Consider the following 72,089-nt stretch of genomic DNA (forward strand, 5'->3'; position numbering starts at 1 on the left):
TCCAACATAACGCTTGCTTGCTGCAATTAACGCCGCCTTTCCTCAACGTATAGAAGTGCCCCTTTGTTATTTTTTTCCTACAGCAACAAAAAATCCTCAGCTTTTTAAAATAATTTTATAAATAATTTGCTTTGCAGGACACACAACACAAGAAATGAATATGCTTCATATTTGCCCAGTTAAGCAGAACCTTCATTACTGTGATCTTTCCTTGGTGTTTAGATAAAATAGTATGCAGTAAGTCTTTCATTTAAAGGCAAAGTTTTATTCCGATTACAAGATTTTCAAGATACACCTTGAAAAGATTTTTGTTGACAAGAACAACTATCTTGACTTACTGTTTTATGTACCAATGCTTTATGCGTTTGTTGATATAAGCACAAGTTTTGAATTCTGCTTGCAGATGTTTAATAAAACAAGGTAACTGGAAAGGCAAGCTTCCGATCAAGCTGTCATACATTTCCAGGAATGTCCTTATACTGGAGGAACCTTCATGAAAAGTAGTATGTTCTGGAAGCATGGTTTCAGAACGCAGAACAGGATTATGCTTTTTTTTCCAGTCTATTTTCCAGAAAAGTGATACTGCAGCTCTGCCACCAGGCTAGAGACTCAGGATCCAGCACATTTTCCAAGAGGCAAGTTAAAGACCATTTATTGACCTGACCAGATACCAAGCCAAGTTACTTGTAGAAAGAAATTAATTTTTTTTTTGCCATTAATAATTTAAGTTTTAAATAAATATTATGTGCCTTTTTTGGCAACTGTCCATTCTGGTAGCATCTGCTGTCCCAACAGCTCAGTATCCTTAGCACATTGATTAAAAAAAATAACAATAATCTTAGTCAATTCTGTTTCCACAAATAGTAAACCTGTCTATCTCCAACAAGTCTTTCTTTGAAGACCTGTGTTTCAATTCTGAACTGTCTTGGCTTATATCTTTTTCTTCACCATCAGGAGTTGTCAGAAATTGATCAGAATTGCTTGTTACAAGTAAAGATGGCATGTTCTCCTTCTGATGCACCGGCTGATTGGTAACTGATGTAGATCCATTTTCATCTGTGGAAATTCCTATTGGAACAGAAGATTATTACAAAGATAATAATGAATTTAACAAAGACATACTGATGCATCTATAACATCCAGACTAATCCAAAGCTGTTCTGAAAAGCATGTTGCACCAAATCAGCAGAAGCCACAGAAGAATGCTTTGTGGAAGCTACTACCAAGCCACTACCTCTTCTTAGTTTTACCATAAGAGATCTCCTTTTCTAATTTGGTAGAAAAATGGAAAACATTCCACAGAAGTTCAGATAACGAGCAAGAGCATAAGCAGTAGATGTTAGGACATACACTGCATCCTTCTGGTTTACATACTGTTTCTTGTCAGCTTAAGCAAGATTTTTGACAGTCATTGTATGAATCAGATGTTTTCTAATGAAACGAAGAAAAGGAATCTCTGTAGGAAGAACTAGATGTGCCTAATCCCCTATATAAGTACAATAAACCTGGCTTTTCTAGGAATAGCTCATGAGTCATGCACTGCTACACACTTTAATAGCATTGGCTCCTAAAGCATTCCATTAAAGATGTCTAATTTTATTCCTGCCTCTTTCTTTAGTGGAATTGAACACTGGCTCCATTAACTTAAGATATTTGTAAGTAATACCCATGTATTGTTTCCACTTTTTGAAAAAAACACTTAAATTTAAACGCACAAGCAACGTCAAGGAAAGAAATTTTTCTTATTTACTATCTCCTGGTAAAGACTGAGTTACTGTTTCTACAGGAATCGGGAAAAAAAAAAATCTAATGTGGAGAATGCTGCAGATAGCCCAAGGGATCACTATCTGTCAGAATGGCAACATTATCCAAATTACTACAAAAACTTCTTTCTATTGAGCATCTCTTCACACTATACCATCTACTACCTGAAGGTATACGGATTATTCTGCAGTCTTATGCAAGTCAAAGGTACTAGGCCTGCACTGAGAAAGGAGACAAGTAATACTAATTGTAGGACTTTGTTATAAAGGTAACTATTTTCTAACCCAGCAGCTTCCAGAGAAATCTGGTCAGCCTACAAATGATTACCAGGAACTAGAACTTTCATTCTTCAAGAGCAAGTGTAAAATTTTATCCTTCAAAATTTTAAGCTGTTACTGTGGAAGAGGTGGAAACTCTTAAGAAAATAACTTGACTTTCATTATAAACTGATAGAAAGTAGACCAGATTAATTCCCCTCACCCTCATTCTAGTAAGAGATGGGTTGAGTGACTGTATTGAAAAAAACCCAAAAAACCCCGATAAGTGGGGCACAGGGATTAACCAATATTGCAGAGCCCAGCAGTAATAATACAAACACACAGAAGCTGGGGAAGGTAAAATCATTCTTTCACATAACTGAGGTTTCTAATAAATAAAGAGCTGTTAAAAGGTAAACGCCCCTGCCCCCCCAAAATACTGTTAAAAACAGAGCTCTTTCATCACTGACAGAAGTTAAAAATATTCTAAATAAAATCAGCAAAAGCTTTTTTGATTGCTACTTTTCAATCAAAATATTTCCAGTTGAGGAAATTAGCATCTCTGCTGACTGACCTGGTAAAATTGCTGCTGCTTCAGCTAAAAATAGTGTTCAGGATTTATTTACTGTGAGTGAGTTTGAGGGTCAATCTAAGTAACTACAACTTACCAAGTCTCATATCCAAGTGCAGTACTAGAATGTTTAATTAAAACATTATGACAGTCATCTAATGAAATACAAAAGACATCCAGACCAATTCATATTACGTTCTTTCATCCTGAAACTAAAGCAACTCTGTAAGTTTAAGCTATTTAAAAACAGATGTCTGCACCAAGTTTCTGCCTGATGTGGTCTGACACAGGTGAGATACAGAGAATTACGACTGAAACACTGACAGATTCTTAACTCCACCATTGCTGGCAAGACACTATGATGACTAATAAGCACCTCACATTTCAAGCTGTTCAAATCTTTGGCAAGCAATAGAATGAACGCAATAAAAGCCTCACTGTTAAGTTTTCTAGGGCTTTCATTGAGCTCTTCACAGAGGATGATATACAGTCCAATTCAGCTGACCGGAACAATGAAGGTTTCTATTTCCTTCTATAATGTGTCACAGGAATATAATAATGCCCCATTTCTATTATGTATTAACCACTAATGCTGAGGACCTGTACAAGAAAACTACAAGTAATCATACCTATTATGTGCCATGTTTTACATTAATTTTTATAATAAATGCATAGATTGCTTCCTTATTAAACTTCAGCCCTTTCAGAGATGACTTATAAATACTTACTTATTTGTGTAGCGACAAGGCAGAGAGCGGTGGACTAGATCTTTAAAAGGTCCCTTCCAACTCAAATCATTCTATGATTATGATTTTCAAACAAAAGTGTGCCATGTTCTGATGGCTTGCATCACCTCCACTTATCAGGGTGGGATCTTACCAGAGATAAGTATTTATAACCAAAAGAAGATGCATGACCTAAAAGCAATTCACTCTATTACATTCAGAGACTTTCACAGCTGCGATATGGTACAACTAAGGTCTGGCAGCAGGGTTACTATGCAGCAGCGTCATACATCTGGTTTAATATTAAATTTAGTCTGAAAGCCATTTTCATTACAGCTGAGAACAAAACAAGGTAGTCAGCCTTACCTTGAGTAGATTTAAACATGCTTTGCTGTTTGCCAGCTGGTTTCCCTGGGGTGGCAGTCAGGACAGGATTGAATAATTTCTCCTCCATTTTTGCCTCCTTCACATATTGACATGATTTCCCCAGCAATACAATACTGTTAAGGACTTTTAGAGTTATTAATCTGAAAAAATAAAAGGATTTGTTTTCATATTTTCATTAGCATATTAAAATAATTGCATATTATTTATACTGCAATTAGTCACATTAAAATACTTGCATATGGTTACTGCTCTCTTGGAAGGATTAGCTAACAAATTAAATCCCTCCAATACCAAGATCAAAAGGTAATTTCCTTTTTGTAACAATCTGTTTCAGATTCAATGCCTTCCCCCCCCCCCCCCCCCCCCCCAAGGCATCTGGAGAAAACCATGAAGTTTTATCATAGTTTAGCAAAAGGACTACAAGGACAGTGAAGCAGCCATTTGCCATTTAATACACCAAATATTTAAACACAGAACTAAAAAGGCCCCTTAACAGTGCAAGTCCAAATTAAATGCACTACCATTAAAACAGCAGCCTTAAGTGTTCCCCACCAAGGATCACCAGTGGACTTTGAACCACAAGAAAGCAAGTATCTAGCTTTCACAAATTACAGCGATCATAAAAGTCCTTTTTCGCATCCCAAAAGACAGTCCATAAAACCCAAAGAGGCAGCACCGCACTGCCATCATGGTACAGTCCAGTTGATAGCAGATTCCTTTTCTATTATCACTCATTTGCAGAACAGACTTCAGCAAATCGTTGAAGTTTTTTTTCTTTTTAACCTGTCTTCTCGTTCGAAGAACAGGAAGGTCTCGTCTTCCATTAAATGCTTTTATATTTACAACTCAAATGAGCTTTGTAAAATCTAAGTTCTGTTACTAGGATTACAAGACACGCAAACCAATGTCCACTGCAGAGGTGACAGCAGTGGTGACGCAGGTGAAGGTTTATACAGTGTAGCAAGGAAATGGCGATCTATTCTCCATATGATGAGTATAAATATTCTCCACACAAATCAACCTATGTAACAAAAGTGAACCAAATACAGACTCTAAATTCATTCTCCACTCTGAAAACCCATTTATTATGTACATCACTAACAGATTAAAAAACTGAACGTTCACAGATGCACGAGGGGGTTTAACTGCTTAATCATAAATTGACCCAAGCACACTTCAGCAGCAGCTTCACTATCCCTCACTGCATTAATGTAATCAGAACTTGTCAAACAGAAAAACAAAGTACTCTGCACTTTTAAGGGAATTTTAAGTAATACATTTACTTGTAGAAGAAATTTAGAGACATGGAAGAATGAGCAGAGGAGACTCACATTTTAGTATCCAAGCAACCATTCAGCAAGTTGAAAGCTGTGACTCTACAGTTTTAGTAGGTTATCGAGATAGATCTTGTTTCTGAGAGTTGAAAAGCCCTCCTCCAATTTTATTAAGTTTTAAGAGACGCTTTTCCCTACAATTTTTAGGTAGCATGCTTTTGTTCTGAGACAATAGGTGTTTATACCCCGACTTGACTCTGATTTAATGAGGTTGGAAGTTGAAAAGGCCATAAATCAACACTTCACTGTATCAGTTCCAGTTTCTCACGGAAAATTATGCAAGAGTTTCCAGCGAACCTCCTTTATTCTTTTCTGCCAGTCCACCCCGGGCTTAGATTTCTAACAACAATGTAAAATCTGTGGTTATTCAAAATCCCAGAAAAAGAATTCTCAGGTTTCATATGCTGGGCAAGACTCTTGAATAGTACAACTTAAACTATTACATTTGTTAATATCAGTACAAAACAATATCCTCCACATTATAGTCTCAAACCTTTGCCCAGTTAACTGTTTCGGATTTTATCAGGTTGTTTCTCACATATCTATGCTATACTAAACTGATGAAAAGCTGAAATTCTTGTTCAGAACACAAATTGCTTGAAAGATGCAAGGAGTGAGTTAGCTCCAAATCTGAGATCATGGCAGAAGTAAAAAATCTCTTCTCATTTTTCAATAAAAACAAAATAAACCAAAATGTATTTACTCTTGTAACCTACGCCTTCAAAGAGCAGCTTTTAATCCTTCATGTTAAACCACGTTACTTCTTCCCACCCTCCATCATCCAAGCCACAGAGACACTGAAAAATCCAGTACTGGGCTGAAGCAGTGGAATGGTAGAGGTAGGGAAATAATTATGTTTATTGGGAAACGGGAAAAGCCACTGAGCAGAACGAAGGCGTTGAGCTCGGTATACCACGGCTTGAATGGGACGAGCAGGGGCTAGTGCGTGCAGCTGCACAGAGCTGGCTTTCAGGAGAACACGGGCACAGCACGGGGCACGCTGGGGAAGAAACCCAAGTACGGTGCAGGGAAACATGGCTAACATTTTAATATTTGGCCTATATGCAATGTCTCAAAGCCTTAGTTATCCAACACTGAACAGATGTGTCTCTACACTGATGTGGACTAGACACATCAGATCAAGTTCTATTTTTTTTTTTTGCAGTCAAGGTCAGATTAGAGGTAAGTGTCTATTAATAAAAGACGTGTAATAATATCTTCTTTTTCATAAGGAATTGTAAATTAGCAGCCTCATCTCTTCCACTGTACCTGCTGAACCACTGCCCCACACCCAAGTCTCACTGCCTTCCGTTACAAACACAGCTTGGCAGGGCACTGGAAGAGGCAGACTCACAACAACATAGGCAGGTCCTCTGTACTGCAGCAATTTGAATCACTTAATTCTTTATGATCCATTTCAGGATGACTCCAGTATCAATCAGTACTGGGAGACAACAAATGCTGACACAGTTCAGCATACAGCTTTCCTAGAAACTGGCCATCCCCATGGAGTCGACAGTAAGTGCCTCAGGACCAGCAAACTAGACTGGGATTGAAGTACACCTAAATGCATCTCAGAAGTAGGTACTGACTGGAAAGCAGTTAAGGATAACACAAGTATAAACTAACTCGGCAGTGAAGAGATACTTGCAAGTCATCGGTTGCGGTAAACAAGTTGCCATAAGATGTTCTATCCTTTAACTAAGGTTACTTACGGAACTCACACTTCCCAGAAAGATGAGCCCTGTATTTACTTTTTCTTTTCTGTATAGCAGTTTCCCAAAATGAAGAAACCTTGCATTGAACTACCAGAGAGAAGAATTCATGATCTGCTCAGAGCAGTTAAAACTGCTTATTTTTGTTGGCATAATGAATCTTTTGTTCTTTTCACAGAAAGGTTCATTCCTTAAAATTCAGTTTCCCCTTTTATGCAGAGATATGGTGCTTGTCTGTCAAACTCTTTCTATTATTTTTCCATTACTTTAATTACTGAAGTTACTTATTGAGGGCTATAATCTGCCAATACAGTTACAGTACTTGGGGACCAATCTGCACTCTCAATTTCAGTTTATGAGTGTTAAGTGTTTTACACTTACGTTCTACTGAACATAAACTATGTTTACACTTATACACCTAGAAGTATCCACAGAAGCTTTGTTCATGAATCTGACCAAATAATGGTAAATACTTTTCAATTGTGTGTATTTACTTACCCACAGTAGAACAGCACAACACAAACATAAGCTAAGACTCCTTGTACTTTTATGGAGCTTGTTACAACTCTGATGAGCTGTTTTAAGGATAAAAGTTAAACAGTTAAAACACACAGCACACAATTATTAATATTCTAACAGATCTTTCGTATTTGGTAAATTCAAGACAAAAGTAGAAACATCTACATTAATAGACGTTTATTCTAATGTTCCCCTTGGTAGCACTAACTATTCAAGATTTTGATCTGAGTAAGTATCACGTTAGCAGCTAGTTGCAACTTTGCCAAAACTACAGTCTGATAACATTTCCTTCACCTCTGACTTCCAAGTAAAATACCTGAAATAAACTTCTCCAAAAGTCAAGGACTGGAAGCTGAGCTACCAGTGTTTGAGGAGAATGTCAAGAGATGCTGATGCCATAAAACAGAATCAGTGTTTCACACATGGTAACATTTTGAATACAAAATTGCTTTGTGGACTAGGCAAAGGAATCCCAAATTTCAGTAACAAATGATCCTGAAGTCTCAGTTTTACTTTAGTATTTCAGGGTTAGGATTCCAAGTTAGGAAAGCACTTCAGTTTGTTGTAAACCTATGAGTATCCAGGATATCATATCAGAACCCAGTTAACCTGAAAAAAGAATTTCAATTGAATTTTCACGGGATGTAATTTAGTTATAAAAGAAAACACGATTATGATAATAGTTGTTTTGATTTTTTGTGGTTTGTGGGTTTTGTTGGTTGGTTTTTGTTTCGGTTTGTTTTTAAGTCATGGATAAAAACTAGGCAAAGCCTGTCAATAGTATTTTTTCCCCATCTCTACAGCAGAACATTCTATTTAAGTTAATTCATATTGATATTCTTCCAGGAATAGCATCTTCGCTGGCAAAGCAAGGACATGTTCCCAGTACTATGGTAACTACTGCTTGTCTACATGTGTGTATGGGGAAGTCTGAGCAGCTATTTACAGAAAACATTCTGGAACAGTTTCAGAACAGAGAGCATGTGGACACAATTCCAATAATGAAGTGATTAATTTTATAGCAGCATGTCCATGTAACAGGATCAACTATTTCAGAACCATGTATTCGATAACAGCTCAGAAATTCGGTGCCCCATATAAAAGAAAACGTAGTCATTAAGCATACCATTACAGGGACAACCAGAAGGACTCCTATGAAAAACCTACAAACGCCTAGTACGCTACGGCTAACCTTCTGGCAACCAGCTGCTTTGACTATTCCAAATGAATGAACAGGATAATTGCCAAAAGGAACAGATTAATAAGCTCAGATGTAGTTTAATTCCACTGCTACAATTCAAGAGTTTATAAATTCTAAAAAATTAATATATTCAATTTTCTATGAAAGGCTGATAAACAGTAACACATAAGTGAGGTCATAACTAGTATGTGATAGGTTATACTGAATGCTAACTCAACCTCAAACTCGCAGCATCATTACAGTTACTTGAGATGATCTTTTTGTCCTCAAAACATCAAACCGAGCCAGCTATCTCACAGGCGTATATTCTCCAAGTGAGATCTTATTAACAGAAAACTGATAGGAAAGATAAAACTTACTAAAACAGCCAGTGGAAGAGGAATGAAACCCATTCTTCTGGAAACTGAATCACTATAATCTGTATATGCCTAGGAGAAAGAAGAAGAATAACGAACTATTTATGCAAAGGAATGAGCTTATTTTAGCTTGGCACACCACCTAGATAAGAACCACATCTACAATAACAAACACTATACTGGTATAAAGCATGCCTATTCACATTTTGAAATTCAAACGTGGATAGCTGTACTCTCAGACAAAAATGTAATACTACCATAACCAGTAAGATTAGCTTCAGTGCTCTAAATCAAGAGCAACTGGAGTGTAATACAAATCTCTAAATCGAGAGCAATTAGGACACTGAATCCAAACGTGCTATGATATTTCATCTGTACACTATTACTAGCTTAGAGACCTTTTTGTATTAATTTGACTTTGATCCTCAAATACTGTACATAAAAACCCGTAACAGGGATAAAAGAACAAATATCCGTCACACTAGACATTTTAAACCATTCTACAAACATCTGTAATTAGCCAGACAATAAATGTGTTAAAATCATTCCGAAAAATATGCCGGCATTGGAACTCTCAAAACACAATTGCTTTGCATGACAGCTTTCATGCCGTATTGAATGTGATGCCAAAGTTAGTGCCTGTGTGATGCTACGTCATTTTCCACAAAGGATCCTTAGGAAAAGTAATGGAATTTTCAGGACTAATAAACAGTTGTTTTTTTTAAATTAACACATTATTAATAGTCAATTATTTGTAATTTAAGGTGTCTAACTCCTTTATGAATACAGCTACTGCATTCCTAGCAATAGCTATTAAACATGCCCAAAAATTCTACATAACTTATTACAATAAATTTCATTTCATAGTTAAGAGCACTCACTAATAGTTAACAGACTCATCTAGGAAAGGCGTGCTGCAAATAGACTTCCCAAAACAGTACTGATGAAAAACAAAAGCAGGCTGTGTGCTCTGCAAATACCCACACCACAACAGTAACACACATGGTACAAACACCCCTGAACATTGTGCAGTCTGTGAAGTAGTCATAGAAATTCCTCATGAACACTGTATTTTGATCCAACACAGTTAAGATATTCTTGAGGTAATTTTAAATCACTGTTCTTTTTGTTTTATTTTGTTGAGCTTGCTTACTTCCCATATCTCAAAAATGTCAACGTTGTTACAACCATCCCCTGACTATGTGTGTGTTTGGAAGACTTCTCAACAATATATAAAATAAAGCTCAAAATAACCTGAACAACTGGATAAAGGTAAGAATGTACATCAGAAGGAAATACTCCTTTTATCTCTTACTAAAAAAAGCAGAGTAGAATTTCAGTGCTTCGGAAGCGTTAACAGTTCCACACATATTTAAGTACTTGTTTCCATATTCCCCCCACAACAATTACGTTAGTTAATACAAGCAAATCCCTTTGTTTTCAGGCTTACGTTTTTCTGTCGACTGCTAACAAGGTCAAATGCAAGACTAGCTCTGTATTCACTGTAGACCTGGAAAAAATCCAGCACAAGGGATGTATGATTAATTTGTTATCACACTTCATACAAGTGACAGAGATATTAATAAAATATTTCTCTAAAAATATTACAAATATGCAGAAGCTGAATGAATCAAAGCCAGTTTATCTGAGGTCTAATTGCAGCCTTCAACAGATGAGCCTGTGTTTCTGTGATCAAGTAACCTGTGTGTATATATACAACGAACAAACAATACTACGGTAAGGTTTAGGAATTGCATGAGACTTTATAAAGCATTTACTGGATTTGAGGATCATCAGAAACATGAAGTAAGAGAAGTCATGCTTCATAGAATCACAGAACGGTTTGGGTTGGAAGGGACCTTAAAGATCACCTAGTTCCAACCCCCTGCCACGGGCAGGGACACTTCCCACTAGACCAGGTTGCTCCAGGCCCCATTCAACCTGGACTTGAACACTTCCAGGGATGGGGCATCCACAGCTGCTCTGGGCAACCTGCTCCAGTGTCTCACCACCCTCACAGTACAAAATTCCTTCTCAATCTTAATTAAATCTACCCTCTTTTACTTTAAAGCTACTACCCCTTGTCCTATCACTACATGCCCTTGTAAGAAGTCCCTCTCCAGCTTTTTTGTAGGCCCCCTTTAGGTACGGAAGGCTGCTATCAGGTCTCCCCAGAGCCCTTTCTTCTCTAGGCTGAACCCCAGCTCTCTCATCTGGTTTTCACAGGAGAGGTGCTCCAGCCCTCTGATCATCTTTATGGTCTCCTCTGGACTCACTCCAACAGGTCCAGGTCCTTCTTAACATTGGGGGTCCCAGAGCTGAACACAGTAGTCCAGGTGGGGTCTCACGGGAGTGGAGGAGAGGGGAAGGATCACCTCCCTTAGACTGCTGGCCAGGCTTCTTTTGATGCAGCCCAGGATATGGGTGGCTTCCGAGCTGCAAGCGCACATTGCTGGGTCATGCTGAGCTCATCCACCACCAACCACTGCCTGCCTTCTCAGGGCTGCTCCTAATCCATTCTCCACGCTGCCTGTATTTGTGCTTGGCACTGCCCTGACCCACACGCAGGACCTTACACCTTTGCTTGTTGAACCTCACTGGGTTCACATGGCCCCACCTCTCAGGCCTGCCAAGGTCCCTCTGGACGACATCCCTTCCCTCCAGCACGTCAACCGCACCACTCAGCTTGGTGTCACTGGCAAACTTGCTGAGGGTGCACTCAATCCCAGTGTGTTGCAGACAATATTACACAACACTGGTCCCAGTACTGACCCCTGAAGAACACCACTCATCACTGGTCTCCACTTGGACATCGAGCTGCTGACTGCAACTCTGAGTGCAACAATCCAGTCATTTCCTTATCCACAGAGTGGTACATCTGCCAGATCCGTGTCTCTCCAGTTTAGAGACAAGGATGTCGTGTGAGACAGTGTCAGATGCTTTGCACAAGTCCAGGCAGATGACGTCAGCTGCTCTTCCCTTACCCACCGATGCTTTAACTCCTTTCTAGAAGGCAACCATGCTTGTCAGGCACAATTTGCCACTAGTGAAGCCATGTTAACTGTCACTGATCACCTCATTTTCCATGTGCCTTAGCATAGTTTCCAGGAGGATGTGCTCCATGATCTTGCCAGGCACAGAGGTGAGACTGAGTAGCCTGTAGGCCCTGAGATCTTTCTTTATTTCCTTTTTAAAATGGGAGTTATGTTTCCCCTTTTCCAGTCCATGGGAAGTTCACTGGACTGCCATGACTTCTCAAACATGATGGACAGTGGTTTAATAGCAAAAAAAGTCCTTTAAGTACTTCAGCCTTCTCCATATCCAGGTAACCAGGTCTCCTCTTTCCCGTTTACTTTTTTCCTACAGTTCATAAATTGGTTTTAAGCTACAAGAAAGGTAGCACTGGGATCAAATTTAAAAAATGGGGGAGCTTACTTACATATTTTAAGGAAGCGATCCCATGAAAAAAGCAAATTTTATGAGAAAATAAAGATGCCTTTTTTTTGTCTTTATAACAGTTCTACATATTGCGACAGAAAAGCATCTATTTTAAGGATAAGTGTCAGGGTAACTTGCACTGCAGGTGTTCAAAACTTCTGAAAAAGTCTGATCTAGTAACTATCGATCTTTAGAACTTCATACAAAAAATTTATTAAATAAACCGTGAAAACTGTCACTCACTACCCCCATCCTCCAGTTATTTCAGCACACTGAAGCATGCTATATTTTTGGCTATCGTTACTTCATTACTGCTCTTTTCCACACTCTCTGTATGAAAGTAGGGCATGCATAAATGCCTCTGGCATAAGGGAGCTTATTAAGTACATCTATTAAATTTGTTTCTATACTACACAACGTAGCTACTTTGGAGATGCTGAAAAAGATAGCACTTCCAAGTTCTGGTCTATTTCCTGAAGTGTTTTTAGTAGTAAAAAAAAAAAATTCGAACTCATCTCTTCACAAATTTATCAAATGCATTTGAATTCACACAACATGCAAGGCAAATGGCCAATGTATCATGCCACAACACACAAAAAGTAGCCTCATTTCCTACTATAAAAGAAGGACTGCATAATATATACAGCCTAAGAAATTTCAGGAGTGGGAAACTAACATAACCTACTTCGTATCGGTGCTCCAAGGAAAGTGGAAAAATGTATCTCTGCTTTCAAATTCCACCTCTAACACACACGCAAGAACAGAGATTCAGCAGCCTCACTAGATTTGCTTTTCCCAAAACCTGAATTTTAACCTACAATCCATTCTGTTAGGAAAAGGTGCAAGCTCTGTCTAGATCGTACAACAAGTAACCTGTCAATTTAACTAGCGATCACTTCACAAAACGATCTGCCAGTTATGTGAATTGTACTTATTTTGTGAACTGTTATACAATGCTTTCCATAATTTATGGATCTGGAACTACTAATTTAGAAGCAGAGGTGTTTGTTCCACATTGTAAGGATCCTCAGAAGTATACTGCATCAGGAAACTACCAACCTTCCCCAAAGTATATCCTATACATGAAGATAACATTTTTTACATTTTCTGCACTGGAATAGATTTTAATATTTTAAAAAAATTAGCAAAATAAACTACAACTTAAAACAGCACTCAGCATTCCAAACAGGATACCTACATCTGCTGTGATGTCATTGAACTTTGTTATAAAGGCGTGTTTCACAATATCCACCGCAATTTCTGAAGCAACCACCATGCAAACATCTGGGAATAACACCCAAAGATGATCTGAAGGTTGGAAAGAAACAAGTTAGGCCATTTAATTTGATGTCAGTATACAAAACCACCAAATTATAACACGCAGTGTTATATATAATGCTCAACAGTAAAAAATCGTCAAAAGTCTGAAAAGTCTGTAACTTTACATCACCACTCAACAAGCAGCGTGTGTGTTCTTGCTTATCCCACTGCTGTTCTAGAAACTTATAGTACTGTACAACCACACCACAGTTTGGATAAGCTTTATCTCTACTAGGAAGACAACCTTTGCACATGCTAGATAAATGTTGAGCATGTATGAAAGATAGACAGAGCACCTGTGGTGTTAGATGCGTAAGGTAAAATTTAGGTAGACTGGTAACATTCAAGCAAAATACACCACACAGATCAGGGCTCAAAATTATTAAAATTCTAATAAAACAAAATCCAAATTTTACTCAATACTTGCTCAATATAGTATTACAATCTTAAGTATAATAAAAATGGAAATTTTTACATACTCGTCTCACTGGCCTGACAAAATAAAATTCTCTAGGGGATCCTTCATCTTCAAAGTACTTCAAGGAAAGGGCAGGACTGGGAAGAAATCATTCAAGACACTACGCGAAACCTAACTATGCACATCTGTAGTGTAACAGCATATACTTCTAGCAGAAAGGACAGGGTCACTCTTACAGGAAAGCCAGTAATTAGAAAAATGAGAATCTAAGGTATCTTGAAATATTGAAAGATTTCTCAATTAAATGCCCTGGCTACCCTTATCTTTCAGACTGAGGAAAGAAGCAAAAGATCAATTGTCGACAGCACAGGAACTTGTCATTTTGTATTTAATTCTTCTACCAGTTAACTCACCTGGATTCCATGAGAACTGTTCCATATTTCTTAGACATACAATTAGTAGCAGCACGTAATTGGTGAACCTCTCCTTTATATCTAGTTAAAAAAAAAAAGCTGTCAATTCCAAAGAAATACTTATTTGCATACATAGTTATCTATTCATTCTGAGGTTCTATTACTTAGTAAATCTTGGATTAGACAATCTTCTCCCACAAATTTGGATTTGAGAGGAGGGGATGCTGGGAACCACACCACAGACAGGAACTCTGCAGTATGCTGTGACCTGACTGGAAGTCCATCCAGTGCTGCATCAGCTCAGCTTTCCCAGCATCAAAAGGGACTTAAGTTGTGACTTGTTGCCACCTTTTCCAATACATTCATAGAATAGTTATCTTTCCTGATGAAGTGTGTGCATTTCTTAGGGGATTCAAAAAGGACCAGCACCTCCTGGTGCAAAAATGGAGACAATACACCTGTCTATCTTTTCAAGTTATTAGCAAGGCAAATTTCATTTTCTACAGATCATGGATATCCACATTTTTATATACTGGGTCCAGTAGTCAGAAGAAAATTAACTCTATCCCAGCCAAAACCAGGACAGACATCTTTGGCCTTGAATTTCCTCTTATGCTGGGCAATAAACATTCTTCCCCCACTAATTTCTGAGACCACATGACAGGCTGACACCTATTTTTCCCCTCTGCTTATTTTTCCTGATCTCACTGATCTCCCTTCTAATCTTTTATCTTTGCTGCCACAGCGGTTCAAGGCTGCTCAAGAGTGAGAGGAATGAGTTCAGCTGCTCTTCTTCATCCTTGTCCTTCTCATCATCCGTCAGAGATGCAAGCAAGGGAGAAAGTGAATATTACAGCGGCTTCAATAGTAAACCCAGATGATTCAGGAATTTGTTTCATTTCTGTCTCATGGGCAATGACAAAAAAGGCTTGATGATATCCAAAATAACCAATGGTAACCAGACCTAAATCCCGATTAAAATTTCAGAATACAAAATACACACCAATAATATTTCATCATTTATTATGAACTTCTTTGATGTTGTATATGTACTTTTTTTTTTTTTTTTAAACAGGCAGGGGGAATTTCCTGTACCATGTATTACCACTTCTTAGATGATGTGATGAACTATAGAACAAGTGAAGCTACATTCCTAGATTCACACTTACGGACATTATACTCTTAAAGAACAACAAAAGGAAAGTAAGTTACCATGTTTGTGAATCTGGGGAGACAGTGACAAGCCACCAGTGTCAGCGTTCAGTTACAAAGAGCATAGGTACTGGCAAAAAAATGTCTCTAATGTGCTTTAGTGTGAAGAAGAGTAAAGCAGGAAGAAAAAGGGATCTCTTCCTCATTCTCCATCATGACAAATCCTTAATATTGATAGAAGCCATTTCAACTCGATTTCAGACATACCCCATGAAGTGCTGGTGATAAGCGTATCACAAACTGTTTCTCAGTTAGAATACAGTACAGCTTTAACAACCCTTTCCATCATAAGACAGGGTTAAATGACAGCCAGAACAACTCTGAGGGCATTTTAAACGGTCTTCAGCTACCTCCACAAGCATGTGATTAAGAAGTTTACTTTCTCACTGTTCATGCTCCTAAGTGTTGCAGAGCTGACATTGACCACCAATTCAGATATATTCAGACCCCCTGACTGGTCTCTTATCAGCACATACCATGCATACACTGCATTCCAATACTGTAATTAAACTGTACACTTAACAGGGCTGGCCCTAAAGCCTGCCCGCACATCATACTGCATACTCCCCTATACCCACTCTTTGTAGACTATTTTGAAAGATGACACTGAATTTGCTTGTGCTTCCATGAATTCACTGGTGGTGCAAATGACTACTTATGATTAAATCTTTTCAGTTTCCTTTAAAATATGAGTTTCAGTATATTGAAAAGGGAAAGGAAGAATCAGGCATTCCAAGACTTCATACGAAGATGCCATGTGTACCTATTATGGTTGTCATATGAATAGAGGTGGTAAACATTTATTTCAAAGCCAGTAACGCACATACTGCCATAAAATGCAATAGGGGAAAAAAGCAGGAGGTACTTTTTGTCTATTGGTTCTCTGAAGTAAAACCCAAAAAAGGCCTGTACATAGCGAAATCAGACTTTAAATTTGCCTTGCTTATATCAACCCTGCCATTCCAATCTGAACGCAATTCTATGCCCATGTTAATAACACACTCTGCCCTTCTATAAATCCTTCTGAAAAATAGAGACATTCAGTTTAAAGGACTGATGACAACAGAGACTCAAAGTTAAAACTACCAGTGAGTCATAGGTATCATCCCTCTGAAAAAACGAGGGGAAAAAACCCACAACTAAAGAAATGGATGTAACTGGAAATACAGAATTGTTCCTAGGACAGCACAACATTGTCAACATCCTAAATAATCAGTTACTGAACTCACGCAGTAAGGACCTGAATTCTGAAGAACTTGGGTACTTTGCTGAATTAACTAACGAGAAGGGCAGTGAGATCCCACAACAAAGATCCAAAAGTGGCCTTTCTACTCGTCTGGGTAGAAAAAAGTCTTTAGAACACCTAGTTATTTCCTTCTAGATTCCCTGACACATCATGCAGGAATCCTTAATCAGGAAGGAAAAAATAACTTTGGTCATGTTAATCCCACTGTTCATATGTTTAGATCAAAAGCTGGTTATAAACCAGTGTGTAAGTAGTAAAATAAGATCATTTAGTTTATATCTCAGCAAATCCTAACTAGCTCTAGTGACAACTACCTCTTAACATGTCACCAGAGCACAAGGAAGGATCAAAGACTGAACAAGGAATCATCAAGGAGGCACTGGTCTATCTTAAATGTACTCCTGCCCCCAAGTCCCTCATCTTTAAAATGAACAACTGGATTAGAATAGTGGTATTAAAAACTAGAGCCACATGAGAAAAGATTGAATTCAAGAGACCAAAAGGTAAAAGTGAAGGCTGTTCAATATTTTGATCAAAGCCAGCGAGACTGATAAATCAGGAACAAAGCAGGAAGAACAGAATTAAGAAAAAAAAAAAGGCTAAGAAATTATACAGAAAAAAAATTGAAGTTCCTAAAGCTTCCGAATAGATATGTTAAATTTCTGAGAATAAAGAAAAAACATGGAATAACAAGGCCAAACAGCAATTGAAGCAAATAACTTAATGCACTGCACCTAGTGTACTTCATATGAGGTACAACTGTGTTTTGTGAAAAACTGAGCTTCAAATTAAAATAAGATACTTAAAAGCATAAAGGATGACAGCATGCTGGGCTTTCTAAAAGAGTTTCTCTTTATAATTTTGTCTCCTCATTCACTAATCCTGAATCCTACAAAATTTGCTTACAATTATCCATTTCAAAAAGAAAATATACTACTTACATTTAGGAAAATATTTCATTCTGCTACAACAAACACAAGGTTTTATGTCTTTTGTATAATAATTTTTTCCAAATGCGACAGTGTTTAGATTGCCTGGGTGTTCATAAATTTCCTAGTAGAAGTCAGGGTGACCATGTGAAAGTAGTTTTGTTACAGCTGACAAATGAAAGCCACAGGAACAGTATGGTTGAAGTCACACATTCTGTAGCTGCAATCTCAAGCAGCTATACAAACCTCACAATCTTTGCTGACCTCCTGCACCTAGAAGATAACAGGTTTGGTTTTATTAGGTAACTGTATAACCAATGTATATCTCATGGTTTGTTCAATTAGTTTTTATGTAGATGTTTCGCAGTTCTTTCAGTCCTGAAGTTTTAATGAATTGGCTGTTAGAGCAGAAGTTTAAATGGCCATGCAAAGGTGAGAAGGATCACTAACTCCACTGACACCAAGTCCAGAACTGGAAATACTGGGAAAAATAGTACAGCCACATATCAGCTTGCTATCCACAAGCCAGTGCTGAGCACAATTGCCAAGTGAAAATGGTTTCACAACTTCCAGTTCTAAACTGGTAGCTTGGTGGCACTTCATACGTTGGTGTCTTTCTACATGATGTCTTCATCACCAGACAGAGCTCTGCAATGTATTTCAACACATGACATAGGACAAGCCTTAGGACACACAACTGAAACCATTCATTTCTTTTCTCACGCTTCTGTACACAAGATTACTTGCTTTTGAATTCTATTTGTAGCACATCCTCTTGGTCACAATGTCTACTCTTGAGCTCACTGATACCTTACTTTTCTGCTAGTTTATGTTTTTCTTTTAATTAACATGTTAAATAAGGGAGTTTCACCTATTCATGACAAGTTCCTCAGATGCCTCTATGAGACTGACCTTAGTTCCCTCGCTCCCCCAAAATTAATACATTTAACCTCTGTGGACTAATCAGCACCTGAATTAGGATTAAATGTTTGAGACAATGGTAATACTTTGATCAAAGCCCCAGAAAAGGTGGGGCAAGGGGGCATTCATTCAGTCTACCTAAGCTTAATCAGCTACTGTTGTCATTGTTGCCCTACAGCGGAGACTGCAGGCCTCAGAACATGGGTAGAAGAAACTGAGAGAAGTGGGAAATATATGGGGGAACCTATATTTAGTGATTTACTTTAGCGGTTTATTTCAGCCCAGGCATGCAGTTTAAGTATATTATATTCTAGGACGCAGAAGGCACTCCAAGGGCTAACTGGAAGTTCAGTCCCCAGGACCAGACTAGCCTCAGCTCCAGAGGCAGGAATATAGCATCGGCTTAGAATGCCAACACATTTCAGCTGCAGGAAATAAACACATCTAGAAGGATAACAAAGTTATCAGAATACATGAACTGAAGCAACACTGATCCATCCTTAGAGAAGCTGTGATGCAGTAAATCTCTTCAAGTCCAAAAGAGGTGAAAACCTCTTCTAAAATCCTGTCTGCATTATATATCTACAAGAAGAAAAACATTGCTATTTATAACCACACCAAGAAAAAAAGGTTATCTTTTTGAAGGGAATAAATTAGCTTGTTTTGTGCACTCTTCTGTGTATGTGCTCACCTGCCTCCATCCCCGTATGGTATAATGAATGGCATCACTTTTTCCACCAAGTGATAAAGGAAGGTCTGATATTGCTATTATGGGTCTTCAGCAATAATGCCTAGCAATAAAATATTGATATACATTTCTTCTAACATACTATTGCAGGTGCTTTTTGTGGAGGAAATGACTAGCCATTTCTAATAGTAGTCCCTCATTTATTTCAACATTTAAATCAAGAAAGAGGCCTCGCCTTTCAGTAGAGCTAGGTGCATACTCGTAACTATTATCTGCAAGTATTGTGATTAATGAGAGGAAATGTAAGAAAAATCATCGGTGTTTTCTGTTAATATTTTAGTAAACATCACTTTTAGACATTCTCACTGTAAAGTTAAATAAATTTAAATTTTAAAAAATGCAAGTATTTAAATCTTGGAACTAAAATTACATACTAGTAGAACAGATAAACACCTTAACCCATCTGGGAAGATTTTTTGGGGGGCATTAAGAACTTATGTAAGTTGAGGTACATTCAAATTTAATGCTAATTTGTTATGTTATATATTTAAGATGTTATATAGTCTCTCACCCAAAGCATAACAAAACAATTGCCATTTAACATTTGTATGTAGTATCATCACAGTTTGCAGATGAATTTGATGAAAATCACACTAAGAGCCAGAATCCAAAACCTGAAGCAAGCCTGCTGGAAGTTTAACTCTTGATAAAAAAATCCAAATCATCTATTTTCAGATGAGTAGCTACATCATTTTTTTTAACCTTTTGAACAGTTGAGTTCTCTGGTTTAAAAAACTAGGAGTTGGCATGAAGAAATATATTCTGTTTGCCTACCTATAGCTTTGACCAAGAGCACCATATGCAGAAATAAACAGAAACATATGTGATGAAAGGTCAGAAAATATTACAAGCAAAGAAGCTCTAGTTTAAAGTGCAATCTCTCCTATTAGTTTTGAAACGAAGAATTCCGCAAATATTTCAGATGGCTGATACCAGTATTAGAAAGTACCCCCATCAAAGTATACCTGTAACAGATTTTCCTCATGAGACACACTGAGTAAGACTTCCCAAATGCCATACTAAGCAGCAACACAGTTAAGAAGTGCCAGAAGCAAAACATGTTTCCCAAATACCCCCTCCTACTGTCTCAACACCATGTCAGCAGTTACAGTCACGTCTGGTATTTCCCTCATAAACCAGCTACTTCATCGTTACGTTCTTTTTGAGAAGCGAGGAAGCATTTCAAGATCCATGCTCACAACTGCCAACAACATACGTTCTAAGATCAACATCAATTCAGCACACTATAAAGTCAACTTTTTGAAAACACAGATTACTTCAGATGCTTTGAAGCATACATATTTTGAATACCATGAATTAAATCTGAAAGTCATATTTAATAACTTTAGCACACAGCCAATAGGTTGTTTTAGCATTTCAAATAAAAGTAGCCATTTAAGAATGTGTGAGACACTGGTCCTGGAAGTGGAACCCCAGCTTCATCCTACCGAACCAAACAGTAATATGGGAGATGAGGAACTCAAGTCAGAATGCTCAAATTCACCAATGTAAAGCTGTTTTAACAATAATATTAAATAAATAAATAAATTAAAAAATTAGATCTCACTTCACATTTTCTCCTGTTTAGCCCAGCTATACATACCGCTATTTGACATTTGAAAAAGATTATTCTTCTCAAACTTCTTGAAAACACTTCCTTTTATTTCAACGAACTGCAATTTTTAAAAACAGTTAGTTAGTTTCTATTGATTAAAAAATGATATAAACAAATCAGACTATCAAATAATATGAAAATAGACACGATACATATGATACACAGATTAAGGATGGTGAAAAAAATTAGGGTAGCTATGTAATAAAGCTACATACTTACATTATTGGACATCATGATGGTAAGCAGTGATTTATTGTGGGAGTTGAAGGCCACATTAAGGGTTGTTGCTTGAACCATTATAAGAATAGCGTGCAGGACTAGATAGCAGGGTTAAGGAAGCATATTTGGAAGTAATATTTCCTGTTCTGTTTCCAAAGTTTAACAAAGAGATTTGTATCTCCCTGTCCACTAGATTTACAGCTCAGAATACCTAAACCTATGTAATGTGCCTACAGTGTTTCATAGCATGCAATAATTGTATTAATTTTTCTTGTTCTAGAAGAGCCTCATGACATTAGTCAGGAGAAGCAGCAATACAACCTGAAAGAAAAAAAAAAAATCTGAGATAAAGAAAGATTCAGAATTAGCCTAAAGATGTCAGAGAAAACAGAGGAAAGTACAAGAATTCAAAATTCATCACCATATCTATCATTCTGTATGTCTTTACAGATCACTTCCATTATTTCACTCTAAGGTTACTTCACACTGAACTCATTTGCACCCTGAATATTCATGAGTTTATTCCTTTGTTTCAAGAAAACATTTTCAAGCTATGTTTGTAACATTCCACTAAATAACAAAACCCCACTGTCTTCAAGACCCTGTAACCCAAAATAGTCAAATACAAATCAGAGATCAAAGTTTCCACGAACTATCCAATTACTGTTTTTAATTTTACTGCACATTAAAAACCCCTGTCTACTACTGCAGTGGTATACCGTTATAAAGGTTTGGTGTTTTTTCTGAAGCAGGTTAGAAGAGGTTTTTTTTCATTAATTTTAAACTGTAGTACTGGCAATCTTACTTTGAAAGCAAAGGAACACCAATTTAGGAACACTATCAATTTTTCAAATATTTTATAAAATAATGCAGAGCAACTACTCTGTAATTTAATTTTTTAAAATTTGCAACTTCGTGAAGAAAAAGGATACAGACATAAAGCACTGCCATGAAGAAGTGAGGAATCACACCTATGTGAGCTCTTTTTCTTTCCTTAGGTTCTGTAGCTGTCCAATAAAGAGCATCCAAAATATCTTGTCCAAATGAAGAAAACAGACGATCAGCCACCTAAACAAGAAGAACTTTTCACTGCCTTAAAGCAATATTTTTCTAACACCTGAATATGACACTGTAAGTACAGCTCAACCTAAAAAAAGTTTCACGTATTTATCACTTTCCAGCTCTTATTCATTCCATTTCCACTCTGGATTTCACAGACATTGTTCCTTTTGTATACTCAGCAGCTTACTTTCCCTCTCAATCTCACTATATCCCATTTTCAGCAGTATTTACAACATATAACCATTTACTTTTATCTTAGATGCCTCCTTGGAAGACACCCAAGTACAGTTCTAACTTCAGCCTTTGATAAAGCAATATGTATGTTGCATCAAACTATCCTAAATACTTTTTTCCTATCCCTCTGGGTTTAATGGGAGGGTGCTGGGGGAAGAAAAGTGAATTTCAGATGTGTGGTAAGGAACATCATCAACTTACAGATACAAGAAAGACTGAAATCAGATTTGGCTGTACTGTTTCCTTACACCTTGGAATAAAGTACATACTTAATACAAATCTCTGCATAAAGCAGAATTCAAAAGTAAAAGTACCACAGCACAACAGCAGGTGATCAAGAGGGACTAAAATTCTGACAAAAGGGGAAAATAAGTTTGAAAAAGCTACAAACGTCTCAAGTGTAATACAACGAATATATGCACGAGTTGGGAAAAATATCTAGCAGCAATTCTAAAGATAGGAAAAACATGGACAGCAATCTGAGCTCGCAATACCACAGGCAAGAAAGGTCCCATGGAGTTCTACCAGTTCCCAACACTTTAGTATCAGCAAACATGTAAACCTGAAGATAATCACAAGGGAAGTTTTTTTCTGCCTATACACTACAGTTCAATAATTTTCAAACGAAGCTGCATAAAACAACAAAACCAGCACTTACAAAATTAAATTTGGTATCACAAGGCACATGTCTGGCTAAAAAAAAAAGCCACACTGCTTACTAACTCTACAAAACAGAAATAGTTGAATATGAAAACCTGATTAAGTCTACTTAATAAAGACAACTGATATTTCCTCTTACTGTCTTTCTGCAAGACAACTATTTTGGACATGTTAAAACAACATGCAACAATACAGAACTAGGTGCATGATGCACCTGCAAATATTGAACCATACCTATTAACAGGAAAATAACTTCTTGGGACAACATAAGTAAGTGTGGATTTGGGATCATTTTCTGACTTTGTTCACTAAGAGTTCTGCAGGTAAAGATACTGAAGGAGGGAAGTCATACACTTTAACCTATTCAAGCCAACATTTATTGAAGTTACCTAGAATTTGAAGGCTGAATTAAAAAAAGTAAACTATATGCTACTCTTTAAGCATCACCTATGAAATAAAATGAAAGAAACCATGAGCTGATGAATCATCATAAATCTGAAGTTCAAACCCCCATCAGTCTGAGAGATATTTACAGTGGTATTGTTTTCGGCTTTTAAATTTTGTAAATTAAGGTGATCTACATTATTTAATTCCTGCTCATTGTGATGACCCATTGAGTAATTACACCTGGTGTAGTAACACCGACTACAGAATGCTTAGAATTTGGTAAATTTTTGTTCACAATATTGTGAGGGTTTTAATAGATAACATGGTGGCTTTGCTTTCCTTTTTATTTAAGCAGTCCTTGCTTCTCAGCTGACAGAATAGAAAATATTAAAACCCACCACACAATATTGTTGCTTGCTTTTCCAAATACGACTTACCTAAACCCTACATGCCGGCTCCAGGCTCCAGCAGAATTCCATGGTGAGTGCTGTCACCAGCGGTAACGCACACTGGGGCTTCACAAGGAGCAGGAGCCGGTGGGTCTGAATCTAAAAAAGAGAAGTGTCATTTAAGCTAAATGTGCTGAATGCTCCCCTTAAGCTGTCTATCGGGAGCATTCAGGACACAATTTGAAGCTTTTGCATTCCTCACATCTGTCCAGGACAGTATTTCCTGGACTTGCTGACAGCCGAAAACATTAGGACATTGTAAACATCTCTGTTGCTCAAGTGATTTAACTAAATTAAGGAGATCTTCCTATTTTGAAAACTTGTAAAAATGTAAAGTTTATTGCTTAAAAAACACTGCTTGCATAGTAGCAAAGACTTACAACAAAATTCAACAAAGTAATCTAAGCAAGCCAATATTCAAACTATTGAAAGCCGACTATCAAGTCTTCCAGTGGGATCCCATGACATTTACTGCCAATACTGTGCCTGCAACCTACCATGGTAAAACCAAAAAAAACCACTTTAAACATGCCCTCTGCTTAGCATGCTGGGTTTCATGAGACACCATGGAAATTAAATACAATTTCTAACTTCAAATTCTAATGTAACTTTTCTAATAACTATGAGTGGCAACAGACTTCCCCCTTTCCCAAAAAGAAACCCGGGCAGCAATTCTTAGTTGAGACACACACTTCTGATTCTGCCAAACATAGCAAGGAAACTCAACTCTTCTCCTCTCCATTTAAATTGGATTGGCATGTGGCTTCTAATTTATAGCAAACACTGCAGTATCTCTTCAAATTACATGGTAAGCACATAGTGCTGTACTTTCTCAGTTTTTGAAGTAGTCTTGAAATAAAAGAGAAATTACTATTTTGAGCACATGGATTTTTTGTTAAATTATACTCTCTCAGATTCTGGAGCTATATGTGGATGAATATTTCCCAACACAAGTAAAATCCACATAGTAACTCAGTGCGAATTTAGTATGTGTACATGTTTTTCATCAAATCTAAAAACAACCGAAACAAATCCCTATGAATAAACAACTGAGGAGGCTTGTATGTTATTTATTTCACATAGGATAATGAATTGTATTCCTTATGCAATATTTTCATATTTTATGAGGAAAGAACAAATACCTTTAGACAAAATAGTCAGATTTTGCACAAAGCGTAGCCCAATTTTAACAGTCTTCAAACAAAGGTAAAACAGATGTTCAAACAAACATTAATATGTTATTCAGAGATCCCAGAATCCTAGTAGATTAACTCTTGTGTACAAAGATCTGATTGAGTCCTTTTAAGAGGTTGTATTCCTATACATGTCCTACGGTTGCAGGATGGAGACAAGATTGTAGCTATGAAAACATTATTCGTGAATCACTGCTCATAAAAGTGCAATTGAAAATTTCATGCTTTAAATTAATAACAAAACAAACATTTTTTTTACCCCTGAATTTCTCTTTACCTTACCTCCCCAAACAGGACTTCCTTTTCTTGTTTCACTATATCCATTCAACTTACTGTTTACGTACTCAGGCTTTTGTCTGCTAGCCAGGACTGAGACAGGTTAAACAGTAAAGCATGTCCTTGCATACAATGAAAGGTATACTTCCAAAAGTAAGAATTAAAAAAAGAAATTCCATGTCTTCTACTATCTTCCTTCTCCGCTCGCTCTCAGGATCTTATTATTTCAAATCGATAGTTTCTGTTTTTCAAAACTACTTCAAAATCTTATCCGGTCCACCCCTTGCATTTCAGTTTAAGACAATTCTTCCATTTCCATTTCTCAATTTTCATTCAACTAAATTAATTAATAAGCTCCAAGAACTAGGCAATACGAAACAGTATCTATAAAGCTTATTTTTCATGAACTTGTCTGTTTCACTGCACCTAGGCTTATTAATCATGGGTGTGCGCACATTTGTGAGAATACGAGATGCACCACATTCTAATTACAAATACAGCGATACAACAATATTTTAAACAGTCTGAAAAAAGCATGCTTGATATTCTGATGTCAGCATTCTTACCTCAAGCATGTTATAGATGATGTAGAGCTTTATGACAGACTGTCCCCTTATCAGATGATACATCATAGAGTAGTCAACATAGTGCATCATGAAGTAGCAGATGACCAATATAACTCCTTTGAGAATGTCACATACCTGAGCAGGTTGTAGCAAACGTCTATCACTGAAATACAAAGGGCAAAAAGTTCCACTAAATGTCATATACCCACAAAATACAGACATTACCATATGAATAAGAACTTACAGAAGCTGTTAATCAAGGATATATTTTAATGGTAGTTTATTACTGCCCCTTTCCCTGCCCCTCACTCCAACACATAAGGAACACCATGACCGTGATACACATTTATAGATCACGCTCCTGAACAGGATCACATTCTCTTATCTGCCACATCCACTTAGTTAAAATACTGTACTTGTTGGGTTAAGAGCTTCCACTTGTTAAGAACCTTTCGCATGCATGCCCATTGGTTTTTAATTTACCTTCCCTCTTCTAGCCAGCCAATTCGCCTTATCATTTTGACTTCCTCAGCTACAGAAATTGTATTTACTATGACCGAAAAAAAAGAAATGAAGCAGTCATCTTCAATTTCAGTGAAGCAGATGCTGAGGAACAGGTTCTAAATGAAATCCTGTATCTTCTTTCAGCTCTAAGCTCTGTAGCAGTAAATGCAAGCGATTTGACATCGGAGCACTTGAGGTTGATCTTGAACCAATGCAGAAGTCTTCTATCTATAGTTCCACAAGTAACTCAGAAGTCTTCTATCTATAGTTCCACAAGTAACTCAGAAGACCAAATGAATCATTACACAATTTCATCCTATGAACTAAAACTACAGGATGAAAATAGTTTTACTTCAATTGCCACAATAGCAGCCATAAGCATAATGAAATCACAAGGCAGGATTTACTTGTCTCTTTACTTAGTTTAGTATTAACATGATGCAAAGCATTTAAACAGCTTTCAAATTAAATCAAAAGGTTGAGAATATAAACAAATAGAGAAATAATTTCTATGACAGGTATTTAATTTTAATATACACTGAAAGGTTTTTGCAGAAATTAATGGTTCATAAAAGTCGGAACCAATTAGCAGAACGCAAGTTATGGATTTTCATTTTCTGTATTTTTAAATCACTAGGTTATCCAACAATGCTCACAAACTGATAACATGTTTAGAAAAAACCCCTAAATTTGACAAAAATTCATGCTATTTTAAAAAAAATCTGAACAGTTACTTATCACCTCTGCAAGTCAAGACTTTCTACAGATCTGCAGACAAGTAAAAAATGCCAGCTACAACATTGGAGCTAGAGTGTTATACTTCAGGTTTTTTGTTGTCTTCCATTTAAAAAAACACAAAACAAAACCCCTGAAGACAGCATTAACGCATCGTAACACTGAACCACAGTGTCATTCTACAATGGGCAAATAAAGCGTGCGCATAAGAAAACTTGCAGAACTCAGATTTACAGTATTACACTTTGAATAGAGAGCAATTGCTCCTTTTATTCTATACTTTTTACTGCATAATCTGTATTAAAATTAATTATATTCTGAAAAATAGAATTCAACCTGGTCTAGCACAACAGAACTGCTTAGAGTGGCTTTCTCACCCTGAGACATTTTCTTGCTCTCAGAAGGCATCCAGTAACAGCAACCATACCACCTTTTATTTCAGTCTAAGTCCTTGACAAAAAGCCTGTGAATTTTCTTCCTTTTTACCCCCCGAACTGAGTTTGAACTGCACCAATCTTGCAAAGTTCATGAAAACTGAAAGTGTCCCTTTTCTAGCATATCCAGTAGTTGTCTGCTACTTAAGGAACCTGCATGACACACACAAAAAATGCAAGCTCTCCAAACTGCAAAATTATATTTTAAAAGTTTATTGCCCTATTTAACTACATCTGACTTAAATGATTATACTTATTTAACTATATTAGCATACATTGAAACATCTATAGGATTTAAGGAAGCCCATGATTATGATTGCCACTCATATGCCGAGCAACACAGCACGTTCCTTCTCCAACCTACTTCAACTTTGGAAGTATACTCATTCAGTAAGAGTCAGCCAACACTCATACTCCACGATATAGATTGGGATAAAGTGGTAACGGCATTATTACTCCACAACAGTAATGCAAAGTCCTAGCATTTCAAAAAGAGAATCAGAATTTGTTACTCAGAAAATTACCATCTTCAGCCTTCCAGCCTTCTTATCACTACAGAAGTAGTCTGTACCTGGTAGAGAAAACCTGACTAGCAAGAGAGACACCCACTTCAAAAGTTGATGGTTTAAAACTTTGGCAAGGTACCAGTTTTAATGACGGGCTGGTCTCTTGTCCAAATGCACTAGTAAGTAGAATCTGTTTATGAAGTTTCTGAAGCAGTTCAGAAAGATTCTCACACGAAAATGCTTTGATGTCCACAAATCAATACAGACTGAAAATTATAATGTTAAAGGTTTTCTGGCTTACAAACATCAAAGATGCCCAACCACCACTACAGTCAGAAGTTGCAGTTATTCTGTACTGTTAACCCTATCACTCTTCTGCTTATGTTGATTTTCATCAGTATGACCTACATTCACTTGAGTAAAACCAGTTCAGGTGGTGATGTAAAAGCAGACAGTGACCATTACAGGTGAATACAAACTCTAAGACCAGACTACACATAACCAAGAGCACAACTGCTCTTCTAAAGGTGGTCTCAACTCCGAAAACTAACTCAGGAGAGTTAACGCCATATGAAGGTGCATCCAAACTTACAGCGCATCCTGTACACTGGACAGATGAACCATTTTCAGAACGTGCTGTGCACTGAACAAACGGAGCATCGCTATCATTCAATTCAAAGGCTGCCCAAAAGGGTCAGATCAAGTACACTTGACTGCTGTGCCTTACAGGAATTAAGCTTTTGTACAACAGAGTACATTCAAATTATGGGTTTAGAGAATTTTACCTCTCAAAGCCACTTGGATTTAATTTCTCAATTGTCTGTGTATCTAAGAAAAAATGCAGTAAACACTCCCATTTTTCCCCCTGACATTTTAACTAAAAATACACTCTATTAATGCTCTATTCAAAGTTCTGCAATAGCTTCTTGTGCTTTGCATACACACAAGTAGCAGACTACTTCTTCAAAACACATCTTTAAAAGAAGTCACAAAAATATCCCCACGGTTTCATTTTACTGAGTTTGATGACCGAAGAGCTGTCAGCACCCCTAACCCCTAGTCAGTACAAGGGATTATGGCAGAGGCTGAGTACAGAAAACTGCTTTCTAGAGAGAGAAATGAGTAAGAATATCCTAGCATTTACAATATATTCCATGTTCTTTCACTGTGCACTAAGAAAGACTCCTACATATTGACTAGGCAAGTAATCTATGGTCCTACAGCTAACATATTTCCGCCTGAGAGAGATTAACCGTAACTACTGCATAAACCCACAAAAGCACTTTTATTGCAGCAGAATCCTTTTCTGCTCTGGCTAAGAACATTTACAAAAGGATTTCGAGGTGTGGCTCTGAATATAATATGGAATAGGGATAATTATTTCCTACAAAGTAAAAAAAAAAAATCAAGTAAATGAATTAAGACTAATGATTTGTCACCTTTTGGCAAATACACGGAACTGCAAAGCTTGCAGTTATGAAACTATGTGATCAATGTGAACCGAACACTGCAGTTTTAGTATATGATCAGGCTCACATTGGTTCAAGCTGTATTTGTCACAAATCATACCTATCCTTCACATTAAGCTGTTTAATACACAAACACACAGGCTGATGTGATTTTAAGCCTGTAAGAAAGTCTTAGCTCACTCATTACATAGATTACATTTTCTGCATTTCTTAATACATGTTTCTATTTATTGCCTCCAGTAACTACTTAGTGCCAATACTGGAAAGTACTTCCAGAACAATCTTGATTAATCAGACCTCATGATTAGTATCACATACAAATTTGTAACTCTGTACTCATCTGCACCATGAACACTAGAGAATCTCAAAAACATACGAAGAAAAAAGCCAGTATTGGCCAAGCTATGACAACTAGACAAAGGTCAAGAAAAGCATAGCATAGTGCTGATAATACTTCCAATTCAATTTCTCATTTGAAAGAAGCCAAGAGGTAAAACTAGACAATACTGAGCTACTGTACAACTCCAGAAACCACTGAACAGAGATCTGAGAAGCTGAAACAGCTTAGCTCATTTCAAAAGACTTTATATTTTTAAAGTTGTGCAGGAAGTGTGACAGAATACAGAGGGAAAGATTTCACATGAAAATTAGTTATGGGTGTTTTTTCTCATGCGTGAATAAAGTAGAAAAATAAAGAGCATAACTACCACCTTAATTTATATTTAATTATTCTGGTTACGAAACAGCAAGGAGTAGGATCTTTCTACAGAAATCTGTTTGTTTTTTCCTTCAAAGCTATCCCATGAATACAGTGATGCTGCAGAAGTAAATTAAATATTAACACTTTCCTGGCTTTAGTGAACTCTGCTCTTAAAAGATAATGCCATGAGAGCCTTTGTCCAAGATGCAGTTCCTCTAATATCCTATTGGATTCCAGAAATAACGTTATGTAAATTGTTTTACAATTTAGCTGATTACATAGCTGAACAGAATTTAAATTACAAGTTTCACATCTCACATACAGCAGAACATAAGCGGATTCAGGGCATTTGAACTGTCCTTCAAATGCACCTTATTAAGATACATGATTTCTGTCTGTTCACCTGATTATTTTCTGCCATTATTCCATTATTACTTTAACATTTTTGCTCTAAGTCATGCTCTTCAAGATGCTCTTTACACAATTTTAAGAGGTTTCATTACACTAAGCCTCTAGTTCCCACATTTAGCTGTACAGACTACCAAGGAATCAATTTTTAAAAATTAAACTTCAAACACCAAAGTACCTTAGTAATAAAGAGTAAGGCTTATTCATTCTTTCTATTACCCGCCACATAAAAAATTGTATTGCTTTACTATTACTACTGCTGAATACACTGAGCGGTTTGAACATGGGATGATCCTTCAACCTGCACAAATTCAAAGTAAAAATCCAAGCATTTCTCTATAGATAAAACTCTCTCACACTGTAACACTAACTAGCAAATTAAGGCCATACAGAAAAAATAACACACAGGGACTTCAATATTCTACAGCATCTACTTAAGTCGTTCAAACTCCTCAGCCTTTGGGTACGTTCACCATTCCATCTACTAATTGACAGAAAATCTCCAGTGAAACCAACTCTTATGTCTCCACAAAATATAATTATACAAATGCATGCTTAAGGGGATATACAAGCTTATTATTAATTTTAATATGAGATGTGTGAGCCTTGCTACTATACCTCCCTATTTCACCACTGCATGCTTCTGTTCCAGCCCAGTCAATTAACAAAAGGAGAAGCATGCCAAGCTCAATGTTTATCACACACTGTTCGAGGCAGCTGGAAGGGAAACTACGGCAAAATTTATACAGTGCACTGACTGACATCGACCATGAACTAGCAATTCAGAAAACTAGTCTGTTTAGTAGAAAAAAAATTACTTTTTTCAGCACAATTCATAAGCTCAAGGCTTAATACTCATGCTTTGAGCTTTCCATTTTACGGCTTGTCTGCCCTGAGACACATTTAGAAAGTGTGAATCCAAGTCTTTCCTGCTTAGTAAAATCACTGGATCTGCGTATGTCCTCCCCCTTTAGAAAGCTAAAGCCAAGCAACTTTCCTTATAAGAAGTTAAGAAATATTTACTTTGCTATTCTATAGAATTAAAATACTATAAAATTAGAATCAAATATTACTATTAAATATTAATATTGAAAAAAATATTATGGCTACCGACAAATTTGCTCTATATATTTTAGGAAAAAAACAGCAAAAAACCCTGGGTTTTTTTCATGATTACTTGTGACACACGTCCACATAATCCACTCTAAATGTTACAAAATTAAAAATCAAACCAATTTCAAGATATACATAAACCAGCTACCCAGTGAAATCCGGTGTGAAAAAAAAGCGTTCATCATATTCAGTCTCCTCAGACAAGTGAAAGTTTAAGTAACTAGTGACCTGACTGTAATTTTCAAGGTACGTCTATTTAACACCATACACAAGAGGCCATGATCTGCATTTCATACAGTAATAAGAGTTCTGTCTCCATCCACTGGTTGAAAACCATGAGGTTCAATCATTCACAAAGGCCACCACCATAAAAATGGTCATACTACCAATATATAATGTTTGTGACTTTTAACTGAACAGCATGTTGGATTTCACAGTACTTTTCCCTTAACAGTTCAAGGCTTTCAGTGTATTGGCATCTACCCTACAAACCTCTTTTTTGTTCCAACAAACGTACAATCAAAATAACTTAGCATTAAGTAGAGCATTATTACAAATCAACCACAGTTTACTGATATCTGGCTTTAATATGTTACAAACCACAAATAGCTAATGCATAAATTTGCTGAAGTGACCGACTTCCAATAAAATACCCAACAAAAAAGGATGTTAAGTGTTTTAATAAGCCTTGCATATTGAATTTGAAGTGGTTAAGCCATTTGGAACATAAAATGCACTCCGCAACACACACAAATTTGTCCTTACTGTATAAAAAAAAAGTCTAAAAAATACCAGTAGTCTGTGGTATACACATTTCAAAAACCATCACTGCAAAATGAATATTTTCACTATATAGTATACGAAGTAATGTGTGGATAAGTACACTTGTCTGAGTACTTAACTACTTTAGCATCTGATGCGTAAGTGCTCTGATTATACCACTTTAAACTTACCTCTGCACAGATTATCATACACTGTTCATACAACTTCTTTACTTTTTCAGGCTTTCTAGTGCTACTCATTTCTTCACTAGTCTGATTACATACGGTTTTCCAGTCACTTTGTAGAGTTTTTTGCTTTTTGATTGTTTTGTTGTTTGGGGTTTTTTTAAACCAACAGGAACTAGATTTACAGCTTATTGCATTTTTAATTCGTTCCTTAAATATAGTCTTGTCCAAATAGTTCAGATTGTTCCTTCATCATTCATCATTGAGCACAAACAAAATTTCCAATGCTCATGTCACAGACAATTTAAAGATATGAATACACTATCATTGCAATAATGCTTTAGATTGATATCTTAATAATGAACCTAACCACCTGCATACTATTACCTTAGGAGTTTAAAAATATATATGTATTATTCTATAAATATTATTGTACTTCACACTATTAAAAAAAACTTTTCATTTATATAGGTGCACTGCACTGAAGAAGTGTTTCAGCACTGAGTTTACAAGTTTGAGCAATTATTTTACAGCAAACTTTCTAACTATTACTTATTCAGTGTTAACACTTTGAAATAGTTAAGACAACCACTGAGGTTTATATTAATTAACAATATATTACTGTTAATGAAATGGTGGTCCAGTTAATGTTTTGTTTAGATATCTTTTCTTTCTCCATTTTTACATCACAGATACTTGTATGGAAACTGAACTGTGGGCTTGTTTTACAGGTAGATAATTTAGTCTTGATCAAAGTCTTAATCCTTCAGTGTATCCTTCATTAATGAACTGTGACATGGTAAATTTCTCATTTTATATGAAGCATTAAAAAAATAATCAGATTAACACATAAGGGGATGCTTTCCTGTTAGCATACTAAAAAAAGATGTCAGGGAAAATAAAGCCCAAGCAAGTTTGTCTGAAGAGTATACCTTCCTATACAACTACACACTAAGAATTTTCAAAACGCATGTACTGATCTATTGGAAATACTTTCCTACAGTTATGTTCAAGTTTGGAATTAAGTCTGGTGTCGGAAAGAAAAGCCATTTTGATCTAATATCCAGTTTGAGACTTAAGAGATATAGTTTACAGTATGCAGGACTTCACTGTTGTAAAACTGTGAGATATTACAGAGTGAGTGATGATAAAAGTATGTCCCAAATGAAGAACTCTAGGATATGGAGAGCCGAGTTTGCCAAGATTAGATGGCATTTCATTTTTCAAACAATAAAAAGTCTCTACATGCACACAACACAGCACAAGACCATGCTAAGAATGAAACGAAACCAACCTTGCTGTTAGGCCCCGATGAGAGCTGTCTCAAAATAAAAAAAAAAAAAAAGAGGTTTCAAATAAGTGACAACTAGAATAAGCTTTCATTAAGCTTCTACTGTTTTAATAACAGAATCGACTATAACTGAAGTCAGTAAATGAACATATGCTGAAGTGCTGTACTTTATTATGCAGAGAATCAACTTCCAAGTCTAGTGTTAAGATACCTGGCAATGAACTTTCAAAACTCCCCAAAATTTACATTAAGCATTACGAAAAACCTGCTTGCAGTACACACAACAACAGAGCTCTGAACCTGGCTGAAGTGTTACTTAGAATAAATGTAAAAAAGCTTAAGGCACTATAAGTGCAGCAGGGGCTACAGTGTTTCCAAGATACCCTATTTTTAATCGGGCTTAACTGGTCCATAGGCACTCTATGTAATAATAAACAAAAAAGTTTTAAATCTACTAGGTTCACAAACTACTTCCGCAGTGATGCAGTTACATGTGGAAATATACCTACCATAAATAGCACTGAATCAATTTCATGTGTTGGTTATTAAAACTAAGTGTTGGTTTCTCCTTTGAATTATGTCGGTTAATTGAGCGATACTGTTCATTTGTAATCAGGCTTTTTACTGATTACATGTAGATGTGTGAATTTGGCTGATAGCATAGAAGGAAAAAGAAAATCAGGATTTACTCACCAAGGAGGAATCCCTGTGACACCACATTCCATCCTATAAAGGAAGTGAAAGTGCTCTTCCCTTCGGTCTGATTTACAAGAAAGAAAGAAAGAGAAGGTTGTAACGTTGCTACGCTATGCACTGTTATGGAGAGGAGAAAGGAGTGCTTGATCTGAGAGTTTACTACAGAAAATACTGAGTGCACCTCCCTTTTTTTGGTTGGTAGAAAGCCACATTTTTTGGTGAACAGGTGCACTACTTTCTCAATTTAACCAAACAATAGGAAGTTTATGCATTTAACAGCTATAGCCCTTACAAAAAAAAAAAAAAAAAACAACAACACATAATTTAGGCTTGAGAATAAGTGCAACAGAGGCTCAAATTTATTTAATACCTGACAGTATGAACAAAGAAACAATGTTCATAATAAGAACACCAGTAAATTTGTTTTGTTTGCTTTCTGAGATTCTTTCTTTGTACAGGTTTCTTTCTTGAAGTAATGCGGTTTACTTCCTATTGGAAAGGGTAAACCTATGATTTCACACAAGGGCAATGGGAACTTTAAGAGGTATATATAATAAACTGAAGTTAATGATGTTATTGCTGACAGGATCTAAATTCACTTATTTCCGGGAAAAGAGAACTGAGTAAAAGAAAAACACAGAACATAATATATTGTCTATATCTATTTCTATATGGAAGAAATTTAAAGATCCTGTCAATCAATCTTCAGATACAAGAACATTCATAATCTAATTCTCTATTTTCTTGAGAAAACTAGAATTTGGAGAGAAAAAAATTAGTCTCACTTTCTGTAACAAGTCCATACTGGCATTGTGGAGAAGATGTAAAATGCCTTTAAGCATAATTAGATTGGGAGTCCCATCAGTCTCACTAACATACAATTTTAGCTTTCACATCACGGTGTTTTTCAAATAATACACAAGAGCTTTTACACATCCCCACAAGAGCTTTTACTGGCGTGCAACATATTTTCAAGAAGAACAAAAAGTTGGCTCTATAAAAGTGTTTCAAAACAAGCAGAGATATTAACCTGCCCAGAATCTCTGGGTCTAAGGTACTAATAAAAAAATGTGCCTAAATTGTAAAAGGAAACCGTATCTTTCAACCACAGGTATAGTTACTTTTATGAACCTATCAAGGACTGCAATTCCAAAGAGAACTCCACCATGTCCACTTCTCTCTCTACCTTAGATCTGTTGTTCCAGCACAGTATATGCTTTTATGTTGTCAAAGAATATTTAAATAAAATGAGAGCAGATTTGAAGAGACTCATTTAGGAAACTTCTTTCCATGACATGGAAGAAAATACTGCACAGCTGACGTTTGTTGGGGTTTTTTTTGTAATTTCAGGATGTAATTTAATTTTGTGATGTGTTTGTTAATTTTTTTAAGAGCACCCTATTTACAGAGCACAGCAGTAATGAAGGTACACCTGCCAAAAGCACAATGTGATTATTCAACCCCTGCCAGTTTGCCCACAGCAATTTAAGCAGTTTACTTAATGACAGAATCTTGGATTCTTGTGACTAAGTTTTCGAAGCTTTAGAGTCTCTCTCTTTAGAACAGCTATGTTAACACCAGCATAGCTCTGACAAATAACAGAACTGCATTTACTAAAAAGGAAAGATCAAGTGATAAGGAATGACAAATTAGCAGCCAAACTGAAGCACTTACAGTGCTTAGGCAGAAAAAGGAAACAAATTCCCTTAAGATACAGCACTCTCTTCTCCCTTTCAGAGGAATTTTAAAATATGTGGAAGAGGCTATAAAGCACTCCCCCTACCTTTAAGCACTGCACACAATACCATAGACAGGAATTAGCCGATCTTACATGGAATGTAGTTTTATTGTTTAAAAGAAATAATGCGTAATATAATCTTGTTTCTACACTGCAAAGAGCAGACAGAGTTAAGAGGAAATAAATGACTGGAAGAGTAAAACTGGAGGGGAAACAGAACACCCACTGCTCAATCACTTCCCTCAGATGTTGAGAAAAAAGTCAAGATGAAGGGAGGAGCACTTTTATTTACTACACAGAATGGAATATGATGTGGCAGGTTCAAATAACTAGTCACATCTCTCAAAACTTACTTGACATTTGTGAGGAAGAACAAGTGAAAAGATAAAACAGCCACCTGCTTTGTAAGTACCTTTTGTAATTGTAGATGTTTTACCTATTGAACTCTGTTTTGTTACAAACACATAAAAACATTTCCTGAGCGAGAAGAAAATCCCCGAATGTTTTTTTGCCATAATAAATCAAATCAGCCTAACTAGGGAAATAAATAAACAAATATCAAAGTGCAGGCTCTGAATATTTAGAAATAAGAATCATTACAACTGAAAAAGTTCCATTACATACTATAAACATGAACTGTGAATCTTTCAGTAAAAAGCCACAAACTTTAAAACATCAATGATTTGGATAAAGCCTCAAGTAGTGAACAAATAAAGAGATTATAGGGCAATAAATTCCACAAACATTTAAGGAAACAGCGATGAAAGAAACTGCTTCAGGAGTTGTTACAAAAACAAAGCCTTCTTCACTCAAGATAATCTCAGTTTCACCGCATCTTACCTGACAACACTTTATACTTAACACAGTCAAGTTGAATAGATTAAAGTGGATTCTGTCCTGCCTCACACTAAAAACACTGTCAAGCAAACAGACTAAGTTTTAACATTGCAGGTGCATGTACCTAAATATACACGTGTGAGTGTAGATGGTATTTTCAAGATCACTTCCTTCAATATACTGAACAATACCCAAAAAACAGCAACTGGTCTTTCACATTTTTAACTGTAATTTCAGAAGAGTAGAAAACTTGTTTCTCAAAAGCACAGCTGAGTTTATAAAAACAAAGAACACTTTTTTTAAACCCACAAAATTAGTACATTTACCTGAATTTTAATATTTTAGCAACAGCATCCGTACAGATATTTAAAATAGGCAGAAAATTTGACTTGACATCAGGCTAAAACCAAATAGCTGGTTTGTTTTTTGTTTTGTGTTTTTTTGTTTTGTTTTGTTTTTTTTGTTTGTTTTTTTTTTAACACAGCTAGGCAAACTCTCTTAACATAATGGAAGTCTGAGATTCAGCTCAAAATTAACAGCACTGTAACACATTAGAGACTATGGCTTAACATAGCCACCTAGTGCCTACGGTAAGCATCACCAAAGTACAAACACTAACTTAAGACTATACATTAAATATTATTTTTTTATGCAAACAGATTAGCATTTACCCTAATCAGAACATAAATTCTAAACTATGCATATAAAAGCACTTCATATATGAAAGACTATTAATAATGCAAATGCAAGCAACTAAAACAAATAAATCTATCAGCTACCATAAATCAACTTCAGGTTTGGGGAAATCCAGAATGAAAACCCTGAAGTCCTTATTTATTCAAGGAAAAATTACAACATCAATACAAATACTCTTTTTCTTTTAGGCTACACTTAAGATTTGCATAATTATCTTGACCATGAAGTAGCAACTTTTATGAGGGAAATTAATTCTATCCATCTTTGATGCCTATGCCAGAAAGGCAAACCAAAAATCCTATGCATTAGCAACAACTTCTCAGGATTGATCTGAACAAAAAAGCAAGGAGTTAAGATATAGAATTTCTTAATATTATTCTGGTCAGCCCCATCCAATTACTCTAAGATTCTCCGAAGGAAAGAAAATAACACATTTTATTTGGGGATCCTTTGGGCAAAGTTGACTGTGGAAATAAGGAAAACTTCTGTTGTAAAATAATCAAACTTTTGTTCCGATATCAAGGAGCCTATCAAAAGACATGAGCCAAATCATTAACTCAAGTCTAATAAATCTTAAACCACTGTTCAAACAGATTTTAGTTAAAAGGACAAAACTACAGGGTAAGGTTACATCTCTGTCCGTTACTAACCTGAATATGCTGTTATCAACCTGTTGTGTCTGAAGGAAACAACGATGACAGTTAATGGCAAAGCTTAAAGGTCTCATGCACACCTTTGCTTTGGCTGTTAGACCAGAACTTCTATTTTACAGTGGAAGAAATCACTAGTTATTCAAACAGCACTGAAAGGCCATAAAATCAAGCACATGGATGAACAGAGAAACGTTATTTAAAGGTATTAACACTATTCTCTTGAATCAACTTACCGTAAGCCATAGCAAGGCAAAGTGATGAACCGGAACATTGCCAGAAAAACTCTCAAAGGAAGCAGGGTGAATACATACAGAAAAGCATCCAGGCACAAAAAGATTCCAAAAAACATCAACTAAATTACAAAAATAAAACAGAAGTATATTAGTAGTTTATAGAGAGTTACAAAAAGTTTATAAAGAATTATTTTATGAAAAATAAATTTACTTAAGGCTAATTCATCACATAGGCGCAATACTCTCACTTTGTTTAAATCAGCTGGACTGCAGGAAAAATAGTATGCTATGCACCTGGAAGACTATTCAGCAAAAATTCTGCACCACAAGCTCTTGCACCAAAGGCTTTTGCAGACCTCCATGGCTCACCAAACTCAGTCTTTAAAGAACAGATGAACTGAATTGTACTTGGATATAACAGCAGCTCATTTTGCCATGGTGACTTTCCTCCAATGTTACAAAAGTTAACCTTGGGAAAAAAAAGTAGAGCTGTATGTACATGTGCTCAGCCATTTTCTACCTACCTATAATAGATTTATATAAACTATATATATATATATATATTTTTACTTTGTTAAATTTTCTATTGCACAGCTAATTACAGCTGTGGTAGTTCTCCTTCTGAGAATATCAACCTTTTCTATACAAAGAAGAATATAAAATATGAAGAGGCAAATTTCCAACTGCCCTTAGTTTAAATGCTTTATCCTTAGTTCACAGAAACAGTTAAAGCCATTCCATTATAGCCACAAGCCAAGCAACTCTATGATATCTAAGCTAGACCTAAACTCTGCAGTTCGAAAGCTCTTATATACCAGACTCTCCCCACACGACATTCCTTCTTTATCTGCTTTTTGAATGTATCTAAGATTTACTTGAATGGGACTTTAGGCATATGCTTGCATGCTTCTGTCAGAAGCTAGTGGTTTTTTCCTGCAAGGAAAATCACACAAAAAGGTAACCTTAACTGGCTACACAATTAAGACCAGCAACATCTAAGCAAGCCTACCCATCCATGACAGATATGCACTTACATGTGAAAATTCTATGTATTGCTGATGGGAAAGGAAACCACTGGTTTTGGGCAGGGTGGGAGGTAAACCAAAGCACAAGTCAACTACTGTTATCTCCCACAATATCTTTGCCTTTCAAACTACCTTCTCTGTCAGCTTGTGGAACAGCCAGTTCAATGTCCAATGAGCTAATCTCTCACTCTTAGTCCACATGCATCCTTGTAACTTTGAAAGCAATCCTACAGAGTACACACCAGTACATCTATCTGGAAGCCACGTAAGATGACTGAGTCAGGCACAAACACACTGCTATAATCTCTGAGCTGTTGCTTTCCCTTATAATACTCTTTCTACCGATTCTGCAGTCTGTACTTCAATACCATCACAACATTAATGTGTCCTCCCTGATATTCACTCATTCACCTCTAATACCATTTCCTAAAATTTCAGTAGAGGTTTTTTCATTCAAAATTATCAGAAGCAGTGGTTACAAATAACAGATGACCTTATGCAATGCATCTTAATATACCATTGTTACCTATTTCTTTGCTAACTTTTAAACCAGGTGCTGAATATCCAAGCACTGAAGCTGAACATGTATCTTCCCTGGCTTGTTTCGTTGGGGTTTTGTTTTGGTTTGTTTTTTTTAATTCCTTAGTCCAAGCAAAATAGAAAGATATCCTGTCATTTTGCCTCTGTATTGTTTGAGGGCATCTTTATAATCTAGAAAACAACTCTGCATTTTCTTTTTCATTTAGACTTTTTCTCTGCAACCATGACTTTTCACGTTCTATAAGCTTGTATTAAAATTTGCAATTATTGTTTAATGTCCTCATTTTCCATTTTTTTCTACATTCCACTTGCATGCCTACATGCGCCCATTGAAATATAATCAGCACTGAACCTGCCACACATTTCTGTAAACATTATTTTTGCTGCTGCATTCCAGATACTGAGAAGCTAACAGAAAAGCTTACAGAGTTTTTCCACCATAGTAACTATATTTTAGCAAAATAACGCTAAGTTTAATTTTGAGATCAATTGACAAGTATTCCCTTAAGACAGCAGGAACAAGGACCACCTTTGAATTTAGTATATATAACCTATGACAATGAAAAGCTTCCACTGAAACTGCACCAAAAAGCTCAGAGACACCATTTATAGAGAAGCTAGATAGTTTTTAATAAACAAAAAAGAACACCACCACTACCCTTTTAACATCACCCCCCCTCTAAAATTACGTACAGGTAATAAGTGTATGTTGAAGAGTATATTCTGATATTAGGCTTTGATAAATCTACTCCATCTGCTCTCACTCCACCCAATCATGATTTTCATTCCTAGTCTATAATTACACTATTAGGTAGTAAACACTGCAAACCATTAAGAAAATTCTTCTCTTCCCTTCCTAGTGTCTCACATGCTTTATTTCAATTAAGCAGACATTTCAATCACATGGTCAAGTGATTTCTCCAATAGGTGATGACCTATACACTACTTAGTTTGCATTCTAGGTGCTCATCCTCATACTTTTTCAATGAGGATGATTCAATTTGATATAGCTAGTATGTACACTAACCTGGACTAAGCTCATGCAAAGAACTAAGAAATTTATTTCATAATCTCTGTGTAAAAAGATAATTATCACTTAAAATCCACCTGCTTATTACTCAGTTTCATATTCTTTCATGTTCAAAGTACTGACTGAAGTTTGACCTACCATGCAAAATCCACCAATTTCACAATTTACAGCATCAATCTTATAAATACGTAAGGCTGCTGGCCTTCACTTGTTCTTTCACACTAAAAGTTTTATTGGAAATCTATGGCGATGATCCTTCAGAATAATTTTTGTGGCTTGGAGACAACATGTAATAGTCTACATAATTACAATGAAGGTGATGTAGAACCGCTACTATTACTCAGCTGAGACTTCACCGTAACTGGAATATTCCACTGTAAACTGCAATGGGTGAAAAGTAAGGATGGGAAGACACAACCGCTGGAGATGTTCAGAACCCAGTGGGATCTGGTCCCAAGCAACCTGCTGTAGGTGATGCAGTTTTAATCAAGAACTTAGACTACATTGTCTCCAGAGGTCCACCTCATTCATTCTGTGATTCTCTGCAGTAACTGACTGGGAATTTAGTTTTGTAAAACCGTGTCTCATCATGATCCAAGGACAAGCTCAACTCAAGGAGGAACCTGACTGCTGCTGACAAAGGGAAGGCTATTCTCTCTCCCTCCCCACTCTTTCATCTTTCTACCCGTAACCCCAGCTATGCAGCTCCCCTTCCACCCTTTTGCAGGCACTGGATTCTCAAAAATACTGGCTGAGCAAGTCAGCTCACTATCCTAGCAGAGAACAAACAAAGCAAGAAATGTGAAGCATTCACTGCCAAATTATGAGCCAATTTAACTCTTAGAATGGTCCAACAAGCACCACAGCTCATGTAAAACCGGCAGCACGCATAAGGCAGGAGACTAAAGTAGAATAGTGAAACGAGACTCTTCCTTCAATACAGTTTAGAGTTAAATTGATATAGCCCTACCACGTACCTTTATCCTTAGTAGTTTTGAGAATTTCAGCAATACTATTTTTAATATTACTGTTACTCTGCAGCATAGCCAAACCTTACTACTAATGTTGCCTTACTCATCATCCTTGAGCATATTCCTGCTGCCTCCCTAATCAAAATGGTTAAGCCAGAATAAAACTCTCGTCTACGTTACAGTATTGGAACTGGCTCACTGCAGGGCCACAATTATATCTAAGCTGATATAAAGGAGGTGGCAGGAATGTCCCAGGAAAGGCCATAGCACTGCGACAGGGAGAGAAGATGCAGTTAAGTGGCAAGATGCAAAATAGAAGGCTATAAAAATTAAGTCAAAAACCTTAGTCAGGAACTCATCCATCACCATATTTTTAAAGGACTGAAATCTTTCCACCCTCAAAACATTTTAGACCGGAAAAATCTTTAAAACAATATTTTTTTAAACATAAAATTACATTTTGCTGTAAAAAGTTTTATTTTGACTATTCCTTTCAGGACCAGTGACATCTTTATATTTGAATCAATTTTTCATCATTTGAACTTGAAAGTTGGTCGTGTCCATCTCTGCTAGTAACATGAGTTGCCAGCAGCAACAAGCAAGTGTAGGCAAAACCCCCTGAAACACAAATGTTGAAGTTACTAACACTGAAAATTAATCATTATGATGTTTAAATTTTTTTAGTAGCAAACCTGTTTGGAAATAAATATTTCTTTAAATAATTTAACGCAACAGATTTCATTTCTGAATTAAAACAAATCTTAAAGTATACTTCACCTTTTCCAGTTCTTTTGGTATCCGCATGCATGTGTATACTCTTTCTCTCCGCTCTGTGTATTTTGCTTCATTGTGTTCAAGGAAGTAACCTCTTGTTAGCTCAGCACTGATGAATCTCAGCAATGAAAGATCTACATTCGGGAACACACACAAGTGTAAGACACTTCAGGCATAACCTCCAAGAGAAGCAAGAAGAACGCTATGCTTTTACATTTTGCTATGTTTCCTTTACATCATACCTAACCCAGAAGATTTCTGCTGACTGTGATGAGAATGTCAAAGAACTTGGTGTGGAAGAAGCTATATGAGAAGCAAGTCCGACGCTATGCCGTTCCCTTGTTGCCTCCCGACAAACAAAACAAGCTATTTTCCCAGCCACCATTTTCATCAGACATCCCATTTCTCCAAAACATTACTCAAAGCAGTTACACTGAGTGCAATACACCGAGTAGACCTAATCCTTAACATACTGACAGTCCTCCTAAACTTACTAAGCACTGTTTCAGACTTAAGCTATTTTCTCTCTCAGCAACACTAGCAACATGTCCTTTATGTTAAAGAACTTTCTGTAAGATCGAAATGATCACGGATACATGATCCCAAGTGATTTGGTGCACAAACAGTACAAGCATGCTTTAATGATGCTATTTAATGGTGATCAGACTGAAGTCTTTCAAGACTGACAAGCCATCACACACATACAGGTCTTCTGCATTTTAATGGCTATACTTAAGTAAGCCGAAGGCTGACTGACCTATGTTTAGTGAACTCATATGGCTTGCTGCAAAGCAGTCTTCAAAAGGAGTTAAAATATGAAATTATAATGATGAAAATTCAGACTGTCACCGCAAGGAGGCTGAGCCTAAACTTCAACGTTCACTGACAAGGTCTGACATTACCACCTCCTGGTAACACTTCAGAAGTGACAAAACGCTACAATAAAGTTCAAGATTTCTCGTTATTGTTGACATTTAAAAACACAAACTCTCAGTGTTCACACAACATCCAAAAGATGGAAATCACTTACATAGGTGAAAAGCTACAGAGCATTTATCATGACACAAGAACACGTTAAAAGTCAGATTTTAATCAAAGTCTTAGTGACTACTGGAGGTAGGGGTGGGCCTTGCATGGTACAACACTCCACATTTTTGCGCGGAGGAAAAGGCTGCAAAACACCCTTAGTAAAATTGCCTAGATAACAAGTGTCAAGAGGAATGCAAGTATAGATGCTGTGTCTGAAAAGTTCACCCAAAACTGTCTCAAGACAGTGGCTTCTCAATATTCGTTACACTGAAGACTATAAAGACCACTAGCTGGAAGAGTAGCCAGAAAATTACAGACTTTTAAAGCGAATGATGAATCAGCCCAAACAGAAGCATGAAAGAATCAGAAGAGAAAGGCTGTGCTTATAACCTACACTGCCTTGGGTGGGGGGCACATGTATTGAGTCTGATTAGAACTTGGGGGGGGATAACAAACGGGCATTTTGAAGTTTGTGGTGGTGTATTAACACTCTGTGTATATCTACTATTGCAATTTATCATGTTGCTGATACTGATCACAGCTATATAATTCACTGACTGCTGGTTAATTATGCATTGTTACTACGTCATTTCCGTGATCATTTGCTTTAAACTACATGAACTGAACAGTTTTTCCCTGTATGAGCTTGTTTGGATAGTGATTTTGATGATTTATACACTACTGATCCACTTCTATTAAGTAGGCCAAAGCCACTGTAAGCCTTAAAGGTATTTATTTTAGAACAAACAAAGCCAACATGTAGTTTAATAAGTAGTGAAAAGCCTAATATTTACATGTAAAGTTTCAATCAAAGTTCATTCCAGTGAAATAAGGCCAAAGGTCATACCACAAAATTGTTGTTCAGATCTCTTGCAAACTTATTTTCTGGAGTCTTCCTTTGTAACACTATGACTTGTAACATTTTTAGGTTTACCCAATTCTTTCTTGTTTAAAAAGTAAAAAGAGATAACCTTAAGTATGAAGACACCAATTAACTGCCCAGGTGCATTTTCTTACACCTCAGACAATCAACCTTCTCTAACTTAAAGATAACGCATCTCAAACAATTGAACTTTCCTGCGAAGTAAATAGATGTATATGGACAGCCACCACAAAGTGACTTACAGGTCCCTTCCAACTTGAGATATTCTATGTTTCTAACCAATAAGCTATTTGTTCTCACGCCTCCTTACCTCAAAGAAACTGGTTCATGGGCCTGTTGTTGAAAAACCAATGATTTTAAGTTTCCTCCAGCTGGCTAGACTTTCACGCCCTAGATATTAAGAGATAATCACTCCTCATAACTGAGGCTGATCAGTACACAAGCTCCAGACTGTGACTGCAAAGCAGTCTCTCCAGTGACAGGGGATGCACTGAAGTACACAGTTGGTCAGCCACCTCCTTTCTGAGCACTTACTGCCACCCAGCATCTGCCCTAGGTCTGCACCAACTGTGAAACGCATCAGTGGCTGACCCTGTAGGAAAAATACAGTAAGGAAAACAGCATGAGACACCGAGGCAGGACAGAGTAATAAAGCATTTGAAAAACAGCTTAATTCTGCTATCAAAGCATCATTTTATTTTTAAAATAAGTAGACACACTAATTCCTACTTCAAATTTGTTCCCTACTTCAAATTTCCCTCTTTTTCCATCAGAAAGTTTTAGACTGAGGCCTAAATTTAAACTCTTCAGATAGCATACTCCTAATGCTCAAAGAATTCTCATTTATCTCTCCACCTCAGGACAGAAAAGTACAGGCATCTTCAAAACATAAAAGGCCACCAATTCCTTCAGGGTAATAACATAATGATTTACCAAAGTTATACTTCAATGCATAGCTACACAAAGGATAATCATTAACCAGAAACGGAAAGAAAATTTGTGCAAATACCAAATGTACTGCTTCTCAGTAAGTGTCTATTGTTATATAATCATAACTTTAATCCTAAATGCAACAATTCCAGGCACTCACTTCACTCCCATCAAACCTAAATACACACTTCTTCCACAAACACTCAAATCAAGCACAGATTTTTTTGGTTTTAAGTATTTCCTTCTCCTCTAAACAACTTATCTGTGCTGCACTGGTCCTATTTTACCATCATGAAAAAACCCTACCTCTATTATTTAATACGTTGCTACCATTAGATGAGTTTGAATTTTTAGTTGCTCTATTGAGAGGCCTGTTCTTCTAATGTTTTCCTGTCCTGAAGGGTCAAAAAGTGCCAGTGGTTTTAAAGTATTTTTAAATTTAAAATAAATTGCTGGAATATAGTTAGGAATCACACCCACCCACCTATAACCATTTCCTTACTTTTTAAGGAGTTATTTGTTCAGATGTCTTTCAGGCACATCAGTATGTGTGTTGACCATTGCTTTTTCACCATAACACAATTCATATATAATACTACAATCAAGCCAATTCCTTACAACCTATGGAAATTAAGTCAGTTCCATCCACACCACGGGACTGCAATGATGCTGCAGGTCCTCTGACATCCCAGGTCAGAAACTGACACAGCACCTGCAAAACTTACAAGAAAAGCGTTCAGTTGTTGGCAGTGTTTTTAACTTAAATCCTAACTTCTGTTTTTCTCTTTCTGTGTTCGATTAGACCTGTGTTATCACATTCAAACCAACATGAAGGCAGAAAGCCTGGAAATCTGAACACCACTGAGCGCTTTCCAGATTTTTGGCAAGCCCCTTAATTAAAAATTAGGTGCTAATAGTTATAAAAAACCTTACCAACACTTAAATCAACCATGCCACACCGAGTGACAACTTTTACAAAAAAGGCAGGGCTATTTTCAAAAACTGCTCTGTAGATGCCTGAGACCACCAGGTCACGTGTAAATGTAAATACAGCCGCAGATCGATAGCGAAGGCCGTGACATTTTCCCTTATTTTTACCTATAAAATCCTTAGTACGCTACATTTAGTTTAAATGACTTCTAATAATCTGCGTGTAACTCCAAGGCTCTAAGAGAACCGCCGTTTTCAGCAGTAGGCGCGAAGACTCCTGTACTTATAGCTGTGTGTATATAACGGGAACCGCCAAGAGGACGAAGCACTCCTCGTACTTCAGCAACGGAGCGAGGCCGGCCCGCAGCCCCCGGCCCGGGGGGCTCAGGAAACGGGGCCCGGCTCTGACCCGCTCCGCTCCTGCCAGAAACCGCTCGCCGCCGCCGCTCCTGGCGGGCGTGCAGCCCCGCCACCGGAGCTCCGACCGCAGCGCCCAGCACTTCCACGGATGGCGCCCACCTCGTTTAAAGACCTCCTGGCGACTACCCGTTACCACGCTGCGCGGCAGGGCACGGGGGCCTCGCTGCCCCCGCTCCCCTTCCTGAAGGTGCCGGTGCGGGAAGCGCGGACACAAGCCGTCACGCCGAGAGGCTCTACCGCACCGGCACGGCGAGCTCAGCGCCAGGCGGCAGGGCAGGCGGCGGGGAGGCAGCGCTGCCGGCGGAGAAGCCCCGGCCCGCCGTCCCCGGGGCGGCTGAGCGCCGCCGCTCCCCAGGCCCCCGAGGTCCCGGCGCACTTTCTGAAGTCGCTCGCCGAAGTTTGCCCGGGCGGGCGGCCGCGGCGCCCTCAGCCCCGCCTCAGGCACCCGCCCCGGCCCCTCGGGCGGGCCGGGCCGCGCCGTACGGAGCCAGCGCTGGCGGCGCGCCCCGGAGGCGCCTCCCGCCCCAAGCAACGCCGCCACGGCCACCCCGGTCTCCCGTGGGGGCCGCCCCGGCCCGGGGGCCCTCGCCGCCCTCCAAGCGCCCCGGCCTGCGGGCGCAGATCCCCTGCCCCGCCGCCGCCCCTCACCCGAGAGGCTCCGCTTCTTCTTCCTGCCCCGGTCGCTCTCGTAGAAGCCCAGCGTCTCCGTTCGCTGCTGCGGAGACGGCTGCCCCGGGCCGGCACCAGGCGGCCGCGGCTCGCTGCTCCCCCAGAGAGTTCTGGGCTCCCCGCGGCCGCCGTCCTGCTGCTCCGGGGCGCCGCCGCGCCGTCCGTCCCCGCCGCTGCCGGGCGCGGCGGCGGAGGCAGCGGCGTCGGCCACGCCAGCCATGTTCGCCGCCAGCAGCAGCGCCGCCCGCCGCGCGCCCGCCGCCCCCGCGCCGCGCCCCTGCCCGTGACTCATCACCGCGCGACAGCAGCGCGCGCCGGCCGCCGCGCGAGTGCCCAGCGCGCGGGGCGGGGACGGGGGCGGGGGCGGCGCGGCGCCATCTTGCCGCGGCCCCGCCGGGCTTAACCGCTTGGGTGCCGGCGCCCCGGCGGGCAGGGCTCGCCGCGCTCAGCCCGGCCTCGGAGCGGCCTCTCGTTATGTATAGACACAGCCGGGCACAGGGGCGGGTGTTTGCGCTAGGGGAGGGATCTAGCGGCTCCGCTGCCGTTGTCGTAAGGAAAGTGTGTAATGGCTTCACCCGTCACACGGGCCGGGGGGCAGTAGCTTGAAGCAGTCGTGAAGAACGTGAGCAATCTACCCTGTGCCGCGCAAATAAAGACCTCAATCGAAAATGGAAAGCGGGAGGTGAATTATTAACTCTAAAGCCAACAGTGTTTCGGTGAACTGCCTGACACGTGTTGCACTGGACCGGGCACTTGAGGTCACAGCCGGGCTCCCTGGCTTTGTGCCGCTGCCCTTGCCAGAGGCCCCTGGAAGGAGCCGGCCGGTGCCAAGGACGGTGCTGCGGTAGCCACCTGGCTGGCCCGAAGCTCACCTTGCCCCGCCAGGCAGGGGCAGGCAGGTGCCAGCACTCCAGGAGCCTGCAAAGGTCAACGAGCCCCACCAGCCCGAGAGCCAGGAATCTTGCGGTTCAGTAAGTGCTGAGGCTGGGAATGCAGTTAGTTACTGGCAGCGTGACACCGGTGGTGATAAGGCTCCTCGGAGGCCATGCTAACGAAAAATAATCATTCCTCTCTCAAAGTGCTTGTAATTTATATGGGAGTAAACATGAATATAAGAAGCGGGGAACTCAAGGTAACAGCAAAGCGCTTGTTTGCAGGAGGAATTCACATGGGCATGAGGACAAAATACCAGGCCTGAATTTCAACTACAAGATCTCCTTCACGTTCAGTTCTCATGGTCTCATGCATTCAGAGGCCACACTCAGTCAGCTTAATATTTAGCCACTCGTCCTGGGAAAACAGTGTGCTTAATTTTTTCTTTGGAAGGCCACAGTAGTCTTCCTCTATAACAGGGGTCCTCAAACTTTTTAATCAAGGGGCTGGCGCAGATGAAGGGGCAGGAGGTCATCTGCGGCTGCTTGGTTTCCCCCCCAACCCCTGGCTGGGGGGGGGGGTGGGGTGTCGGGGGTGTCTGTAAATACCGGGGGCCGGATTGAGGACCCTGGGGGGCCCTATCCAGGCCGCGGGCCGTATAGTTTGAAGACCCCTGCTCTATAAGATAACTGTACATTTGTCTCAAAGAACATTAAGAACATTTCAGGCTTTGTATAGACTCGAGGTACCCATTTCCACTACAATTAGTGGTTCTAAATGCCTAAAATCCAGCAGGATTAATCCAAGTCTTGGTATTTTCAGGTAGTGGAGCACGTTTTACAGGCACTCATAACATATAATGTATGTATCATACAAGGTGCTAACAGTGATAGGTACTATATATTATCAGCTTGGGCTTTCTTCTCCCATCTTTTCTCTGCTGGTGTAAAAAGCAGTTGGAAAAACAGGAAGCAGAACAAAGACCTCCAAGAAGAGCTGAGAAGTTCCCTCAGCTGGACTGCTGTTGCAGTCCACACAAAGTTGCACAACACCCTGAGAGATGGTCTGCTTCTCTCCTTCCAACTGTGTATAAAATCTGTATCCATCCATAAGACACACTGCGTAATATTTAAGGTCAACAAGTTGTCGCAACCTTGTTACCAGTCTTACCCAGAAGGTGTTCGCTGCATCAAGCATCATCTAACAACCAGCTATATTCTTCTTTCAGGCCCACTTGAGAAGCTGTCTAATGAATTGCCAGCACCAGTTGTGACAGCACATACATTTTCAGCATTCAGGAGTTGACCCAAGATAACCTGTCTTAGTTTACAAGATCTTCCAGTTTTCTACTTGAAGTAGTTCAGCTGAAGGCATGGTAACAGTATGTCTGCAATACGTTTCAGCTAAGAATTCACTCAATATTTTTGATGCTTCAAAAGCACGTTGAGCTGCTACCCTCAAGTTTCTACCCATAGAGTCTTTCTGTATGTTTCTTCTGTACCTTACACCCAGTTTGTAACCCATCATTGGCCAGAATGTTAATGTGTTCTTTTCCACATGCAAAGATGTGTGTATTGCAACTGTTACATGTGTTATTTTGGCACAGTGGCCACTTCCAGAACGTCAACCCAACTGCAGCAAAATCCTGTCTCTAGGTGTTTGAGTCCTTGAAGTAGTCAGAGGGGGAAAGTTGTTTAGTAAAAAATGTTAGCAAGTGTTGATACAGGAAGTAGTGGTTCATGAAGATATCTGCTGCTGGGAGTTATCTGGGACCATCTGCTGTTTGGGCACGAGGGGCTGTATTTTGTTGCTTTTTGTAGCTTATCTGCTAGGAGACATGCTACGGAGTGACCCTGCAGCAGGTCAGAATCCACTTTGCAGTTTTATAACCATTCACCAGTCCTTTTGCTGGAGCGATTTTCATAGGACAAGACACAGCCCTGTCTAAGTTTCCACAGCTGGAGTTCCACTTTTTTCCCCAAGAGATAATTAGCAGGTGGGGGAGAAAGGGAGGATTCTTTCAAAATAACAACTGCCTCAAAGGAGAAAAAGCAGCGCCAAAATCAGCAAAAAACCATTAGGATAATCACCCAGTGAATACAGACCGGGAATTAAGAGTTACTTGAATTTTGTTAGAAATGTCACCACTGCTAATCTTTGAGGCTTTGCACAAGCTACTTCTTTTTTTGCCTCAAATTTTCCATACATATACTTGAGTAATGTTTATCTACCTATAATGTATCTTATACATAATCATCACAGAAGGTTTTTTGCTAATTTGATATCAGAAAAGTTTATTCTGGCACTATTAAGTATCAAGTATTAATGCTTTTTATAGTGTGTCCAGCTCAGTTGTGCTTTAGACCCTGAGTAATAGTGAGGATGGTCTTTTTCTAAATAATGTTTTCACATGGTCTAAAACTCCTCCTTTTTTGTAATGGATTTCCCCCCCGCCCCCCCCCAGAAGATCCAACAAAAAGTCATTAGGAAGACAACTCAGAAAATGGATAATCACTTTTTGTAGTGCTTTTTGATGGTGGAATATTGTCTTTTCAGACCTTGCCATCTATGTCATTTACCCCCACCAACTCAGATATCCCCTCTTAAAACACATGGTCTATCGCTGAGGTGTGCTAAAAGGAGGTCAAGCAAGATCTTCTTTTTAGAGAGCAATACAAACATGGAAAATATCTGTCAACAAAATTATATGAGAATTAAATTATGAACACGGTTTCCAAAATATGAAAGAAGTCTAGAGAGAAGTGTGGAAACTCAGTGTGCTGTACCAAGCAGAAGTACCTGAAACTGGCAAGTACATTAACTAGCAATACAGAAGAGGCAGGTGTTAAAATGGTGGTAATAACAATGCAGTACTCATAGCTGTATGAAACAATTATGAGTAACTGCAATACTCATAACTTTATGAAAACATCTGGTATCTGTCTTCCATTGTAAGCTTTTTGTCAATGAGGGTCGTCTTTAGAATTTGCAATATCATTCAAAAAAGACTAGATACTAAAAATGTATGGTTTAATGGTTTAATTTCTAGAGTCTCCTGCAAGAATTATATTGTGTTATAGTCTTCAATGTGATTTTCAATCATCCTTTATTTTTGAAAATGTCATTACTGAGTATCCCTTCTGTGAGGAGGCAAGTCAACAAAACTCATGATGAATTCAAAATGCAATAATGCTGATTGTTTTCCACAATAAAATATTTTCAGGCTCTTTTGTCATATAAACAAGTTATTTTGTATTGGGTTTGTGACTTTTAGTTCATCAATCCACTTAGTGTGGGTGCATATTCATTCTTCTGCTAAAGGCAATGCATCTCTTAGCAACAACTGATACTAACAAACTTAGTTCTAAATCTTTCAGAATCACAGCTGTTACATATTTGCAAGGTACAAAAGTATTGGTTGGAAGTATAATCTAATTCTGTCTCAGTCAGTTCTGTTTGGTAGCTGAAGTTAAAAATATCTGTTTACGCCCACAGGAGAAAAATCATGCAAAGATTCTTTCCTCCATTTTATGTTCAACATCTAAGCAGCACATGAATTTTTGCATGGGATAATCTTCACATATGAAAAATAATCAGTATAAGAAATTGTTGTATAGACAGTAGCATCCTACATTTCACTTTTTTTTTTCTTCTTATTCAAATCTAAGATTTACAGTGCTAGAGTTTACCTTTTGTTTTTGTTTTTGTTTTTTTTTTCCCCTCTGAGTTGTAGGCTCACTAAAAATTTGGTTTACTCCTAGGTAAGCTAAGGGCATTACCCAACATCAGCATGTCCTTGAATAATGCAAGTACAAATCATGTTATGCAACAGTACAATACCTGAAAGTCAGGTTTGACTTCTCACTGGTACATTTCCATTATTTGTTTGCTTTGGATACTGTATTATATAGCACAGGAGCTGCTGCACAGTTAAAATCAATGGTGCTTTCCAGTGATAGCATGATTTTCCACCTCTGCAATCTTTGACATTTTTGGAAGAAGTAATTCTTTTGAGATACTTTTATGTGGCATCTTATTCTAGGACCATAGTTCAAGGAGGACTGAAGGGCAGAGGTACAGAAAATTAGTTCAGATTACAGATGTTTAAAAACTTGCTCAAATTATCTTACAAATAAGTTTCATAATGTGCTTTGATTTTTCTTAAGACTTCTGGGGGTTTCCTAGTGTAATATTTTTATAGCTCTTTCTGTCAGATATCTTGAATGTTTTTATCAAAGCAATACTTTTCCTGTGATTGTCAATGACAGTTCTTCCTGCCCATGGTCTGATCTCCATTTTTCAGTGTCAAGATTTCATCAGGGTTTATATTTTGAGCAAAGTGCTACAACTCATGCTTAAACTGCTGCCTCTATTGGTGCACAGATACCTAAACCTCTGACACCTATTATGTAAGAAAAGCAGCAAATGGTCTTTTCAACATCAATGTAACTGAACTCACTGATATATGGGGCATTTCTCCATAAGGTTCACACATTTGAAGGTAAAGCAGGAGGGAGATTCCTAAATCTCTTCGATCCCAAGTTACTTTATCACAATCTTAATCCTGAAGTGCCGGAAGAAAGCTTTTGTAACCTCTCCTTTCCTCTTTTTTTTTTCTCGTTACATATCTGTAGCTACACTACATAACATTTAAAGATTGCTTTATCTACAACAGGATGGTTTTAAGTGTTACAAAAGTGCAGCTGCCTTTGACTCCATCCACAGCTACTTCTCCAGCAGAGCTAAGCCAGACATGAGGTGTGAGTGGAATGGGTGTGAGGAAATCAGTGGAGAAAACGCAGATGGAAAAACTGTTATGAGAGCTCCAAAAGTCATGAATTGGGAAAAGGGGAGCACCTGGAAAAGAGGGGCTCAGCACCTAAGCATGAGTTTCCTGTACCTAATAATGAAATTCCCAGTGTCAGACAGAAAGTGATTTAGATGTCAGAAAATGTTACCTCTAAAAAATTATTTCCTAATGTGTAAGTTTCAATCTACTATTTCTTCATATTTTTCAGGTCCAGGGAGCAGAGATGAAATCCCAAATTTAGAGTGGCCTGGGTTTTGTGCCTGAATTTACAATATGAGTTTTCAGTGGTGCCAAACCCAAGTGGAGATGGAAATCTCTGTTATAAGAATCATTAGCAATCAGAGTTGCTGTAAAAAGTCCTATTGATTTCAGTAATTTGAAAATCTCATCTCAGCAAGAGCATTTATATTATGATAAAGTATGCAGATATATACATACATACAAGCTTTGTGCCTAAAATTAGGTTGTGAGATCTCAAGATAGGCTCTTAAGTCTCCCACTTCTGGAAAGTATCTCGACTCAGGAGGGAATTCAAATGTGTTAGACTTAAACATAAGGGTAAGCGCTTTTCTGATTTTAGGCAGTAAAATGTATTCTTCAAAAATGTTGAGCCTCCTGTAGGACCAACGGAATCAATTAAGAGGTTCTGGGACCCCTAGTTTAGATTCCTGTTTCTGAAAATCATGGCTTATTTTGTAATTATAGTTGCACATGAAAAGCATAAACAATAGCATACATAGGGAAGGAAATGTATTGCTCATAAATGTGCAACTAATGGCTGTGAGACCAAGCCTTCAGTCATTGTAAATCCAAATAACGATATGACCTTCAGTGGACTCATGAGTTTTCATGAGTTTGGGACTGGTTTTGAATTATTTGAAGTTTGAAAGAAGAAATTTTTTATTGTTTAATTGTTATTTGCTATTTAAACAACGCTAGGACAGATACAAATCACCTAATCCACTGTGCACAATATAGTGAAGGTGAAAAACCGTATGCAGAACATATCATCAACATAGATGTTGGTTTTATATATATAAACACATGCAAATGTTTATTTACATATACATGACAGCAGAATACTGAAATCAAGATCAGCTTTAGGAGCTAAGTATTGTTTTAATGTTAGAAATGTTCTAAAAGCCGCCAGTCTCTTTCAGGCAAGGGTTCAGCGCAGGAATTGTCATCCCTTGAGACTGGCTTTTGCTTTAGCTATTGTTTTTGTTATTAACTCTTACAATCCAATTGTCAAACGTTACAACAGCGTTTGGATCAAATTCAACTCTGATTTAATTCCTGTAACATCAACGTAGTCTGCATGATCTTTTGTATGTGAGTGTACAGATGTTGATTTTTGATGTAGTCACAAACTGTCTGTCAATATATCAAACTGTGTCTATTGATAGCAAAGTTACAGCATCAAGGGAGTGATTTCTTACTTCATGCACCAAAGACCCACTACAGTAGCTTGATGAGGTAAGAATATATTGTCAACTGGAACTCAAAATTTCCCATCCTTTTTTTTTTTGCTCAAGTTTTATATTTTGAAGCAGGCAATTTTAATTTGGCAGGCTCCATACAAACTCAATTACCATTTGGAACTCCGGGAGGATTGCTCTACCTTGATGAGTAACCAGATGCAGTGGAATGTGCTTGGGATTGCTCTTACAGCCCTGGCAGATCATAAAGAAAGGCACTTAACACTGAAAATGCTTGATATTCCTGCAAAGTAACTCTACCTGCCCTACATTTGCATCAACTAGCAAAGCATTAACTAAACATGTTTTTACTTTCCATTTTCAAATTATTATTGTTGTGAGATCCTGTAATTTACAAGTTATTGTAAACACCAAAGCAACGTTAAGAATTGACAGAACTCACGGAGGGGCATCAAGAGTAAATGCTAAGATTCCATCTGTCAGCCGCTGAGCTGATGTTTGGAATATCAGAACACTTGAGGAAACCCTCAACTGGTTAAAAAATCCAGAAATGTAATTGAAACAATATGAAATACCTTCCTTTTTGGAAAATCTTATGAAGGCATATTTTAAAAAACAGGCAGCTAACTAAGAAAAATTCCTGCAAATGATGTCTCTTAATACTATTACGTTTAAGGCACTATCAGCATTTGTTAATGGGATTTAGTGTGGAGTCCTAGATTAACTTCTAACTCAGCCTTAAGAATATATGCTTCTTTAAAATCTAATGGCTTGGTCTGGTCTGGAAAACTTGCACAGATATGCTCTGATGTTCATGTGTTTGTTTAGAGCACCTGCACACAGAAACATGTGTTCACATAGCCAAGTACCCATACATTCTGTGGAGACGGTTCTAAGCGAAAAGAGCCCTAGACAAGCAATTACCCAACCAGCTTGCACAAAGATGACCCCGATGCATACGGATATTTTTGTGGGCATGAGTCAGCTGCTTGGTTGTGGTAACTTGAGCCAAAGTCTGACTCTGGAGTTATTTTAGTGACCAGGATGCACTATTTTAGTTCTGTATTATAAATCCATACCATGTAATTGCTGACAGAATCTTTATCACAGCATTGCTAGCAGATCAGTTATGATCATTGTGATCTGCTAGCAGATCATTTATTCATTCAACCCAGGAATAAATGCTTGATACATAAATTTTAATAATTGCAGCCCTGTCCAGTCAGGACGACCCCTTTCCAAATGACTGGAAGTTACATGACTCATTCCCTCCTTTGTATATTCCCACAGCTGGCACATTCAGTTCCCTCCCAGTACTCCTATATTTCACAATCCGTAACAGCTTTCTCCCCTTTCCTTAAGTGAGATTGTTTGAAATGAAATCAGGAGAATTACCAATTAAAGTAAGAACAGTTGAATGCCTGAGTGTAGCCCCTTGGATGAATGCAGAACTATCATCTTAATTGCAAGCAGCATGCCTTACGGCAGTATACAAAGCACACCTTGTTTAATAGAAGTATTTCACACTTCCAGTAAGATGATTAAATTTTATGTCCCGATGTGTCTGCAAAGCACAAGCATATGTTTAAACTGGAGTCCATAATGTGGACAAGCACGACTAATAAAGCAACCCGTGAGAATTAACAGGAAAAAGGTAATAATGCAGAACTACTGTGTCGTCTGATTTACTCTTTCCTACTCACAGCATGTTACTGGCTTCTGATGCTGTGAGTAAAGATTGCTCATGGTGCCAATTCACCCTTTTTTTTTCTACAGTGTGTCTCCATGGCAGATCCTGTTCTTGCCCCCTTAGCTGTGTTTGGCTGGTGTCCTCAGTAGCCAGATTTTTTAAACTTTGTCTGAACATTGTTGTTGACCTTCTAGACCTCTAGCCCAAGCTGAATGAGCAGGTGTAATGCCTGGCTGAATCAGCCACACGATCAGCATTATAGTGTTCGGAAGGCGCAGCCAGGAGTTGGGTGTTTCACTCTGGAAAATAAGTGCCCTGTGAGAGAGGAACCACCCTCCCCTGTATTTGCAACGATGGCTCAAACACTGTGATGCTAGAAGCTGACGGTTTTAGGAAGTTAAAGAACAGACTGATCCTGAGCCAGCTGTTCCAGTGCAACAAAGTCCGACTTCTGTGGGCTTTCAAGGAAGTAGTTGAGCAGGTAATTCAGCACTGAGAAACTGTCTTGCTGGGTTAGAGGCAGCTGGAGGTGACGAGCAGTTTTGCAAGGGAGCCACTTGCATTTAAAATTTTAGATCTGGGTTGAGGAGTGTCATTTTAGACATGCAGGGTTAAAAATTGTAACTTAAATTCAGGAGCGGCTTAACAACTGAATTTCTCTTGTGGGAAATGGATTTCCAGGTCGGGAACAACTGTAACACTTAGGCAGCTTTCCCATTTACTAAGTATAGCTATTAATTTTAATTTGCATAAAGAACATGGATATGTAAGTCTTCAATTACTTTAAAAGCAGTATTTCAACTGATACAGTGAAGTAATTAGTTGAATGAGGAAATGATATTACATAGTGGAAAGCTTGGTTTGCCAAGGATCAATTTGTTGACATTTGAATCCAACTAGAGATGAAATGCACAGAACAAAAAGTAGACTATTTTAGTAAAAAGCCATCTCATCAATTTGGAACAAATGAAAAGTATGCCTGCTTCTCAGCCAGAGTGGCTAAGTAAGGAATTTATCTGTGGTAGAAGACTTACAGATAACAATTTAAAACATGAAGTGAATAGAACAGTTTATTATTAAAGCATAGGGAATCAACATGTTTCTTTTGTTATTCCAGAAGCAGAATCATTATTTCTATACCATTTTTTTCCTATGTATAAAATGAGGATACTATTACATATGACACCTGTTCACAGAACTGTGATGCTTGAATTCAGCAACATCTGTTAATATCACTGCAATCCTCAAACAGGAAATACAACAGGAAGGAAAATACCATAACTTTGATCTACATCTGGATTTTCTTTGCTTGATTGTTGCAGTAGTTTATGTACTGTCATAAATTCATAGCATCTCTCCTACAAATAAAGCACAACAAGATTTTGATCCAAGAATTTTCCTGTCTAAACTGGAGATTGTCATAATAACAAATCAAGTGATAACAATGAAAAATGAGTGAGCTACAAGGGAATGAAGAACACAGCTGTGAGAGGTAACAAAACAGTTACTGTTATATCCATATTTTGTTAGTTCAAGTAACAAAGGGAAAGGACAAGGTGCTTTTTACAAGCAAGGAGGTTTTCTTTCTCAGTACAAGATGGATGTGAAGGCTGCTGATGTAACAGGTAAATGTAGGGTTATTTAAACTGTCCAAAGCACAACGATTTTCAGTTATTCTATAAAACTATATTGTTTTTTAATCTTTTTATCAACACAAACTTGGATTTAAAATATATAGGCCCTCCCTACAAAAAAAAAAAAAAAAAAAATTGCTGCTGTGTTTTTCCTAGCTACAATAAATTGACAAGAACCATTAATTCCTAGTCTAATTAAAGAGAGTGATGATATCTTAAGTTCATTCATATCAGTGTTAGATAAACACTTAGAAAGAAGCTAGTAAGGATTCTCTTTGTCCTGTAGAGATTGTGTAATCAAACCTACCAGAAAAAACAATATTAAAAAAGTCTGCTGAAAAGCATACACTATCTCCACAATGCAACTGAGTCAAAACAGGGATAAAGAAAATCTCTTTTAACAACATATAGCTATGCTACACCACAGCTTCAAATAGCAAATGAAGATTCAGTATTCAGAATTGCATTGGCGAAGGTTCAGTTCTGTGGTAAGAAACTTCATTTTTTTGGACACGAACCAATTTTTAACTGATAGGAGTCAGAAGAATCTGCCTATAGGAACACTTCTTATTCCAGCGCGGTATGCTTCAGGATATCTTGCTCTTTCCTCCTAAGAAATCAATCGGAGTTGAAGATAGGATGCTGGAGGCAGGATACTGCCTCATAGCAAGTAGAGGTCTCATCAGCTGTAGCCATGCTTTTCTGTTTATCCAAAAGATGCAAAGATTTTATGAATTCCAGTCTGATAGGTCTTTTAAGGACCACATAACGAACAATTACTAGTAATTAAGAAGAATTCTTCACTTAAAAGCAAAAGAGTCCCCAAAACGGCTGTGTGCTGCCTTATCATGTTTGCACTCCTCTGAATTAGTGGAGGACTAGCTCTGGCACGCCTCAGCCCTCTGCTATATTTTGCCTTCACCCCCATTTGTGGCTTGGACAAAATTGGCACAAAAGGATTCCAAGCTGACAGAGATCATTCATGTCTCACTCATCAGCGGACACTTGCCTCTACCTCACACTGCTGTTCTAACCTGGATCAAAGTGGAAGCCGTACCAGGGCATCTGGCTGCACCTGGGCTTCTGCTTCCATGCCATCTCGGTGGCTTTCTTTGCATCAGCAGTCAGAAAGGGAAGATTGCTTCTGGGTCTCTCACCTGTTAAAATTTGTAAGTTCTGAATTTATGTGGTTTTGAAGGAGAAAAAAAGTGCAGAGACCGATCACTTCTGTGATGAAGAAACTCCACTAAGTCCGAGTATACATTCTTTATATGGGTATTTTTGAAACATTAGTGATGCAGCCTATTGAATCTACGTACCTGTAATAATGATAGCAAGCTGGCAATCTATGTTGACATTAACCGATTAACATCTTTACCAATAATACAAAGCATTGTGAAATGTGGAAACAATCAGCAATGAAATTGTATTCTAGAGGCTTGCCCCAGCCAGGTTAACAAGGAATGGCTGTAAGGCAAAACCAAAAAGCTTCCCAGAATACTGGCTGCAGCTGGTTGTATCGACGGGCTGAGTGCCCACCGCTTGCAGAGGCCACTGTGAGATATGTCAAAACATTCTTGGGTGAATATTTGGAGCAGGCGAGAATTATGCTCTGGGCAGTCTATTATCCCGCCCATGGCTTAGCTCCTGCAAGTTCCAGGGGGACGATGAGCAGCCAGGACAAGTTATGGAAGACACTTAGACTAGGCCAGTGTGCTCCAGGGGCTGCACACACCTGTGGTAGCATATATACTTTTTAATTATGGCATTTCTTAGCTCTCTGTTGACCTCAGGGACCTTCAGATGAGGACCCTGTTCACTAGTCTGTCTTACTGATGCATCCAGGCATGTATTTATGAGTAATCCCTTGATTGTTAAAAATGCATCTTTCACTTCACTGTAATTTCCAATGTGGACTTTTGTCAGATCTATATAGTTGCCAGGGAAGAGTTCTTGCCAGTAGTTGAATTATCACAGTCTGTGCTGTAATTCTGATGTAGATATAAATTGTTTGTGCTTGTCTGCTTATAAGTACAGTCTCTCTTTGAAAGACTCACAATGAAGAAAATCCAAAGATAAGCAGGTTTGTAAAAGAAAGGCCTGGAATTCTTTAAGAAAATGTAAAATAAAAATGTGAGTCTGCTTCTGTAAATTATTTAATAAATTTAGCACCCAAGATAAAATGGTTTTGGCACTGCTAAACTCAACAATTATAGTATAGAGTCAAACTGAAATTCAGCTAATAGATGTGACAGAGAACATACAGAAATCTTTTATTGCATGCTGCCATCTTGTGACTGTACATGTGACCTGCTGTATGGAATAGCTGGGAAACCGAGCCCTATAGATTCGGCCAGTAGCGCTTGGTGAAGACATTTTATTGAATTGAATTGAATTTATTGAATTGAAGGACGCTTTCTGTTCTGACATAGTCAGTCCACGCTGAACTGACAGCAGGGAAAGAACAGATAAAATACTTTGGCAATATTTTGGCTAATCCAGTCATCAGTGGGGAGTCCCAAGCTTGGCCATTGTGGATAGGATGATTATACAGTGAAGTCATCGTCCATGAACTTTTCTGAGAAGGAACTTTTCTGTAAGCATCTGTTAAATCAATTCCCGCCTATGGGTAAACAGGACCACCAGGCAGTGCTTCCTCGAAACTCACGAGGGAAAATACCGCGTTAGATTTTCTGTCACTGTGGGAAAGCGACGTGAAATAACAGCCAGCCTGTGAGTACCCTCTCCTTTCTGTAACATAAAGGACAGACATATAGCTTGGGATGAAATTCAAGGTCGAATAAGAAGATGTTATAGAGCATTATATCCCACTGTTCCTGCAGCTTGGCTTTGAGGAGCCCATCGATGATGACTGAATGAGAGCCACTGAAGATGGCTCTTAGCTGCTAAACATGCAGCGAGGTAGGTAATACCAGGCACTGTGTCACTAGCATAAAGCATAGCTAGCCTGGAAAGCCTTTGGTTCTAGCGATGCTACTCGGGATGAAGTTTTGCCCATGAAGGCACCCCAGCTTTGCAGTAATGGGTAGATGGTAAAGTAGATATTTACATTTAAAGCTTCCCATGCACCATACTGTAGAAACAAAACTTTCAGAGCTGGAGGACATATTGAATAACAATAAGCAAAAATGATCTGAGTGTGGAAGAACTAATGTGTTATGCAAATATCATTCAATAGATCACAGGGCATAAATTGTGCAGGAATTAATTTAGCCTAGAATTTAGAGAAAAGTTTCTAACATCAGTGAGGTTCTGAAATGGCCATCTAGGAGAGCAAAGGGAACCTGGCTAGTAATGGGATGGATCTTGTTAAAGTTGTTGAAATCTGGCTGGTCAGAATTCAGGATGTTGCCTGCAGGTCAGCCCGGTGGTTGCTGCAGTTACCGAGACACCAGCTTTTGAAAGCTCGGGTAAGAATTATAGTTGTATGAACAAATGGAAAGTGCTGTATCTTAGCAAAATCATACAAGAAAAGTCCCAACAACTTAAGAGATTTAGGTGTAGCTTGAACTGGAAAAGGTGAGAGCCTGAAGGACATAGAAATACATGCACAGAGAGAAATCCAAAAGGAAACGGAAGAGAAATGGAAGACCAGAACAGAAACCAGAGACCTCTGTTTTACCCACGCTGAGTTGAAGCTGGCAGATTCAAAGGTTAGTTCAAGGCCATTGGACCTAAGTATGGCTAAATTTCTCTGTAACACTGATGAAGCCTGGCAGGTTCACTCTTTCCCATGGAAGTGCACCTGTAGTGAGGAGGAAGAACTGCTGGTCGAAAGAATTTGTGGCGTGTAGCTCCAGTTTGGAAGTTTGCCTGGGGAAGTGTGAGAAGTCCAGCTGAGACAACCCATTTTATTGAATTGCTTTAAGTGTTTTCTGATTTAATTTGTTGTTCACCTTCAGTTTTGTTCAAATAGCATGCAATCATGGTGAATTAAGAAATAACATTATTTAGAAACTAGGTGGAGCTGTTTGTTTAGCACATGCAGCAGGTCTGATATGTTGCGCTCCGTGTGCAGAATAAAGTGCGCCTTTTATGTGCACAGATGATGTATGTATGTATCACCCATATTTCATGATGCATACATTCGCTAAATTTCAGTGAACGCAATGATACATTTCATGATGGATCTGAGAGCTGATGTACTGTGCACATAGTGTACATTTGCAGAGTGGCAGTTCTTTTTATGTTAGAAGGTATTTTCAGACAGATTGAAGAAGGCGGTGGCAGCTAGTTACAGTGAGTGGCAGAGCTGGGGGCTGCACTGGAGATTGACTGGTGAGGAAAGTCTTAAAAGGAGCCAAATGTTACGACTACCAATATTTTGCGATTATTTGGTTGTAGAACAGGATTATGTAAGATTACTGTAGGAGAGATGTGGCATTTAGAAGATCTTTTGAATATTCCACTGGATGTAGCAAAGTAAAAATAAATACACTGCCTTTTACAGGTGCTCAGAAAGAAAACAACAGTGTGGAGATTGAAGAGGGGAGTCAGAGATGGGAAATTAAGCTTTTGAACCTATTTGTACCATGATGTTCCAGCTTTCTCAGGGTTTGCTTTGGCAGATGTTGCCAGCGTAACCTTATCCCTCTGAACAGTAGCGAGCTAGTGCTGGAATACGTGGCCTCTGTGCCATCTACACCTACATTCTTTGCTGAACCTACTTTGTGGTTAGAAGGCAAACTTCCCAAAAAGTGGTAAGAAAACTGGGTTGGGTGTCATTTAGTGAGGCCTCATGGCCCTAAAACCTTTCCTTCAGCCTGTATCGTTCCCCATGGAGCTCTGCACACCCTTTGTTCTGCACCTTATACATACCTCAAGAGTCCAGTTGCGCTGAAGGGTGACGTGCAAGTTGCAGCCGTCTCCAGAATCCCAGCTTCTCTACGTCTGCCCCTGGAGTTCCCTGCATCTTTGGCTAAACAAGGCTGTGCTATTCTGAATGGGTGTGCTACACCTTGGAAGAACTGGAAAGCTTCTGCCTCTGTTCTTTCCGTAACAGATTGAACTTACAGTAAAAAAGCTGGCCTGTGTTTGACTTAGTGCAACTGCTGGCTTTAGAAAAATAAATAAATTCACGTAGGACTGATTTTTGGCTTGTGAGAGTTTGTGATGAATTCAGCCACCAAACCAGGGCACCCTTAGCGAAGTAATATATATTCGTTTTGTCAGCCATGAGGTTGCAAATAAATTGAGGGGTTTCTAATGCGCTGCATTGTTCAACACGGAGTGGTTAAGTTTATTAATTATATATTATATGATTTTATATTTATTAAGACCACAGACATTGATGATATTGCTTAATAGCTGGTTAAATACTCATAGTTAAGGTTGACAACATTCTGGTAAAAGACCTGATTTGTCTGGGTCATACAGTGTTCTCTGTCCCACTGTTTCCATCCCCTTGACTTTGCAAAACAAATGTCATTTGTTAAAATTATCTTTTCTTTCAAGTTTTCTGAAAGTTTGCAATGCCTGCAATACTGACCAGCGGGTCATTTAACAGAGGAGGCTGCCCTGCTTTTTATACCTCTCCCAAGTTAAGACCTTGGCAAGAGCTTCCATTTCTGCTTGTGTTTGCCCTTCCATAAACCTTACTTCCATAACCTCAAGTTTTCCTAATGTCTTCTGCTACTGCACACTCCAGCTCCATCCACCGTAGCGCAGACCTTTCACCCACTTCTTGTAAATATGGCCAGTCTATATATTTCTTCCCCTTTCTAAAGTAAACTTTTAATGTCAGTTATCACTTTCCTTTCTCTGCTGCCTTAATGCCGATTCATTTGTGTTCTCTTTGCTGTATCAGTTTGCAAGAGGCAATTAATGTTATTTTTTTCTACTCCACACAATCCATCACACACTATCTCTTCTGCCCAGATTCAGGGAGGTCAGCAAATAAATACTTTTTGTGAGATTTCCATCTTCTGCTCCACTTTCATTAAAACGAAAGAGGCAGTGCCCTCAACATTAGGGTTAAGAAGAAGAATATGTGAATATGAATGAAGTCCAAGGACTTTTCCGTGATGAAAGAATGATCAACTAAGTGTGCTCATATAGCAAGCATGCTGATACAGTAATACTATAAGAACATTTTTTCATCCACCCAAATCTGTCTTCTTCCTCAGTTTAGATTATGTTGCCTGAATACAGCATAGGTAGATCACACGTAATACAGCAATGTTTCCAAAAGTCATTTCCAGGAGGTGTTAGCTATCCTGCGATATGTGTAAGAAAAGAGACAACAGTGTCACAAAGTTTTGCATCACCCACTGTAAGTAATCTTTTCTTGGGGCCACTGGTAAGAGGGACTTTCTTTTGCCAGTAAGAATTATATGAAGAAACCAGAGCAGACGAGGAGCTTTTGGGTTTAACTCATAATGCCCAGACGGAGAGCAGCTTTCCAGGATAAAGTGGAAATGAAGGAAAATGCCAGTGGGTTGCCAGCATGGAACCTATCAGCAGGTCTATCTGAACAGAAGTAAAAGTCTAGCTGGAGTGGCAGTGCTCCAGGGAGAGGTGGAGAAGAGAGCCTGAGTGTGTCTTCTCTGAGAAGGTGGCAAAGGCGAGCCATCCATCACTGCTAAGTGTCTGAAATGCAATTTATAGAAAACTTAATTTTTCAGTTAGAGAAAAAAATGATGAAAAGAATGAACCGGTTCTGTATCAAAGATACAGGCAGGTGGAAAATCAAGCACTATGCATGCTGTTTAAAGGGAAATATATCTTGTCAAAATAAGCTGCAATGAGGCTAATTCATCACTATGCCAAGGTACCTACTGTACTTGGAGAGGAAGGAAAGTTACCAGGAGGGTTTTGGACCAGTCAACTGCTTGGTAAATTCTCTAAGCCTTCAAGGACTGTACATGTGCTGTAATTTTAGATGATGTTGGAACATAGGCTAAAGATGGGGAAATACATGGTTGCGTACAACAGCATGTTACATCCTGGGAATAGGTATAAATTGTCTCTATCAGTGTTATAGCCTGAACCGATGAAAGATGTTGAGTTTAAATACAGTTAGCTGGAGTGCTTAACATAACGTTCAGTAAATTCAGGTAAATCCAGAATTACCATGTGTCTAGCTTTATTACACAACCCAAATTAAGGAAGGACCATCTAGCTTCAGAGTTTCACTATGCCCAGTGATCAAAAATAATGATTTCTGATACAACACTGTGGCCAAGCATGAGTATCAAACTTGGGTAACCCTGTTTCGTTAGTTCTTCTCAGGTAGAAGAGGAGGATTTGCTCTCATTTTCTCACCTAGTTGACACACAAAGACCTCATCTCAAATCCTGTTGTATTCCTCTGAAGGGTCATAAATCTGCATGCAAGATTAAAAATCCTTCAAGTGAACTAGGAAGAGATGCTTTCAAATAAAAATAGATATAACCTAAGTGTTTTGAAAATACAGCCAGTACTGGTTGCTTTATGTGGCCCTGGAGCAGCAGTAGGTTACTGTGAGATACTCTGCTACATCAGGCTTCAGGGAGCAGCAAGGCTTTGGGCTCCAGAGCTGCAGGTACCAGCCAGGCAGCAGGGTAGGGGCTGCGCCAGCATGAGCTCAGGCCCATCACCCCAGAGCTTAAATGCAGATGATGGACCATGGGCAGAGGATAGACAGGGGATATTCCAGGTGAGGCTCTTTACAACTCTGGCCTGAGGCAGGGGCCTGCAGCTGTGCCCCATCTGCGCTGACCTGGGCCACAGGATCTGAACCCCTTGCATGAACTGCTGGTGCACGCAGGCTCTGATGCTAGACATATTAGAGGTTAAATCAGTGTGATCAAGAGATACTTCACTACAAGTGGAAAAGTATTTTGAGAAGTTTAGGAGGCTTGAACAACATGGATTCATTAATCTTGATGAGTAAATGAGTTTTTTTTAATAACCATGGTGATCAAGGACTGCCTACTGATGTCCCAGCTCTTTCACTGAGGTAACTCACTGCAGAGGTAGCAACTGATGTAGGTACACAGTTAGGAAAGAGTGAGCCATATGGTGAAGAGCATTGCAGAAGTAAGCATCAAAAGTAAAAAAAATCACAAGCTAAGGACTTTGAATTCACCAGAACTGCAGCAGGAAGCAGCCTCCTGCAAGAACCTGCCGTTCCCCGATAGTTAAGGATGGCCAAGCTCCCAGTCCAGAGCATTGCTGGCTCACAGAGTAATTTTGGGGATAATTACAGCATTGCTTGCCTGGATATTATGGTTCTGCCTTGACAGAAGGCTGTTCCTCATCTTTCTAAGCCAGAAAGGTCACATCTGCACTCCTGATTAGGGCTAATATGTTGAAGGTGACTCTCACAACCCACTTTTCTGCAATACTTTATATCTAACTGGATATACTAAACATGGGCAGAATTCATCACTGCACAGCTACATTTGAAACCTCTGTATTATCTACTATTGTATCTAATGTGAGCATTTCAAATAGGGTAAGACTAATTTGTTTCCCTTCTCCCAATTCAAGCCCTATCACACCATAATGTTCTACAGTCTTAATATCGAAGCAGTTCATTCAGTACCACCTTACTCACTTTTCTTATTTTGTCTGGATTTGCAGTCTTGAACGTTTTCTCACGTCACTTCAAGAATTTCCTTTTGTGCATACACAGGCAAAACAGCTGACTGTCAAACACACATCTGTATGGTGTAGGCACAACACTTGGGGTGAGTTTGATGCTTTACTAGAGAACTACAGCAAAGCCACTTTGGTTACGGGCTGCAGGACTGTCCAATCTCTCTCCCAGCCTCCATACTCTAAACATTGCTCCTGGTAACAGAAGAACTGAAGGATCTGAGATCAGGATTCCTTTAAAGAGAATTTATTGAAACCTCAGAAGGTCTATGTACAGGAAGAAACTTCCAAAGCTAAGATTAAAGTTGGCACTTTTAATAAACAGTGAGATGCTTGAATAAATTGGTAGTCCCACAGGGGCTGAGCATCTGCCACTAACTTCCATAAAAGCAGAAACCAGGCAGCACGTGTGAAAACTAAGCTCTCTGTGTAGGTACCTGAGCATAGCATATCCCGACTGTGCCCCACGTTTCTTGTCCCTTTTGACTGACCTCCGTTTGGCTAACCCACTTTCAAGTCACTCAGTTACGTGCTCAGCACAGCACCTAGGCTCGGGGAGGGGCATGCGCACAGCTGTGCCCGTTGGAAATGCTCTCTCTCCCCCAGCTGTGTGCTACTCGCTTATGCTAGAGATTACTGTCCTCAGGAGGAATTTTGTCAGCATTGCTAATCTGCTTCAGATAACCACAATTGGGTTAATTGAAACAGCTGATGAAACTGGTTCTCACTAGCAGGGCTAAGTTTGCCTGCACAGTTTTAGCAAATCCACCCAAGATCCCTTCCAGGAGCAGAGCCCTGGGGACAGCTTCCAGCTGCTGGGAGTAGAGTGGGGGTAGAACAGGCACTTGGGATCTTGAGGAGGATGTCTGCCCATGGCCTGACGTGGAATTATCCGAGACACTGGGAAAAATGAGCCACAAGAGCAGCACCAAATAAGGGTAGAGTCCAAATTCAGGGTTTGTCTCTGATTTCTTTGCTGTGGATGGAGATTTCAGCAGAATACTGCGGATGACCAAGTGTCCTTCAGCATCACAAGGAGACTAGTCCCTTATGAAAGAGTCTTTAGTGCCCCAAAGATTATCAACTGGTGCCTGAGTGTCCAGCTTTGTAACCCAAGTACCTTCTTCTGCTTTATGATTTCAGAAGACAAAAGGAAATGAGAGCAAGCAAATAAAATGTAATCTCTCTTCAGTAAAAAAATCATCTGTATTAAAGCTCACAAATACATCTGTTAGCTTTCAGGCACTAACGCAGCAACAATGTCTGCTTCTTATCCTTTCCTCTCAGAGGAAAACGAAAAGCTGAGAAACAACTGTTCCTTTTACCTCTCCCCAGCATCTAATATTTTCATCTCCTTAGTCAAGTATATAACTCAGTCCTTGCATCCATATTTTCACAGTTGTGGTAATCCAGCATTCTCCGGGCTGCCTCTTGCTTTTTTCCAAGATATATTATTACCTCCTGTATATTACGCTCTCTTCCTTCCCACCATATTTCTGGCACATTGCATGCCCCATGTGCTGGATGGGAACATTATCTGATTCCATGGTTGTAAATAACTCTGTTAATATTTTTAGATTATTACCAGATTTAGTATAATGCTACTTCTACAGCTATCTTTCAAGTGTGTGAACACAGACTGGCCTCCTCTGGGCTGTTTTTGACTGCTACAGTGCTTTGTCCTCCACATTGTAAGCAGGATCCTGTGGCCAGCATCTGAAGTTTTAACCCTTCAAAGATAGGAAAATGTCATCTCTGAAACAATAAAAATCAGTAAGCTTCACTGGGAATCCCCCTAACCACTCATTCACACACCTCCAGGTAGCCAGTAACATCCTGCTTGGTAGAATATTTTCACATGTTATCTCCAATTTGTATTGTATTAGACATCAAAGTTAGTACTTGACATCTTTACATGGTCCAATGTGTTTTGCTAGGGATGCACTCACTGGTTATTAACTGGATTAAACCTGATATTAGCTTGGCTTTGTTTAATTTCTAAAATTATTTACTCTGCGATAACTGACTAACCTCAGTTAACATTGTGAATTGTTTGCCCTGTAATGACCAGATATTCCATTACATTGTGTAAATTATTTGCATAGTGATTATGATTTAATGTTATTGGTAATTAGAATTATTTGCCTGCTGGTAATGCTGTATAAATGATCTGTCATTAATCACCGAGCACACCTTACTAAGAGCTCTAATGGGGAAAGCTGCAGTCTAATGTCACTCGACTATCGGTCTCCTCTGGGCCATTGTTTTACATCACAGCGAACTGTTTCCTGTGTTTATTGATCATTTATTGATCATTACCATAAAGACCTGGGGCTTTGTAAATGTCTTTATTCTTTGATGTAAGATATCACAGGACTTTGAGTCACAGTAATCAAAATGTGTAGCTGCTGAAATTTGCTCATCAGATTTTCACACCTGCAGTTTTAAACCACATCAGCAGTTCGGCCTCTTGAAGAAGGAAGAAGTTCCATAGTCCACACCTTCTCACTAGTACCCATAGAGCCAAGGGCATGTCTTTGCCAAAGGAAAATTTAAAAAGGCAAAAGCCAGTGAGACCCCCAGCCAGCAGATCACCGTCTTTAAATCAGGAAAAAATACGTCCTGACTGGAAGCTCCTCTTCCCCTGCAAAAAAGCCAACAGACAAATGTCATTGTTCATTTTTTTTTTTTTTTTTTTACACTCACTACTTCATCACTTTTTTAGGAACCACTTTTATTGACTCTGTATTCTCCTTGCAACAAACCACTAGTAAACTAGTTGGTGAGAAGAATAACCAAAACTACTCAACATCCTTCCTACCCCTGTTCAGTGTGTGCTGTGCCGAATGCGATGGACTGAGTGTCCGTTACCGTAAGCAGAGAAGCCCATACCCCTGGGAGCTGGATGGCCATTTGTAAGCCGAGTGCCTCGAAGCCAGACCTCGAGCTCTGCACTGATGAGGCAGCGTGCAACGGCGGGTCGGATTCACGCTGCAGATGTATACTGCCACTTCCAGTGCATCAAAACCAGGACAGAACCATTAAATTACCCGGTTTTCCAAGGTGGGAACTAGAGCTTAGGGGTCTCAAGCACAATGCTAAGACCAAGACACGCAGGATTTAAGGCTCATTCCTGCCCTGCACCTCCATGCACCCCTGCAGGCCACGAACAGGGTATTTCAAGGTCATGCAAGAAGTCTGAGGCAGATTTTCACATATCCACAGTCGGTGCAAAACCTGAATGTTTTGTCTTCTCAGGCTCTGAAATAACTATTTCAGAATTATTCAGAATGTGAAATAATCAGAATTCAGAATATTCAGAATGTGAAATAATCAGACCTATCTGATTAAGTAATGTAAGATGATAGGAGTTATTCCCAAATGGGAGACACTCTGAAATGAGACTCATGCTTAGTAAACAGTCTTTACTGTGACTTAACTGCAAGGTGTTTAAATACTTACTGTGAGTGTGTGAAAGAGCTAGAACTGTATATGAAGAATGAAAATACTTGTCATAACACTTTCTGTAATTTTTGTGGAATAAAGAACTGTTTATCTATGTAGCGATTCAGTTAAATTGCAATGCCTGTTTATCATGCTAAGAGATTTGAGTAGTCTGAAAGAAATATTTGTACTGAAAAGCTTTGTTTAGAATCAAAAGGAAAATAGCTGAAACCTACTGAACCAGAAAATGTATGCAAAGGAAGATCAATGTGAATAAAGTATCTCTTTTAATATTTTACCAGGGGAAAAAACAGAATCATTAATGTTATTTTTAATTTTGAGCCTCTGTAAGATTATGAACAGTCTTGATTTTGCCTTGGAAGGTTAAACAAAAAGACTAGTCAGTTGTAGAAGAGAGGAATGGGTAATAGAGGAACATGAAGAAGAATTTCATACATTTAAAAGGCTAATTGATGATTGATCAATGCAAATAAATATAGAATATGAATGACTTTGATGAGCCATTCTCATGGAATCCCTGTGCTTTGTAAAATCTGAACTATGAAACTCTAGTAAAATATGGAAGGCAAGTGTCCATGCATTATTAATGAATAATGAAAAAAAAAAAAAAAGGGGTGAATAAATTTCAAAGTATTGCACCAGTCCGTCCCCTTCATAAAATATCTACTGACAGAATTAAGCAGGCAAATAGTGAGATGTGCATACAGCAATATATTGGAAACATGGTGGGTATCTTTGGTTATTCAAAATGAAACAGCTACCTTTTTTTGTGAAGCTAAATAAAATCAAGTGAACAGTTTGTCCAATAACATTGTGCTTTTCTCGTACAAGAACATTATGTTTCTCTAAGTCTTCTGATAAACATGGAAAAATTCCCTCTAAGAAACTGAGGAAATGTATGATTTCTGTGAGCATTTTGCTAAAACAGCAGCAAATTACCTTTTCTCAGGATGTAGGTATGTGTTTTGCATTTTGGCTCATTTCATTTCGCTTATATCTTTCATCAGCAAATTAATCAATAGAGGAGTATATTTTTTAATTTGGAGTTAGATTTTTTCCTAACAGTGGTTCCAACAAATATATTTCAATTTAGATTAGAATACCATCATCCATCAGACAGTGCATTCAGCTAAAAATAGTGGAATTGCACAAGCATGAGTGCTGGACGAATGCTGGGGGTAGCAATGGAATAGCCATTGCCATATGAGAAAACCAAAAACATAGGTCTGGTTTCAAACACGGGAATCCAGAATCACATATTAGCTTTATTAGTGTCTGTGA

General features: G+C 38.5%; 1 protein-coding gene and 1 long non-coding RNA gene across 8 annotated transcripts; one reads left to right on the forward strand and one right to left on the reverse strand.

Annotated features, from left to right (window-relative positions):
• Positions 1–244: 244 nt before the first annotated feature.
• Positions 245–48,569, reverse strand: TAPT1 (transmembrane anterior posterior transformation 1). Of its 7 annotated transcripts, XM_027808156.2 has the most exons (16): positions 46,780–47,705; positions 45,882–45,939; positions 43,439–43,569; positions 39,096–39,214; positions 34,246–34,269; positions 26,136–26,298; positions 22,241–22,376; positions 21,309–21,406; positions 21,078–21,147; positions 14,419–14,499; positions 13,466–13,575; positions 10,280–10,339; positions 8,833–8,901; positions 7,252–7,328; positions 3,684–3,844; positions 245–1,068 (listed from the first exon to the last, which is right to left on the reverse strand). In XM_027808156.2, exons 2-16 carry the CDS (start codon positions 45,925–45,927, stop codon positions 839–841), a joined length of 1,575 nt encoding a protein of 524 aa, XP_027663957.1. In that variant the 5' UTR covers positions 45,928–45,939; positions 46,780–47,705; the 3' UTR covers positions 245–838. The 7 variants fall into 7 exon arrangements, with proteins under 7 accessions (XP_027663957.1, XP_055574607.1, XP_027663961.1 ...); XM_055718632.1 differs by lacking the exons at positions 45,882–45,939; positions 46,780–47,705 and adding an exon at positions 48,276–48,569; XM_027808160.2 differs by lacking the exon at positions 45,882–45,939 and having other exon boundaries at positions 46,780–47,704.
• Positions 48,570–48,717: 148 nt separating this feature from the next.
• Positions 48,718–52,413, forward strand: LOC114016382 (uncharacterized). Its single transcript, XR_003560804.2, has 2 exons — positions 48,718–50,303; positions 50,398–52,413. It is a non-coding gene; the product is annotated as an uncharacterized LOC114016382 (long non-coding RNA).
• Positions 52,414–72,089: the final 19,676 nt, after the last annotated feature.

Source organism: Falco cherrug, chromosome 1 (assembly GCF_023634085.1).
Source record: "Falco cherrug isolate bFalChe1 chromosome 1, bFalChe1.pri, whole genome shotgun sequence".
Taxonomy (NCBI): domain Eukaryota; kingdom Metazoa; phylum Chordata; class Aves; order Falconiformes; family Falconidae; genus Falco; species Falco cherrug.

What these genes read in the sequence shown, in the direction of transcription:
- TAPT1 (XM_055718632.1), bottom strand. Translation starts at nt 48,516, where the DNA reads ATGGCTGGCGTGGCCGACGCCGCTGCCTCCGCCGCCGCGCCCGGCAGC. An exon ending in CATCGGGGCCTAACAGCAAG is followed by an intron (nt 26,299 to 34,245) that starts GTTGGTTTCGTT and finishes TTTGTATTTCAG; the next exon opens with TGATAGACGTTTGCTACAAC. An exon ending in TCAATGACATCACAGCAGAT is followed by an intron (nt 10,340 to 13,465) that starts GTAGGTATCCTG and finishes GATTTTTTCCAG; the next exon opens with GTCTACAGTGAATACAGAGC.